Raw genomic sequence first — 64,074 nt, 5'->3', positions numbered from 1 at the left:
CAGACAGAATTTCGGTGAACACATCTGCAAGTTGATGAGTGCTGTGAACATAGCTAGGGGCAATTACACCTTCATTTGACTTATCTCGAATGAAATGATAATCAATGTCAACATGCTTTGTCTTCTCATGGTGAACGGGATTAGCTGCAATAGCTAAGGCTGCTTGATTATCACAGTACACAGAGGTTGTCCCTAGTTTAGTCATTCCCAGATCTTTCAAGAGATTCTTTATCCACATTACTTCACATACAGTCAAAGCCATTGATCTGATTTCTGCTTCTGCAGTGCTTCTAGCAACAACAGATTGTCTCTTGGATTTCCAAGAAATAGGAGAGTTTCCAAACAGAATACAGAACCCAGATGTTGATCTTCTGGTATTCTGGCATCCTGCCCAATCACTATCACAGTAGGCCTTTAGTTCTGCACTACCTTTTGAGGCAAGGAGTATACCTTGTTGAGTAGAACCAAACAAGTACCTGAGCACTCTCTTAGCACACTGATAGTGCACATCAGTTGGTTTATGCATGAATTTACTCAACACATGGACTGTAAATGATATGTCAGGTCTTGTGATTGTTAAGTAAATGAGTTTTCCCACCAGTTTCTGGTATGGCTCAGCATCCTTCAGCACACTTCCACTGTCATCTCTCAGCTTTAAGTGAGGAGCTTAAGTGGTCTTGCATTGGTCATTCCATATTCTTCCAAAATATCAGCAACATATTTTCTTTGTGACAGAAACATTCCTTGATCACTTCTGTCAACCTCAATGCCAAGAAAATATCTTAGCTCACCCATGTCTTTCATGTGGAATTGAGAGGCTAAGAACAATTTTGCTTCATTCATAGCTTCCATGTCATTACCAGCAATTATCAAGTCATCAACATAGACTAGGATCACAGTCAAACTTCTGCCCTTTTTCTTATAAAACAAAGAGTAATCAGATTTTGACTTAATGAACATGTTGCTTTTCAGAGCTCCACTCAGCTTTGCAAACCACTGCCTGGGAGCTTGTTTAAGCCCATACAGAGATCTCTTCAGTTTACACACTTTGTCAGTTTTCAGGGCACTTTGCTCCCCCTCTCCTTGAACACTTATTCTGCTTCCAATTCCTGTATACCCTTGTGGTAGCTTCATGTACACATATTCCTGCAATTCACCATGCAAAAAAGCATTTTTAACATCCATTTGATGCACATTCCAGCTTTCTAAGGCAGCTACAGCAAGAAGAGATCTCACAGTAGTCATTTTTGCTACAGGAGCAAATGTTTGGTCATAGTCAATGCCATACACTTGCTTGTTTCCTAGAATCACAAGTCTTGACTTATCTCTTTCTTTCTCTCCATTAGGCTTGTATTTGGTTTTATACAACCATTTACATCCTATTGCCTTTTTCCCTTCAGGTAGGTTAGTTATTTCCCAGGTGTTATTGGTTTCTAAGGCTTCTAATTCTTCATTCATAGCATTCACCCACTCTTGTTTCTTAACAGCTTGTTTGAAGGAATTTGGCTCAGGGTTTTTTGTGACTTCAGACATGAGAACAGAAAAGGTATTGCTGATTGGGATATTGACAACTGTTTCTATTTTTTCAGGAACAGTTTTGAAACAAAGGTTGGACTTTCCTATCACATAATCTTTGTGCCATTTAGGTGGCACATGAGGTCTACTACTCCTTCTCATTACATCTTCATTATCATCCTGATCATGATCTGACTGTACAGTTTCAGTGTGATCAATATCTTCCTCAGTTTCCTCTATGTGTTCCAACTCCATATTTTCTTCAATTTCAATGTCCTCACTATCTTCTATTCCCTTATTATCAATGTGAATTCCAGTATTGTCTATAATTTCTGACTGAGTTTTATTATGGGGATGAAACAATTTGTAAGGATAAATAGACTCAAGAAATTTCACATCTCTACTCAAAAAAACTTTGTTTTCAGCTAAGTTGAGTAGTTTGTACCCCTTTTGATTTAAAGGATATCCTAAGAACACACATGGCACACCTCTTAGGCTAAATTTGTTTACATTTCTAATTGGATTACTTGCCATAGCTAAACATCCAAACACTCTCATGTGACTATAAACTGGTTTGGTTTCAGTGAGTACCTCATATGGGCTCTTGTGATTCAAGAGTGGAGTGGGAAGCCTTTTAATTATGTACACAGCTGTTTGAACACTGTCACCCAAATATTGCAAAGGAATTCCAGCTTGAATTCTGAGAGCTCTTGCCATCTCCAAAATATTCCTATGTTTCCTTTCAACTCTTCCATTTTGTTGTGGTCTGTCCACACAACTTGTCTGATGAATCATTCCCATCTTCCAGAACATCTTTTTGCAGCTCTCATCATCAAATTCCAGTGCATTATCAGATCTTATGACTTGCACCTTTTTTCCATACTGAGTTTTGCTCATATGAACAAATTCCTCTATTGCACTGAATGCCTGAGATTTCTCTTTCAGCATTTTTACCCATGTCACTCTGGAGAAGTCATCTACAATTGTAAGAAAATACTTCTGATTACATCTAGTTGGCACTTTATATGCTCCCCAGATGTCTATGTGAATCAGTTCAAATGCCTGTTTTGCCCTTGATTCACTCAAGGTGTATGGCAGCTTAGTAAACTTGGCAGAAGGACATGTCAAACACACATCTTCATATTTCTTCTCAACTCCCTTCAATTCTTCAATTTTTCTGATCTTAGTCATAGGAGCATGACCTAACCTCTGGTGCCAGAGAGTTGGCTCACTCAGCTTGTTTACATTCTTCACAGTCCCTGGGATTGTCATTGTTGATGCTGCTTGTAATGCTATTTTCTCACCATGTTTCTTCAGTTCAGAAAGTTTCTTCATCACATCTTTCATTGACTCATTTATGAGATAGTACAGACCATTCTCAGCCTTGCCTATCCCTCTGATTTCTCCACTTTTCTTGTCCTGTATTACACAATACTTTGCATGAAAATCCACTTTACATGACTCATTTTCCACCAACTTTTGTACAGACAGCAGATTATGCTTGAATACTGGAATATACAGAACCTCCTTGAGTTTCATCCCATTCTCTAGGCTCACACATCCTTTATGAGTGATTCCAGATGTATGACCAGTTGGCAGATTGATTTTTGCCTCATTCCTGCATTTCTCAGCATTTTCAAGTACCTCTAGGTTCCCTGTCATATGATCTGAGGCACCTGAGTCAATGATCCAGGCTGCCTTTGCTGCATCAGCATAATAACAGCTCACCATTCCTACATATGTGAAGTCAACATCATCTTCTTCTTCTTGTCCTGTTCCAGCTGACTTTCCCACATTTGGCCACAATTTTACCAGTTGTTCTAGCTGACTTGCATTGAATGGCAGTGTAGAAGAGTTGTTGCTTGTGCTTCCTGCTTCTGTGTGCACATTTGCAGCAGTTTTTCCCCCTCTTCCTATTCTACCACCACCTCTATAACCTCTTCCACCTCTGAATCCACCTCTATTATTGTTCATTCTGAAGTCTTTTTGAGCTTTTGGGTGTCCACTTGGGAATCCCTTCAGATACCAGCATTTCTCCTTGACATGACCAAATTTTCCACAGTGTGTACATGTGGTTTCTCCTGTCACACTCTCACTATTACCCTTGCTAAACATTGCCAAGGGTTCAACTTCTTCTTTTACAGTTTTCAGCATTGTTCTCTGATTCTCTTCTTGATGCAGGGTGTTACATGCTGAGTCAACACTAGGCAAAGGAGTTTACATAAGCAAGTGACTCCTTAGTTGACTGTAACTCTCATCTAGTCCATTTAGAAACTGGAACAACTTCTGTTCATCCTTTTGCTGATTCAGGGCAGTAAGGAATGCAGTGATTTCTGCATTGGTGGTGGTAATAGGAGGCAAGCTTGTCATGTTTTCTAGTTCCTCCCACAGAATTTTTAATTCTGTATAATAGTCAGTCACACTTTTTCTCGACTGCTTTGTTTCATAAATTTCCTTGTTCAACTGATATTTCCTTGAACGATTAGCAATAGCATACCTTTGTTCAAGTTGTTTCCAGATCTGAGAGCAGTTACTAATGAACATGACAGATTTTTTGATAGAATCTGATACATTTCCTAGTATCCATGCTATTATCATGTTGTTACAAGTATCCCAAGCTTCTTGTTTTACCCTATCACTCAAGTCTCTTCCTACAGTCACAAACCCATATTTTCTCTTGGATCCAAGACTGATTTCCATTGATCTTTTCCAAGATCTATAATTACTTGATCCTTCTAGTTTTTCTACACTGATAGAGTTGCTTCCATCAGATGGATGCAAGTATAAGGGGCTAGTAGTCTCTATTACAGTCGACATATTTTATATGCAGGATACCATACAATGGTTCTCTAATAATAAAGATATCAACTTTATATATTGCTTTCACAGATCTACAGTTCACAATATTAAAGGAACAAAAAATTTTAAAACTTTACTGCATAATTGCCGCTAATATACTAACCTAGCTCTGATACCATGATGACAGACATAAAAGGCTCGATTTTTAGCAGAAACAGAATAGCAGCAAATATGATAGGAGCCGGATGTTTTCATTGAGCATTTTCTTTTAGTGTTTTCTTAATCACTGCTACAATATTCTTGCTGCCTTATATATGACAGCTCTCACATTTAACCTAGGGATTTGGCCTCTTAGGACCACTAGGAACCTTACAGCACATTACAGAACAAAACAAATGACTGCTAGCCTATGACAGCACTAACAGACAAATCATATTCTACCTACTACATCATATATTACTACTCTCTATTTCATCAAAATTAATACATACAAATAACTTTTTCTCTGTTACAAACAACCTGAAAACCTTGATTTATTTAATTTATTATATAGAAATGGGAGAGGAGAAAAGCAGCACAGTATCAGTATGGAAGACAGTGAAGCCCTTTGTGAATGGAGGTGCCTCTGGTATGCTTGCTACTTGTGTCATTCAGCCCATTGATATGGTCAAGGTACCCTTTTTTATTAAATGGCCTACATATACTTTTGTTACAGCTGTATTTGTTATTGTTTATTGCATGATTAAGATTAATTACCCGATTCAATGCAAGCAAGCTGACTGGATCAGATGAATTAAAATAGGTGAGAATTCAGTTGGGACAAGGTTCTGCAGTCCAGGTGACTAAGAATATGCTACGTGATGAGGGTGTTTCTGCCTTTTACAAGGTTAGTTACTTGTTCAATTAACTCATATTCATTACCATCTACTTCTACTTGTATTTCTACTTGTATTCTTTAATTTATACGGAATACTACTATTACTATACTAGTGTCACACTCACTGACTCACTCTCCTTACAACCTAACTACAAGTATTATATTGCTTGTGATATCAGACTAGTACAGCTAAAAGAGTTGATGATCGATCTATTAAAAAGGATAAATATAATTAAATTCACACATTGTATGTATGTTTGTGTATGTGAATCGATTGCTTAATAATATATAAATATGACAAAGTGTGAGTATGTGATATATAGGCGATCATGGGGGTCGTATTGTTAGGAAGAAATTTGTGTATAATATAAAAGCAGCAGCCTTACTTTGATATTCTTCCCACCACAGTGATTGATGCGTGCAGTACAACTGCATCAGGATGTTATACATACATGTACTAATTAATTATGGATTACTTACAATTGCATCAGGATGTTACACATACATGTACTAATTAATTATGGATTACTTACAATTGCATCAGGATGTTATACATACAATTACATCATGCTCAGCTTTAGTTTCTGCTATCCAACTTCTCAAATAAAAATCCAGGGGTCATATTACAGCCTTCTCTCTTGATCGATGTAGTCTAATTTCAAGTTCACAACCCCTGCTTCAGTTGAACTTGTAACTAGTATATAATCTTAACAAGTGGTAGATGAATAAAGAATACGTTTCTGCTACCAAGTTCTACTCCTTACCCTACTAGCCTAATCTTTAATGCACTACTCATCATAATTTCTACTTTTATTTTGGAGGCTACAGGGTCTATCCGCAGGTTTGCTAAGGCAAGCCACTTATACAACTGCCCGTCTTGGATCTTTCAGGTCAGTATCTCGTCTTTTGCTGAATTAAACTTCTCTCTTATATGAACAATAGCATTAGCATAGTACTACTCCCTTCTGAAATCATCTTTGGTTGTGTCCGAAATGACCACCACCAAACTCCACCCCACAACTTAGCCGGTTTCACTTGTTTTTCTGTATAATTAGGATATTGACCAACAAAGCACTTGCTGCTAATGACGGGAAGCCTCTACCCCTATATCAAAAGGCTTTGTGTGGTTTGAGTGCTGGTGCTATTGGAGCATGTATTGGTAGCCCAGCAGACTTAGCGTTGATCCGCATGCAAGCTGATGCAACCTTACCACTGGCACAACGGCGTCACTACAAAAACGCATTCCATGCACTCGTCCGTATTGTTGCTGATGAAGGGGTTTTGGCACTATGGAAAGGAGTTGCCCCTACAATCGTCAGAGCCATGGCGCTTAACATGGGTATGCTTGCCTCCTATGATCAAAGTGTCGAATTTTTCCGGGATTCCCTTGGTTTAACAGAAACTTCCACGGTGTTAGGTAAATTACTTGCTCACCAACTTTATGATCTACTCGTACATATTTACTTGAATCCCATATATAGTACAGTATGTAGTGACTTCCAATATAATTTTTATTGCTATTGCTTCAGGAGCCAGTGCAGTGTCTGGTTTCTTTGCCTCGGCCTGCAGTTTGCCATTTGACTATGTTAAAACACAAATACAAAAAATGCAACCAGATGCAGAGGGCAAGTACCCTTATACAAGTTCATTAGATTGTGCCATGAAGACCCTAAAATCTGGGGGGTCACTCAAATTCTATACCGGGTTCCCTGTTTATTGTGTTCGAATTGCACCCCACGCTATGGTGAGTTACTAACTTCTTCACACCTCCTCCCAGGGCTGAGTGCCCTCTTTCCTTCATCTTCGTCGCATTGTGGTGCAGCGTTTGATTGGTTTTACTAAGCTAAGTTAGCTAACTGCTTCGGGTTTGCTCCCTGCTATTTCAGTTTTCTTATTCGTAAGTAGTATAATTTACGCCACAAGTCATGTTCTTTTGCTGTGAATAATTGGTAGTTGCTGTGCAATTTTATGCAGTTGACCTTGATTTTCCTCCATCAAATCCAGAAGTTTGAGACTTCTGTGGGATTGTAGTCCCTATGCATTTAAGATTGACATGATTGAAGGGTTGAAGCGACAGTTCCAGCAATTTTGCTGTCTCGACATTTCTGCTCCTCGGAGTTTCAAAGATGAAACCTGCCAAGTTTTCTGAAGGAAAATAAATAGTACTCGTACTGAGTACTTCGTATGATAAATAATAGGATACCTGCAGCATGGATCTTTCCGCAATTCACAGTTTAGTATTTTGCTTAACTTATTAATTATAGAATCACCATGCTCTGTGCCGCTTTGGATTGAGTCATGACCTTTCTTTTTTCACATTCTGACCCCTTATTCTGGTGTTCATTCCTCAACAATGCACAATTATATGTTTAGTCAACATAGCACTTCTCCCTGTAATAACTCTATACTACTGCTAAAGTGCAAAACGTGTCATTTGAAACGTTGATGATCTGTAACAATGTGAACACCATGCATGTGTATTTACAGAATTTAAATGGGCAACATGTTCATGTACAAGGTGCCATTCTGAAATAGGATTGACTATTCTAAATCGCCCAAGTTTATAAACAAATCCATACAGTTAACAAACAAATCACTCGGAAACAAGAAGCCCAAATTAATTCTAATATAACAGCAAAATCCTTCAAACAATAAGCAGAAGGAAAAAAAGACAATTTTACATGGAAAAGCAAAAAAATTCCAGATACGCAGCTTATCCAAGCTCATTTATATCATGTTACGGAGTAACATTTTGTCACAATAGAACATTCTTATTATCTTCATAGTAAGATGTTGTATGCCGAATTTCAGGATGTACACATTCCTACTTTGCCCTGCAAAGAATAAGCAACAATTAGCGCCATACAAAACATTAAATCCTCAAAAATGTGTACATACAAAAACCTTCCATATCATCAATTTGACAATCAATATGAAAGCTCGTCAACGTAGAAAAATTAAGCTCGGGACTCAAGAACAAGAGATTCACTCATCCACATTCCACACACCTCAGATCAGAGGTAAGCAGTAGCACACTTGCCTCTTTAACCATTAACTGTTGTCATATAAGTGCCAGTTGAATCGCTAGAATGACTAAACATATGTCAACAAAACATTTTTAACTTCAAATTCAAAATTGTTGTGGATGCCAATAGCTGTATTCGTTAAAGTCTTGGTGAGTGCTACCAAAGCTTGTCTACATAGTACAAACTAGCCAATATGGTTCTTTCTACACCAAAAATGACTTTAAAAGGGTTCAATTTAAGCAGTCAGTGGTTCGCATATGAATCAACTGGTTGTGCACACATGAACTCAAAGCCCATCAATCAAGTATTGCATCCTAATACAAGGAGGCACAACCCCACTAATTCCATAACAGCTGAAAATCAGTTGAAAGCTTTATGGATGATCTGCATTCCTTCTCCCAGATATAGATTTTCTACTGCAAGTCCCACAGCAAGCAATTATAAAGACATTTCCTTCTCTTATCAGGTTAAACAGGTTCCAATAATAGATGTGGAAAGTTGAACTATCTAGTAAATCGCATATCTTGGGAAGGCCTAAAACTGTTTGGTAACTTTAGTTGTAAGAGGTTTTACATCCCAAAAGTCGTAGTACTTTTGTCAAACAAATAAATGGGGAGTTTGCTACCTTCCCGCAGTACAACTTCCTGCAAATTTCATGCCTACCACTATTAAGAATGCAGTTGTTTGATTGAACCTTATATGAGCAGTATCATTGGTAACCAAGATATCAAGTACACAAGGAATCTTGGAGCTATAACGCATTTAGATTTTAAGTAGCAATCCCTAAAAGCAAGACGACTAAATGATGGGAATATATTCCTTCTTTCTATTTTGAGAAACCCTCATATAACAACTAATGTTTCAACATACAAGTATCAGTTAAATGTACAATTCTCTACCATGTACCTACAATGCCATTAATAGAGTTTAAAATCCATAAGTTTTTTTAATAGGATACAAGATTGTCTTTGTCAAGTCAATGTTAGCTGCATGTCATACATTCTCTTTTGATGCGTGAGGTTAGTCAGTGAGAAATATTCTTCTAGGGCAGAGGGAAAGTAACAAGAATAATCTAGCACCTAAAAATACCACCTCTATAGAAAATATGCCGGAAAACTGCCAATAATACAGAGAAATTGAAAAATTCAAAGGAACATTCGTGCTAAAATTTGGGCAATTGTAAAGATGTCACCTTGTAATATAAGAATCATCTGCTGTATTCACGACAATTGCATCACCAGTCACAATGAATGGAGGAGCCTGAATTTAAAGATAAAAGGTAAAAATGTGAATCAAATGCAAGCCTGTCTTATAAAAACAGCAAAGAAATAAACAAAACAATACAAAAGGCAGAATATAAGCTGAGATGCAAGAGAATTGGACTTGAACAAGAAAAAACATTATATATTGACTTAGCAACTTTAGCAAACTAATGTAAGATTAATTATAAATCACATCATAATTTAAGCAAGAGTCATATCTAGCAAGCATCTTTTGAACCCATTAGGAAATAACCTCTATTGCATAATTCTAGCTGGATTAAAGTCCATTAGACCAATGGAGAAGCTCACAGATAACACAAATAGTATGTCATTGACCAAGTTGATTTAGTATCCTAGGCAATCTAGCAACATTCGTGCCAATAGATGAACCATCATCATTAATCATAATCAGCAAGACAGCATATTATCCCCAATTAGAAAGGAGAAGAACCAAAATCATAACCCAAAGGCTCAAACATGATTTATTATTATGTAATATAGTACCCAGAGTACCAAAAATTTTCATTAATTTTTAACAACGAAAGTTCGTTCTACATTAATTGATACTAATTCTTAACCAGGTTGTAGTTTTTGGTGACAAAATGAGAGAAGGCTATAGTTTGATGCATTAAATATAACAGCGCCTTTTATTTTTTTTGGAAAAAATTATCAGAAATTCATATGCCTCACATTTGAATTAAATTGTAATTCAAATTCACAAAATCTAAATGTCATCAAGATATTAGAATTAGAAATAAAAATAAAATGGAAAATTCTCAATGGTAACCCTAAACAATCAATACACTGAAATGATAATCTTGTTTTTATTTATTTCACAAAATGACCCTAATTATAAGTTTTTTCTCACCTATGACATAAAATGCAAGGGGTCGAATCATAATCATAATATAGAATCCAGAGGTCGATAAAATAAGTGACCTAGTCTACATAGGACAATAGGACATAATATTAACAAATGTCAACGAGGGAGCGGGAAAACTACCCAACACCACAAGGCTGGGGTATCATATTAATATATCCTAAAATCAGGGAAAAACTAATATAATTAAAGCAATTGTGCACTCCCTTGGATCAGTGAGTCAGGGACAGAAAATTAGGAATGGCTAGGGGCCACTTCAGCATAGGTCATACTCCATAATGAAATTAATGATTCCAATATAGCTGGTAGAAACTGGGGAAATAAAATATGCAGCCAAAGCTCTTAACCATAACAGCCAAGGAAGTACAGTTTAATCTAATTACCCTTATATCCACACTTAATCTATTAGTGGTATAAATAATGTTATGTGACAAGGTATTTAGAACTTGAAAGTTCTCATATGTTATGTTGATTTGAATCTGCTGTGATTTGAAGCTGCCACAAAAAAGTCACTTACTCACTTACTCAGTATAAGCATATCAATCAAAAAATAAAAAACAATATATATTTACTTACAAGAACAGTCAGGCCATTATCCAGTAAAACCTTTTTGTACCTGCAAAAGAGCAAGCCAAGAAAGAAATGATTAAGTCTACAAAACAGTGAGAAAAGAGTGCAGATTGAAGCTTATTGAAAGCAACATATAAAAAACCATAGCACTTTTTTTTACTACCATTGTAGATTTCAAAAGTCAATCTGAAAATAGGTTATACTAAAGATTACTCTACAAAAAGTGCATTTTCACAAATAAGTACCACAGTACAAAATGAACTAGTGGAAGAATAAAACTGACAGTACCACGACTTCTGCCCTCTTATCGTTTCACTGAAATAAAACTGATACTTAATGGTGCTTGACCAGTAGTTAATTTGCTCTTAGTGTTTTGGTGTTTGGTATAAAGTTGTATTACTCTGATACCTATTCTTTAAAGTAAAACTCTTAATTAGTAGTAGTAATAATAAAAATAACAAACAAGCAAGAAATTCAACTTGATTCTCTCTTTGCAAATACCCTAAACAGATAAACATGAATGATGAAACTTAACTTTTGATGTAAGACAAAAGACACAAGGCTTAAAACTGAGCATAAAATAGTCGGGGAAAACTTTATATAGATAAGTCAAGATTAGTAGAAGCATACTGAGGATTCACGGAGAGGCCCTTCATAGGAGCTTGTGCTTCAACAACAGTGCATGTAACACGATAAGGTACTGTTGTAGACATCGGTCTCCCGTCATAATACTGCACTCTAACTGTCATATCCTCTGCATCATCAAATGAACATATCATGGATCTATGGATAATGATCGTAGAATAATGAGGGATGTTCTTTTACATTTGACTTGAGAAATTTTGTAAAGGAAATTAGGGGCCTTAAAGGGAAGTAATGAATGTCAGCCTGCCTCAACATTATTCCTACGAGGTCAGTACGTAGCTAATATCAGATGCCTAGTCGCCTACTACTCATGCTTACAACTTTCCCGAGGTCACTATATGTTCTTCCTCTGCCCATCCATAACAATTATTTTCCAAAGATTGAAATCATATACCAAAAGTTTGGTGATTTCTAAAATGTATAACAGACCATACAATTTTAACCCCCTTGACAATACAATAATGATCTGGGTTTTCCTTGTTTTTGTTCACACAAGCCCCAGTCAGTAGCAATATCCATCTCTATGGGCTAAATCTTAAGAGCCGATCTTAAAACCATAGATATTATGCCCCAAGATTGGTTTCAAGTACTTTTAGTGGGATCTAAAAGTGTATCTTTTCAACTTCACTAAAATAGATGCCATGGAAAGATTAATTTAGCAAATGCACAGAAATCACCAACCCTCATCATCCTTGATAAATATAGTTAGCTAAAAAGTTGCTAATTTAAAATGAATAACCATAACAAAGGCTATCAAGAAACTGAATGAGCAAAGAGAAAAGAATGGTGAAGATAAAAGAGATGATATGAGGAACATAGCACAGTTAGATTGTATAGCAGATGAGGGAAAAAGAAAAGAAGAACCTTTGAGGTAGACAGCATTTTTCCCAAACAATTCTTTTGGCACTTCTAGCTGGTCAAATGTTTCGGGGCTGGATGAAAAGACAAGAGAGCAAGGTTAGAGCATTGAGCAGGTAGTTGGATAATAAGAGCAGATAAAATGTTAGGCAAACTGACTCTGTCAAGACCACCATATCACCCTCAGAGTACAAATATTGGAAAGTCTTCTCTTCAACATATACCCCTGCAGAATGGGATTGTGATTGTGATTTGTGAGTGAGTGTAGCTGTATAGGTGTCCTAAAATATAGACAGATAGAGAGTGAGATGCGTACTTTCGAGGGATTCATCGGTCCGAAATCTTTCAGTAACTTTGTTGCCAGTGTCAACATCGCGAAGCTCAACCTGATAGATAGATAGATAGATAGATAGATAGATAGATAGATAGATAGATAGATAGATAGATAGATAGATCATCCTTGTCCTTGATAAATAACAATAATAAAAGTGAAAATGAAAAAGAACCTGAATGGAGGCCCCTCCTCTACCGTGCTGAGTGTGTTGTGCTTTAATAACCTGAAGAAGATGAATGAATGAATGAATGATGGTAGTAATAATGGAGAATGAAATGAAATAAAAGAGAAAGAAGAGAGTACCTGGTAAATGCGGCCTAATAATAGAGAGAAGAAACAAGGAATTAGATTGGAATGGTTAAGGGAGGTAGCAGCAACTAATAACTAGAGAAAGTACCTTTTCTTTGGACAATATTCCCCGTTCTCACCTGCAAACCATTCAAGTAGTTGATGATAATTGATAACAATAATAAACATCCAGATCGAATCAAACAAGGAAAGCTGAGTACCTCGGAGCCGGCCACTTTCACACCGCGACGCTGATACACAGACCAATTGCCCAACCCCATCCATGTCGTCGATGATGATGATGATAATGAATTGCCGAATCGTGCCGTCGTCACTAGGGTTCGTTCCACCAACATTGATGCTTTTTTATTCATTTTGGCACTCGCACTATAACTAAATCGCCAATGCCGTACCAGGGTTTTCCATTTCTGCATTTTCACTCCGAACCCCTTCTCCCACCACTATTTCTCTCTCTTTCTTTCTTCAAATACTATAAACATACCAAATTTATTTTTAATAATACACTTTTTTCAAACATGAACATCATTGTCAACGAGTCCGTGTTTGGTTCATCAGGTTGGAATGGATTAGTAATCTTGGTATGGAATTTCTAATAGAGAGATATGGATTTTATACTCTAACTCATATTAATCCAAAGTTGTTTGGTTTTATTGTTGAAAGGAGTTTTATTCTTTTTTATCTTTCATTAATGGAATGGATTGTGAATTTGTTAATTTTAATGGAAAGGGTAGGTATGGAGAAGAATTAGAATCCTTTAGGTATGAGATTCCATTACTAAAATCCTCAACCTAACAAAAAACTAGACGGATTGGATTCTAACTCTATTTCAAATGATCCAACCAAACGACCCCTAAATGAGTTTGTTTATGAACATTATTCAGTGGGGGATTGTTCCGCCCAGGTTACTCGAGTTAACCCTTGATCGAATAACCCCTCAAATAACCCCTAACTGGGTAACTAACCAATTAACCCCTAACTGAGTAACCCTTGATTGAACCCCATAAGTAACCCATGTCCGAATATCTTGGATGACCCCGGTCACATGGTGTAGCCAGTCACACATAAAATTTTGTGTTATTCATTTCAATATAATGTTGTTGGAGATTTGCTCAAATAGTTAACGAACTTAAGATTTAATTGCTAATTTAGGTGTCCTCCAATGGGATAGTGCGATTTATATGATTCTTTGGCATCATAAATAAATAACCTACCCCATCAGGATATTGTAGGAGTGGCTTTGCCACATATGGTTGTTTCTTAGTTATTCTTCGTATAGGTTTTTACCTAGTTTTGCAAAAAAAAAAAAAAAAAAAGAGAACTTAATTAAGATTTTTGTTCAATTTTGTTTACCAACTTAAATTAACAAATTGGGTACAAAAATCTTCAAAATCGAGTCAATTTCTATGGGCTTATAGCCTTCAAGTTGGCTGATGGTGAATATTTTTAGACTTGATAAGATTATTCATCGAGGTACATCTAGTGGTTCCCTAAGGTACTCGGGAGGTGTAGTTTGTGTTTGAAATCATTTTATCGATGCTTTGAGCCACCCCTGATTATCATGTCATATCATGTCTCACTTAGCCCTTTATGTCTTGAGTTGACCTTGTTGCCTTTGTGTCTATAAATTACATGTAAATATAGTTATATTGTTTTGGCAAATTTTTTCTTAATGTTAATTAAAACCACAAATTCAAATCATACAACATTCCCATTTTTTAAAAAAAAACAAAAACATACAAATATACAATATCAATTGTATATAAATTACATGTATATAGAATATAAATTACATTACATGTAGTAAATCCCTTCAAAAAAAAAAAAAAAAAAAAATGAAATAGTTAATGGTGAAAAATCCTTAAAAGGTAAAACCCCTAGATTTAGCAATAATTAAGGTACGCGACTCTGTCCTAAATTCTTATTTGTATGTAAAATTGGGAATTGGGAGAAAAAGGGAAGGCCGAAAGGTGGTGGTTTGAAATTATCATATCAGAGTTTGTGTTTGAATATTGGAAATTTGATGATGGAGCTCCAGGTACCATTGACGACGACGATGCTGCTGCTGCTGTGTTTGGTGACGCCTTCCTTAACGTTCTGTCATCCTTTGACATGTAATTCTTCACCAATTACGAATAACTTCCTTCATCTTCTTCACCGTCAATGTCCTCGCCAGATCCCATCGTTCAACCCTCCTATCCAGGTTTTTCTTTCTTTCTTTTCAGCTTTTCGATTCTTTTTCACCATTTTCTATTAATTAATTAATTTTAAGTGTTGAGGTGATCATCAATTATAACGGAATCTCTTTAATTTTTTGTTTTTTGATTTCTGTATAAACTTGTTTTTTCATCATTTTCTCCAAAATCATTCATATCGTTTAATCCCTTTTTTTGCTGTTCCTGCTGTTACTATTGATTTTGTGGGTGATTACTCAATTACAATTACAGTAATTAACACCGAATTTATAAAACACACCCATAATATTCTTGCTCGGCCTTTGTTTTACATCTTCAGGCGAATTAGTTAGTGACCCGTTCAATGCCCCAGGCCGTAGCATACTAGCATGTACTTATGTACCGTAGTAGATTGATTTTTATGTGTAATTGGGCAAGTGAAAGGACATCTCAATATCTATGGTAATGCAATCTTATACACAAACTTGTGTTTTACATCATAAATGGTAATGGATGATTATGGAAATCTGTGAAGAAAAAGGGATATTTTGGGGTGAACTAGATGGCCCGATAGTGTTTAATAATTTTGAGTTAAAACTCATCGCCTACATTGTCGTTATTGTATCCTAGTGCATCCAATTGTAGTTAAACTCCATTAATTCTGCATATCACTAGCTTTGGCGCGTGAAAAGTTTGTTGCTCAGCCATTATATTGGAGTTTAGTCAGACCTTAAAATATTGGTACACCTTTGAAGCTTTTCTTGTTGTAGCAGCTTCAAGACATTGGATGAACCTTGCCTGTCAGATTATCTCGGCATAATAACTAAAAAAACCCTTACTATCTGGAAATATATTAACTTTCCTTTTCATCAGATTTTAATTTCAGGAACTGTAATGTGTTTTACTCTATTGTTATAACATAATACATTTATGATTTATCACTTTGTACATTGCAATTCATAATTCTGTTTGACTTATTGGTTTCAGAAGGTAATTCTTGAGTTTACCTGAATCCACCCCTCCCCCCTTTCTTGCAGGTGGATGGAGAAAACCTCGAACAAATTCTGAGATCTACACCAAAGGATATATATACTGCTGTTCTCTTCTATGACTCTAGGTCTCCATTTTCAAATAGCATGAGATCTAAATTTGATATTCTGAGTTCCATGTTCCCAGGAGTTGGCCATATAGCAGTGGAATTATCAATGGTCATGCCGAGGTGAGAGAATGTAGTGCGGTGCTATAATGTTTTATTACCAGCTTTATGGAGTTTATGCACGATATAATCATTGGCCTCTTGATCCTGCCTCTAAAAAAGACCTTGCTTCACATGGCTGATTATTTTCCTTCAGTGTTGGGTAGTTAATATTGCTGTCATGTATGTCAGTGGTCTCCTTTCGAGTCAGGCCAATCTTTTAGCTGAACAGCTCGAGAAAGAAGAGCTATTTCTTTACCATGCAATTTAATTTAGCCTGTGTGCATGAAAAATTTCCTTATTTGCTGAATGTCTGAATTTGCAGTTTGCTATCAAGATTTGGGATCCACAGTTTACCTGCACTCTTCATTGTGAACCAAGCTGAACAGATTCGCTATTATGGCCCCAAAGAGCTTCATTCCCTGGCACACTTTTACAAGAGAAATACTGGTACTGGCTTACAGCAAAAAAAGCTGTATATTATTTCTGGTTCCTATGATCTGTATAATGCCATAAATGTCAATCATCTTCATTAAAGTACACATCAAATGTCTACGTACTCTTATAGTCATTTTAAAAGATAGGAGTATTGATATTGCATTTAATGGTGTTAAGTCAAGCTATAATGTTCATTAATGTGCTAATATTCATGACTAGCCTCACTAAATTATAATGCTCTGTTTGTATAAAGAACTGTTAAGTGTCTGGTGTTGAATAGTTTCAGGGTCTTGCTGGATGTATGTATTGTATTGTTGCTGCGGTAGTAGTTAGGATCATCCTGTATGTATAATCATCTTCTCTGTCCACATTTCCTTTGGGTCCATTTTTCTTCAATATGTGCAATTTTTTTATTTGCTTTCATTTCGTGTCTTAACTGCTTTTCCTATGTATCAGGATATGGCCCTGCAGAGTACCACGCCCATAATGAGGTCGCGAACATAATAAATGGTGAAATAGTACCTAAACCATGGTATTGGTCATCATGGAGAGAAATCATAAGGAAAGAACCCTATCTGGTTTTCGCAATTCTATTCCTGGTTCTGCGGGGGTTCCTTTGTATTTATCCAGAAATCTGCTCTTGTGTCACAGCATTATGGATGTTGTGCAAGTGCCAATTAAATTTGGGAATTTTGGGAGAGTCAAACCAATTGTTGGCCCGTGTTGCTCATGCAATGGATGTAAAGAGAGTATGGAGTAAGCTGAAGCTATGTAAGATTAGAAATTTTCAGAAAGGGGCCAGAAGTGCCCGTGTTTGGGCCTCTTCTTTAGCTTCTGTTTCCTTGGGCGAATCATCTTCTGCGAGGCCATCGTCATCTATTGAGTCTTAAATTGTTTGACAGACCTTTTTCCTCTGTTGATGTTCCTATGTGCTGATGGACTCCAACATAGAGGCAGATAGTGTGCATTTTTATTTGTTGTTAATTACTCTTCCAATATTCTTGAACTGAAGGTTGAAGCTATACTTCTCAGAGGCTGATAAATTATCATTGAAGTGATCTTGTAAAGTTTATCTCATTTCTCAGTTACTCTAGACTTTTTTTTTCTTTCTTTTTTTTTTAGGTGGGGGGTGGGTGGTGTGATGGTGGTGGTGATGTTTGTAATTAGTGTTTCACTGTGCTATTAAAGCAATCACAATACTTAGAGCTCCTTAGTTGTAAGTTTGTAACTTGTAAGCCATTCTACTCTCTCTATTGTTATTAGTTGACAAAATTACTATATTGGTTTTCCCTAGTCCCCAAAGATTTGCTTTCTTCAACCCAAGAGTTTGCAACATTTAGAAAAGTTGAGAGAATATAGTTAACTATCATATTATGAGATCCGTGTTTGGGACAAATCTTAGAAAAGGGTTTCTAGGAATTTGTTAAAGGTTTTATGGGGTTTTAATAATCTAATCTGCCAAAAGAAATAAACACAACCTCCAAATGAATTAGTTACGAGCAATAAAACAATAGAACTATAATAATAATTATGAATCAAAGAACAAGGATCAAGATAAGAGAGGCGTTTCTGAGTAAGGACGAACTGGTGTCAGTAAGGAGGACATAAATCAGAGATTTTAGTATAAAAGTGTAGTAAATTATATTATACAATGTATGAATGTGTGAATGAATTCTATTACAATGAACATCCTATTTATAATGATTTATAAGTCTAATAAAGGTAAATATATTGAAGGATCCTTGCTATTACGGTGATGTTGACAATATTTATTGACATCTTCATATCTTAGGAAATGTTGACTTGGTGATTGATATCTCCTTGATTTGCTCCTTCAATCATGGGGCTTGATTGTGCTTGCTGCCCAAACATTCATTACATGTCTTCAAATGGTATGAGCTTTTCAGGGAAGTTGCCTTTCTCAGAAAGGCTCACTAAGGCAGTTGATTTACTCAGAAAGGTGCATTGAGTCCACGCTGTCCGTACTCAGTAGGGACCACTGCGCGGATAATATTTCGTCAAACAATTGATCCATTTCCTGTCTTAGCTTTATTTGATTGATTTCATAGTTTTCATAAGATCTTAATTGATTGATGACTCCTTAATTGACTCAATCAAGTCCTTGATTAATGACCTATAATTTATTGAATATTCTTTGATATCTTTGACCATGCATCTTTCCATTTTCAGCTTGTTTCCTTATTATGTGTGAGTGAAGTCAATTATTGTATTCTTTGATTGATCTTTTCCTATTTAATTTGTAGTTTGCTAAGAATCTTCTCCCAACAATCCGCAATGTTAAATTTTCCTCACTTTTTGATAAATTATGAAAAATAACAATTTGAGGCATCATCCAGGACATTAACTTGTTTGGAAATAAAAACAACACATGTATAAATACTTACAAGTTCAAAGCTATTAAGTACTTGTATCTATTTTTTGGTCAGAAAATAACAAATCTTATGACAGATATGTACATTATGCGTAGTCGAGACTCGAGATCTACACCACCCAAGTTAATCAATAACTATATACTAAAAGACACACCAGCAATGACATGTGTCATCTCCTGGTGTGTCCTTAGTATTTTGTTTTTTTTTTTTTTTTTTTAATTTAGAAAATTTTATATAAAGAAGTTATTTAAAAGAAAAGTTTTTTTTGTCAACCAAATAAACAAACAATAATATATTTACCTTTCTTATGTTATTACCAATTAAGTACGGATTAAAAAGAAAATAAATAATCTTTTTACAAAAGTGTAATTATGGTGGAATATATTTTATTCTACAAAGATATTAACTTTTTATTTTGTATGCCATAAATGCATAAATTAATTTATAAAAAGAGATATGGAGTAATTAAAATAACCGTGCATGGCACGGGACCTAATCTAGTTGGTCGTAATTTTGTAAGGGTTGTTGGGATGAGATTTTTTATACTTATATAAGGGTAATTCCGTAATTGGATGAGTGTATATGGGTTAAAAAATATTATTTAAGTTGCCCTTAGTTCGAGTTATTAGATTGAGTTTTATTTAATCCGACCTTATTTAATAGTTCAAGTTACACCTTACACATGCCTTTTTTGGTAAAAATTCTCAACATTAACCAACTAATTTAATCTTTCGGGTCGGGTTTGTGTTAACCCAATTGCTAAATCGGGTTGGAAAACTCAACCCATACCCACTAATTGCAGGCCAGGTTCATGTCGTGTTAGTTTTTGCCAAAAACCTATGTTTGTGGAAATGGTATTTGAATGTAATTGAAAGGGTAGAGGAAAGTTGATAATTGAGTATCGTTTATATGCATATGATGTACATTAATTTGTTGTACATCGGGGGTCACTTTTACATTTTAAGGTAACTTTTATCAGTAAAGCATAATGTTAGGGTAACTTTTATTCATATTAAGGTAAGGGTATCTATATAATATATGTACAATATTTTATTGTAAATCCGATTTATTTAAAAGTTTGTCTAATTTGTAATAGAGTAGAGATGAGCAACTATGGGTCGAACTGACCCAACTTGAAAAAAATGAATTCGGACAAGTCAAAAAAAAAAAATATTTTTTTTAGTTAAAGACCTAAACCCGGCCTAAGAAAGCCCGTCGCTTTTCTACAAGTTTGGACATAAAATTTAATGTTAAGGCTCAGCTAGTCACCTCGGCTTGAATTTATATCACCTTTGTAATATTCTAAATTTCTAATTTCTAATTTCTAAATTCTAATTTCATACCCCTATAGGGTTCACTACTCACTAGTAAGAACTAAGAATCCATAATTGGATGACTCCATAAAAACCCACACCATTTATTAACTGGACGGATCTGACCTGTGCGGGCGGGTCAAGCTTCCATTGAATAATTGAATTGCTCTAACTGTCAATAACTCAATTAGGAAAAAATACTGTAAAAAAAAGAAAAACGGACGAACGTACCCTACTTCCTCCTCCTCTCTTTCTCAGTTCATTCTCCATTGAAGCGCACTTCACGTTCTCCATTGAGGTGCCTTCTAATACCTGTATCCCCCATTGAAGCAGCTTCTGAGGTAAGTTGTTTCTTTTTGTAATATCATATTAATTTCAGAATCTAGGGTTTATCTTTGATTTAATTTAATTGTCAGTGTAGTAAGTTTAGGGTTCGAAAATCTGAAATAATGGTTCTAATCACTAAGATTAAGAAGATCATAAGCAGTTAGAAAAGAAAATTATGAGCCGAATTGATTAATTGAATCAAATACGCTTTTTTCTTTCTAAAAATATGTGATTTTTGGAGCATTATGTGATGATTGAATGAAATTTGGTTGCTAATGTATTGCAGAACCCTTTAATGTTAGGATTGAACTAGGGCGGCCGCCCCTCCTTCCCTGGCTCAGGGACGGGCCCTGCTTAGAAGTAATGTGGACCAACATTTTCAGAATCGTATGTATTTTAATTTCTGTTTCTTCTTTTAACATTACATAAATGTCTAGTTCATTTCGATTTGATCTGGCTGTGTTGCTATTTATGCTTTTAAAGGGAGGCCTTCAACAGCTATCTTGGTTCCAGTTTCTGCCAAATGAATCAGATGTTACCTGTTTACCTGATAAAAGGTATTATCAGATTGTCTATTGTTTGTTAATAAATGAATCAGATGTTACCTGTTTACCTGATAAAAGGTATTATCAGATTGTCTATTGTTTGTTAATGTTGAATTCGTAATCGACTACAACTATGTGATGATGGTTTTGGCAGCTCAAGGACTGAACAGAGGGATGCTGCTACACTCGAACTTATCTCATCACATGTTCTGCTGCAGAAGGATGGATTTCTCAGCACTTGGACTAACTCCTTTGTGGGCCCTTGGGATCCTTCTCAGGGTACGCACAACCCTGGTAATGACTCCGCTTCCCTTACATCTCTTTTCTTCACTTCCTCGCTCCTCTTTCTTCATCTTACTTCTATTTTCAGATGAAAAAATTAAGCTCTGGCTTTTTCTTCCTGGCCGCCATTCCTCCGTTTCTGAAAATGCTCAACCTGCTGTATGTAGATTAAGAGGTACTTGAAGACTCATTCCTTTTCCTACTTCTCCCTGTCTTTATTACTTGCACCATTAATTTGATTTTCAATCTTCCTATTGTTTGAGGAGGATATCTATTGCCTTATCCTCTCTTTTGAATTCTGCTGATGCTCTTCATTTGTTTCTTTCATCTCCTTCTATTGATTGTTTTCTGTATTCTATTTTCTGCTTTGATGTTTATGATATTATATGATGCTTGTCTGACTTGACATGTCTTGTTGAAGTTGTTGCTTCTGGACTCTGGATTTCTCCGGGTGATTCTGAGGAGGTTGCAGCTGCTTTGTCTCAGGCTCTAAAAAGTCGTTTAGAGAGGTTTGCTTGCTCACCTTTTTACTTTTTTTTTAAAAAAAACCTTTTCTCATAGCAGGGACATGCTTTTGGTTCTTAAATGTTTTCTGCTTATCATTTGCTTTTCAACTTGTTCCAGAGCACTTATTGGGCTCTCATATGTGAGATATGGTGATGTGTTTTCAAGATATCGACCCTTTTCACAAAGTGAAGAACTCTTTAGGTTTGTTGCGACTTTTTGACGAGTTATATGCTTTGAGAAGTGATAATTCCTGTTTCTTTAGTCTTTATCTTTACTGACAATGAGCAGTTTGCAAATCAAGTGATTTATGTTTTAAGGAAACAAGTTAGATGCTACTTGTTATAATCTTCTTCTTTTTTTTTCAAAAAAAATTTTATTTTATAATTATGCATTAGTACTCTTGTCAAAGTTCTGATTTCTGAGCTATTGGTTCTACAAAGAGGGGGTGTAACCGTGTAATTTGATTTACTGAGAAAAGAATATTAAGGATTACAAGTGTTGATATGTGGAATAAGTTAATAGGGGCAGAAGGGAAGATTGTGATGCTTTTTAATGTCATTCAAGTTGCTAATTTATTTTTGGATTTTTGGGATGTTGTAGGAAAGGCCAACCGACAATTGAATTTGTCTTTGCTGCTAGTGAAGATGCCATCTTTGTGCATGCTATAATATCAGCAAAGTATGTCTTACTATTTTTTCTGGTTCCTGATTTGTTTTTCCTGGTTGATCGTAACTAATTTTTGTTCTGTATGTGGTTGTCATGTACTCCTCTAGGCATGTACGGACACTTTCTGGTGGTGATATGGAGAAAGTGTTGAAGCTCTCTTCTAGTAGCCTTAGCCAGAGACTTCCAGGTAGTTACTCTTTTTTTTTTTTTTTAAAAAAGTTACCTGATAGCCTTCTCTCTCTCTCTCTCTCTCTCTCTCTCTCTCTCTCTCTCTCTCTCCCATTGTGCATATGTGGCATGCCACTCCTAGTGTGAATCTTTTGCTTTATACCTTTGGCATCAATTATAATTGACATACTTATTGTATCATGGGTTTAACTGGATGTTCTTAGATTTATAAATTCTCTGTGCCTTTTTTTTAATTATTATTTTTTTTCCTTATTGTGGTCTTTACTTGAATTCATGTCATATTACTGCTGTTACTGACCTGTGACAGATACCAGTTATGTGACCATAATGTATATAGTGTAAACTCCTTGGGTTATTTTAGTCTTCTCTTTTACCTGTTTCTTACAGAGCATTTGTGCTACTCAGTAGTCTGAATAAATAATCCTTGCTAAACAATGGGCACTCTGACTTGACTTTTTGTAAGCTGACTGCGATGGGCCGATGGGGTGAGCAATTCTATTGTTTTGTTAGTCTAGCTTGCGCTTAAATCGGCCTCACCACGGTGTCACGTTTTGCAATTAAATCTTGCATCTAATATGCTTGATACAATTTTTTCTTTTTTTTTGGTTCCCTCAAATGTAAAATATTTTAGGAAGAATATGTTTCCCTCTTTGTGTGTGTCACTGTGATATTGGTTTTATTGCCCCCTGCTCACCTGGTATTTTTCATGACTCTTTTAGTTTAGGTTTTCAGTAGATTTCCTTACTAAAGTTGCTGGTGATTGCGCAGAAAGCACAAATGTTCTGCCAGCACCAGGGAGGGGAGGAGGGTGTGTGTGTGCGCTTGAGGTTCCTCAATCCTATATTACATTGAAAGCCCAATCTGAAACAATACCCACTTGGAGCCTCTCCTTGTGTTTGTGAGCTCTGATCTTTGGGAGGAGTCCTCTCCCATGATTCCAATGACCTCTTCTTACTGAATCACTCTACGCATTAACTTATTACTCCCAATGTGCTTAGGGGGCTTTCTTGTGTCCTGTAAAGTGTCTAAACTAAACCAATATGCTATTAGTTACATTCTTAGCAGCTTGTTTTCCATTCATCTTTTGAGAGTAAATTTACAGCTCATCAGTTTGTGTGGCATCAAGAAGTAATTCTCATGGTAAGCATCCTTCTCAATTAGGTATTAAGAAACTGAGGTCAATTTTCAATAGCCATCCAAAGGAGGTCATCTGTAGACCAATTCTTTTTGAAAGCTACAAGTTTTGACAATTAGAGGGGTATGCTAGGTATTAACGCTGATGCAGTATGGTCCTTCCAATCCATTTTCACTTTTCAGTTGTGTGCCTTTTTTAATGTGCTTGTGTTATCATCATGCAATGTATGGGGGCAGTAATTCAATCTGATATATGCTCTTTAGTCTTTGAACCTCTTGTTTTGTGCTGATGACAAAATATCTTGTTATGGCAGTTGTAGTCTCTCCTCATGGAATGTGTGGCAAGGTTACTGGGTGCTGTTCAAGTGATCTTGTGAAGCAGGTGTTTGTCGGGTAAACTACATGGGATGCTTTCTATTAGCTTTCTTCATGGTCTCACAGCTCTTGCTCATGTTAATAATGTATAGTTTGAATCCTATTAATTTTGGCCCTGTATCTTTGTCACCACTTTGTGGTTAGGCCTGGTGCATCAAACACTTCAACTGGATTAGCTGGTTTACCATATACTGCTGCTCACACATCTGGTGGCAAGTTGGGGGGGCAGAATTACTACTTAGAAGTTACCCTTGGTTGCAGTTCTTCTGGAAGTGAGAAGGTGAATCTGCCTAATTCAAATGTCGATAGCTCCAATCGCCCAACATCTGGATCCCCCTCTATTGCTAAAGGCAGTCAGAAAGTGTCCACTGGCGATGCTTCTAATTTTGAAAAGACTTTCATATATCCATCTGAGGCGGTTCTTGTTCCAATTTTGCAAACATCATATGCAAGATCTTTTTTGAAAAGGTGCAGTAATCACATTACAATTTTGTGCTGACCTATTGTTCATTTTCCTGGTGCTTATTGGGATGAGTGATGATCACAAATAAGTTCCTGCTTTCTCAGTTTCTTTATTTCAAAAATCTTAGAATGCTGAAATAGAATATGGAGAAGAAAGAAAAAGGTTTTCTGTAGTTTGTTGCTTTTGACTTGATTGATATGATGAGTTTGTTGAATGGCCAGTAGTATTCTGTGATTGCTTAGGCACAATGATAGTGACTTTACTGACTTAGTGAGGAATTTCCGGCTCACATCTATGTTTTGTCCTTTTTTTTTTTTTTTTTTTTTTTTTTTTTTTGTTTCGTGATAATCACACTCTTTCACTTGGGCAAACATCTCTGTTTTTTGTCTGTGTTTCTTAATAGTCACATTCTTCCACCAATCATTTTCCATTGATTTCTGTAGATTTTGGCTACCAAATTGGACAGGGCTGTCGTTGGCTGGTTCAACTCTCTTGATGCACTGGTTAGTCCCAACTTAACGTTCTAACACTGTGTTCCCTTATTCTTTTCCAGTTTTATTTTAGGTTAGTTTTATATCTGAATTTAAAGTGCTTTGTCTGGCGTCACAGAAATTGTTTTATAAAATTCTGTTACTAGTTTAAGAAACATCTTTTCTTAATGTCCATATTATTGGCTTGTGTGGTGTTTGGCATTTTAGTATTGTTTTTTCACATATACCCAGGGCTGTGCACCAGTCCAGAACCCGGTCCTGAACGGCTGAACCGGAATTCATGATTTTCGAAGACCGGACTAATTCTGGTTTGGATTAGTTTATACGGTCTGGTTTGGTTGTTGACCAGATTGGACTGGTTTATAAAAAGTTTCAGCAATTTCGTGGATCCTAAATCCAAAAACAACATCATCATTTAATTTAATCAAATGTACAAGTATGGCTAAAATGAAAAGTTACCTTATTTATGCCACTATTTTTAATTTAATACACAGAAAATTGGAGCTAAAATGTTGCAAAGAGTATATTTTTTCATACTTAGTATTACTCTATTACATGTATAGAAGATGATAGAATTTTTTTTAAAGAGTGGATTAATTTCATTATCTACATTGTGAAAGTGGAGATTTAAGGGGAAGATGAATGTGGAATTTATGAGCCGTTGATTGATTGAAGGAGGCCATAAAAAGGGAAAAAATTAACTCTGACCATATAAGAAGTGAAAGAAAAGAAAATTAGTTATCATATTTGGAAAAGCGAAGTTATAAAGTAACTTTAAAGTTCTATGGAAAGGTGAGAAAGTCAGAAACCCATTAGTACTCCACTACTCTGTATATATACAACTAAAAACGGGAACCGGGTTGACCGGACCTGAATAAATGATTTACATAGACTGGAGACCGGACCGGATTTCCAGTCCAGGTCTATTTATGCACAGTCCTACCCACTTACGTGCGCTTGTACACACATGCACTTGAGTGTTCATACATGTGATGCGTGCTTTAAGTTTTGTATAAACTATAATTCTAAAATTAATCATAATATTGTAATGTTTTTATCATGTATATATTATATTTATACATTGTTTTTCTAGGAAAACTTATATATGAATATTATTTTGGGTAATATACAACTTTAATATGAAGCGAATACAATATACGTAATTAAATATTTAAATTGGATTATCTATTTTAGTTTTCAAGTTTTGGTAATATTGTATATTTTTAATTGTCTTAAGGGGGCGTAGGTATGGGTTTGAAATCACTCAAACCCATACCACTTGTTTGGTTCACATTTTTTGCTATTTTCATACTTGGGGACCCCACTCTTTAAACCCCCAAGGTATTGGGTCCTCATACCCGGCGCACGCGGGAGGGGGGGGGGGGAGGTGGGTTTAGAAGAAACCCTTCAGTCTGGAATCATCAGACCCAAAAAAAAAAAAATTTGAACGTTGTATGTGTAATTCCATAGACTATCAATGCAACTCCACCGTTGCGTTAATCTCCACCATTGCTTTTTTCTTTGAACTTTATCAAAAATAATTAAAATTGCTTCTTTTCAATGCTTTTGGGGATGATTTATACTTAGTATGGTTTTGAGAAATTTTGGTTGTGATTTGAGATATGGGTAGCGAATTCTTTTAATTTATTTTTGAAACAATGGGAGAGCAATATGGTGCGCAATATTGAATTTGCGAAGAAGAAAGGAGGAGAAAGAAAATACTCCCTCCGTTTCATATTACTCGCAACAATTTCCTAAAATGGCCGTTTCACATTACTCGCAACAAAGTGATTTCTTTCCTATTTTAGTAAGTTTTTTTGTATGATTTTACAAAATTACCCTTACTTTTTTTTAAACAACCTAATTAAACAAACTGATTTTATATTATTAACTTAAACTCTAACATTAATTACTTAAGAATTTCCACCCAAATCAACCCCCTTCCCTCGCATCAATCATCCCAGCCACCTTCATCATTCAACCACCTTCATTCATTCTTCATCTTCTTCGGTTCTTCCTCATCCCCATAATTATTCTCTCTTCCTTCATCATCAAATTTCTTCATCTTCTTCCTCATCCCCATTAATCTTCTTAATCGGTGGGTTCGCTGGCTAGTGGTGGTGGTCGTGAATGGTTTCGCTGGGTTGGTGGGTTCAAGGGTTAGTGGTTTTCTGGGTTCGATTGTGGGTTCGATTGGGTTCTGGGTTCGATTGGTGGTTATGGGTTTTGATTGAGGGTTCGTGGGTTTGGTTGTGGTTTTGGGGTTTTGATTGTGCTGGGTACGGTGGGATGCTGCGGGGTACGGTGGTTTTGGGGTGGTACGATGGGATGCTTCTGGGTACGGTGGGGCGCTCCGGCTAGGTGATGTTGGGTTTGTGGGTGGTGTTAGATGCGTCGGTGGTGATGGGTTCGTTGGTGGTGGTGGCGGGTGGTTTCGGTGATGCCGGGTGGTGGTGGTGGTGGTGGGTGTCGCTGCTTTTTGGTGGTGTCGGTGGTGGTAGGTTATTTGATTTAATTAAGGTTGAATTTGGTTTTCCTTTTTTTTTTTGGGTTGGATTAGTAGTTAAGCATATATCCTTATTTTTCAATAATCATACTTTCAATCTTTTGCCTAGGAGTCCGCAACATTATCCTTTGTTGCGAGTAACTTGAAACGGAGGGAGTATATACATACTGTAGTATCGTTTTTTTCCTGTATTTATAGTTTTGCCAGCAAACTAATAAATACTTTTAAGTTTTATGCAACCAAACACATGAATTAAGGTATGGGTTACTAGGTATGACTCACTCCAAACCTATGGGTTTGATACCTAACCCCATTCCTCATACCTGAGGATGAACCAAGCACCCCCTAAATGTTTTTCTAAGTAAGTCAATCAATTGTCAAATCCTTCGGATTTTGTCATGTTTACAAATTATTGTAATTTTATAATTGTCTAACTTTCTTTTCAAGTTATATTTTCAAGGGGTACTTTGGGCGTTTGTAATATGGACACTAATATTTTATTCCTTAATGTCTATTTACTTGTGACCTGTTTTGTTCACCTTATTTTCACTTATTTATGGAAAAATAAATAAGTTTAGATAAGTCTAATATGAATTAATAAGGGTTACCTAAGTTTATTTTGCGACTAAATTAAGTTCTAATAAGGTAAAATAAGTTTAGTAAATTCAGAAAAGATAAGTTTAGTAAACTCAAATAAGATTATAGAGATGATTTTTTTTTTTATTTTTTTTTTTTTGAAAAATTGCCCTAAATAATCCCACCTTTGGGGAGTCCGCTAAATCTAATCCCACATTTGGGTTATTTTTAAATAATTCGACCTTTGATATCAATCCGCTCAAAATGGTTCCATGTGACCTGTAACCTAATAAACAGGTATTTTTTTTATTTTTGGTTTTAAAGTACATGTGTCACCACATGATTCATCTATTTTTTTTTTTTTTTAAAAAAAAACTGAATTAAAAAAAAAATAAATCGGCGGCCCACCCATTTCCTAGCCCAAGCAACACCTTGAAGCTGTCGTTAACCAGAGGAGCGGAAAACGTTGTCGGGGACGGGGAGTGGGGCTAAAATCGATATGGGGGAAGGAGAGGGAGGCCGGAATTGGGAAAGGGGCTAGGATCGGGACGAGAAAGGGGAGAAATGGACGGAATTGCGACGGGAAAGGGGATATGTGGCCGGATCTGCTACCGGAAAGGGGATATGGGGGTAAGGTGGGGAGATGATTTTAGGCTCGTCGGGGGTGCTTTAGACGTTGCCTAAGTTTCATGAGGAGAGAGGCGGGTTGGTGGTTTAGGAGAGGGATTAGGGTGGACGGAGTCACGGGTGTAGGGGCGGCGGGGAAGGCTTGGGCTGGTGGTGGTTTTTTAAATAATTAATTTTATTTATTTTATCTTTTAAAAAAATTAAATATTATAAATTATTATTTTTATTTTTTTTGACAAATCATAGGCCAACATGTGTCAAGTAACTTGTTATAACAAGTAACTTCTTATAACAAGTTACATGACCGGTTGGGACCATTTTGAGCAGGTTAGATATAAAGGTCGGATTATTTAAAAATAACCCAAAGGTGAGATTATTTTTAGTAGATGCCCCAAAGGTGGGATTATTCCGAGCAATTTTTCCTTTTTTTTTTGTAAAAAAATTATTATTGAACCTTTTTCATCTTTTCTTTTACTTGGTTCTTTTCTCAATTCATATACTCGAAATAGATTTATGGTTGAAATTTTTAATTTTTGATTATTTGCAATAGGAGAATTTCAACAATTTAATTGTTTGTTTTACATTAAATCTTAATTTAACTATATTCTTTTGTTTTCAGAACTTTAAAATCAAAATTTTGAACTTATGAAACCATTTTTATAGAACAATAAATATAAACTTTAAAACTTGAGCGCAAGATTCCTTAACATATGTCAAAAGTTATGCATAACATAAGGTTTAAGGTAAATAATTTTATTTATTTCAACCTAATTTAGTCTGATTTCTGAGTAATTGATGAAGACTCTCGCTATATATGATCTTTAATGGAGTTTTCTTGAGGAGAGAGAATGAGTATTCTTGAGAGGAGAGAATCAAAGTTAATTGCATACCTATTGGTGAAGTCAGCCTAAAGTAGTTTAATTTATCGTTGAATTTATGAAGAAATTGGTGGGATTTGATTTCCGAGCTCTCTCTCTCTCTCTCTCTCTCTCTCTATATATATATATATATATATATATATATATATATATATATATAGGGGAAGGCTCTCGTGAGAATTTTTCTTATGTAAGAATGTTTCTTATGTGAGAACACTCTTTATGTTCTAATTTTTGTACTCGTATGTTCTAAATTTTAAATCTGATGTTCTAAACTTTTCCTTAGGTGTTCTAAATTAAATCAAATGTTCTAATTTAGTATTCACATGTTCTAAACCATAAATTAGTTAAGTTTGATGTCATAAATTTTAAATAACTTGTTCCAAAATTTCAACTTATATGTTCTAAATTTTAAAACGTGTGTTCTAAGATTTTTAATTATATGTTCCAGATTTTAAAGCGTATGTTCTATTTTTTTACACGTATGTTCTAAATTCTTTACTCACACTTTCTATATTCTATATCAGTTTGTTCTAAATTTTTATTCACATGTTCATAATCTTAAATCAAATGTTCTAAATTTTACTCATATGTTTAAAATTTCATAAAGCTAATTTTATAAATTTTTAATCACTTGTTCAAATTCTTAAATTAGATGTTCTAAACATATTACTCACACAAATGTTCTAAATTATTACTCATATGTTTAGAATTTTAGTTTGAGTCATATGTTCTAAATTTTAACTCGCATGTTCTAAATTTTTACTTACATGTTCTAAATTTTTACTCATATATGTTCAGAATTTTAGTTTGAGTCACATGTTCTAAATTTTAACTCGCATGTTCTAAATTTTTACTCACATGTTCTAAATTTTTACTCATATGTTCTAAATTTTAAATCAGTTCTCATATAAGTATGAATTCTCACATATGGACCTATTCTCACCGGATCCCTCCCCTATATATATATATATATATATTTTTATATATTTTACGTATTTTACGTTTTATTGCCATCTCTCAAATTCTCTGTCTCACAGCTGCGGTTCTGAGACAGACGACGTGGATGATTCATGGTCTGAATCTGATGGTATCAGCTTGCAGCATGGATTACATAGTAGCAGCAACAGCAATAATAGTAGTATCAGTAGCATAAGCAGCAGCTCAAGTGATAGTGACTGTAGAGCCAAGGCAACGTCTGGTGACCTTGAAGGTGATGCTGATTCCTTAACTGGAAGACAGTCAGGCCTATCTTCTGTTGATCCCATGGATACTAATGGCCCTAAACAGGTGAGGCATTATCATTCTGCTTATGATTTGTCCAAACAGAGGCGCTACTTTAGCCAGTTTTGTGCATTTAGCACTTTTGGTTATTTCTCGGTTCTGTTGGTCTCCTTTGGTAGACTAGATGATAGATTGCGATCTATGCATCTATTTTTGTCTTGTTTTTATTTTAAATCATATCAAATTATGGTATTTTGTGAATTGTGGTCTGGTGGTTGGGTGTAACACCCACCCCCCTTTGTAGCTCACAGCTGTTAATGAGGGGTTATGCTAACTATAGTTTAGGATACCTTATATATATATATATATATATATATATATATATATATATATATATATATATATATATATATATATATATATATATATATATATATATATATATATATATATATATTTATTTATTTATTTATTTTATTTTTATTTTTTTTAATCAAAAGTGGATTATATGCTATTTGAATTGTCATGCTTACCACAGCCAGTTTCATGTTTGCTCTCGTCTTTTCAGAGCAAGTTATACTGTCTTTGTATTATTTTCATTTAAATGATGAAGGTGAACTATCAAAACAGGGTGCAAAACGTCCTCGTACAGGAGCAAATGATTCATACATTCAAGCTGGTACTGTGGGAAATGCTCCTATACATGAATACAGCAATTCAGGCATCCCAGGAGTCACAAATGATCATGTTGGGTCTGAGTGGGACTGGGATGATGATGACAGAGGTGGGGGCATGGATATACAAGCCCTTCTCTCCGAGTTTGGTGATTTTGGTGACTTTTTTGAAAATGATGCCTTGCCATTTGGAGAGGTACTTTTATTACATTGCAGGTTTTACGACCTTTCCGTCTATATATCTATAACCATTCACCACTTATTGGTGCTGCTCCTTAAATGGACTTGTGTCTTGGTTTGGATTTATTCGAAACTCCTTCCTTCCAGAATACTTACTTGTATGTTCAAAGTCAAATATCATCAGCTTTTACCATAATTTGCACTATTATATAAGAAGAATATTATCATGAAGCTATTTTTTAATGTGTATTTTGGTCACTGGAAAATAAGCATATGGGTAAATGGGCCAAGTATTTTGGGTCAGATCAGATGGTGCCGATTTGGAACAACAGTCTTAGTGAGATAAGGTATTTGTTAATATTACACGGAGTATATCTTTAATGGATGTTTGGGTCTAAAGGCTTGAATTGGATTATTTTTCCAACTTCTAAGTGAGTTTTAATTCCGTATAATACTAATCGTGACCTTCTAAGAGGCATTAAGATTGTTATTTTTGGCTGTAAATAATGAGCACAGTTTAGTGAATACCGTGTTAGTTACATGAGAGTTATAAAAGATGATACTGTAAATGTGTATCTTGTTTAGATAGAAGACAATAAAATCAGACAAATAGACTTCTAAACTGTGACGCTTTTGGCTTTTTACATTTCTTATGTTGAAGGCTGTGTTTGGAAGTCAACATGGGCCACTTCTTTAACTTGTTTTCTTTTATTGAAAAATTTGCCTTTTGGTGGTCAAACATCTTTAACTTTAACTGAATGTTTTTAACTATGTTAATATTTAATAATATGTATTACTGTGTGAGATCATGTTAGATTAAATTCAATGTGTATTTTCAGTTTATCCACTTACTCTCTCTCTCTCTCTCTCTTAATTATTACTGGCCAATGTTTGCTTGGAAAACCATGAACAACTATATGTTGTAATAAAATAAGAACAGGTGAAGATGTGAAGGATATGGATTGAATGTTAATATATTGTTTTCATCCCAATAGATGCACCATTTTTTTATTTTGAATTGGCTGCACCTTTAGTAAAAAACTAAAAAATAAATAAATTTACATACAGTTTATAAAATTTGCACTTAAATCCTGTGTATTCTTCTTATGTGACCTTATTAATTGTTTTTAATAGAAAAAGAAAGGAAATATGCTTTTCTATTAGTGCGGTTCTGTTCGTTCTTACTTTTGATACTACATTATGTAATGAAACTCATCTCTACCTATTTTGTTGGGGAAGCCCCCAGGAACTGCAGAATCTCAGGCACTTGTGTATTCTGGGCAAGATTGTGGAGATGGAGGTGGCAGTCCTTCTGGTACCCTAATGGAAGTTCCGGATCCAATGCTTTTACCTGCAAGTTTCCAAATGTTTGAAAGCCTTCACTCTCCTTCAACAGGGATGGAAGAGTGTGTTAGTAATATTCAAGAAGCCACAAAAAGTAACTCAACTGGTCTTGTGGGCTGTGCACCAGCTGCTTTAAAAGGTGAAATTGATCATGTATTGAAATCTGAAGCATTGTTGACTTTTGCCCCTGAATATGGAGCAGTTGAGACCCCTTCAAGTGAGCTCTCCTCAACTGTTTTTAGAAGTCCATACCAACCAAAATCTCAGAAAGCTGAGAGTTTGAATTCAAGTGGGAGTAATTATGTTTATGGGGCAACACCACCTTCATCTCCTGGCATTAATGGACGTGAAGAAAATCCTTCTCTGGTTGCTGACTCCATAATACATCCTGGCAAACATGATATTGGTTCGGATCTCCAAAAATTGTACACTCAGGTAGAGAGAGGTCAAACTCTAACAGAAACAATGTCTATTAAGAACAGTACTGTAACTTCTTCTGAAGGGGCTTCATTATCGTTGTTTTCTGGGTTCAACTCTTCTAGTACTGTCAAATCTGTTCAGGATATGACTAATGACGTTGCTAATAGTGCCAAGCAATTCTTTCTATCTCAACGAACAGTCCCTTCTGTTGAACTTGAGTGCCTTTTGTTCCAGGCCTTTATGTGCAGGATAAGACATACATTACTGCCTTTTGGTAATCCTGCCTCTACTGCCGACAACAGATCCATTGGCAACATGGAGTTGGGACAATTGCCTGGTGATCCGAGTGGCACACCTGACAATTTTCCTAGTAAATCTGAACCGAGGAAGAAAGATTCCATTCCAGTTAGAATTGCTGGTGATTTTGATGGAGGGATGCTTGATAGCCCTTTTAATGCACCCATTGGGGTTTGGCGCTCTGTCGGAACGTCTAAACCTGCAAAGCCTGCCATTACACCTACTGTTGAGGTTTTTCCTTCCTCATCTCAGCAAATATTTAATGATGAAACCATGATTTCATATCGGAAAAGACAGCCACTTCAAGACTTTCTTGATGCCATGCCATTGCTTGTCCAACAAGCTGCCTCGCTTGTTGATGTTGCATTTGATGGTGAATTTGTTGACGGTCCATACAGCTGGCTTGCTTTACAAGAGCAGTGTAGGCGGGGATTTTGTTGCGGGCCACATATGGCTCACGCGGGCTGTGGTGGAATTTTAGCTTCTTGCCATTCTTTTGATATTGCTGGCATAGATCTGCTTGATCCTGTGTCGGCTGATGTAAGTATTGATCATCTCTGCTAATCTGCATGACATATGTTCCCTTTGTTTAATTGTAATTATACATGGATATTAAGATTAGTTAAACTTAAGAGGTAAATGAACCAGTTGCATGGTGATATTGGACGTGTTGACATGCTGTTAGGAACGGATCAAAATAATATAATTGTTGAAAGTGAAATGGAGTATGACTTTTAAAAAATTGTGCTTTCCTTGGTTCATTTTGTGTTTATGCATCCCAAACCTTTCAGGTTCAGGCATCATCAGTGATAAGTTTGCTGCAATCTGATGTCAAAACAGCTTTGAAATCTGCATTTGGCTCCTCAGATGGACCTTTATTTGTTACTGATTGGTGCAAAGGCCGATCACTGTCAGCAGATGCAGGAACTACAAGTGAAGCATTATCTGCTGAATCCACTTTAAGTGAATATAGGGATTCATCTAATACTACAGCACTATCTGTGAGCGATCCAGTGAGCCCTTCACTGTCCATTGCTGGTATGCCATCTGGTTTGAGAGGTAAAATTCTACAATAATTACATTGCTATGCTGGGACGCCTTAGGTGGTCAATATTTTTAGCAATTGTATTTTTTAGTATTCTTTAATCGTATTAACCTTACTTAATTTTTTATATAATATTTTTGTGAATTACTAAGTTCTCCATTGTCGTGCATAATTATTAATGCTAACAAGAGCTGTAAGAAATTATTCATAGCGGCCACTGGTGGTTATAGGAAGTTGTAAATCATTCCTCATATTGTTATTGTCTCTATTATCTCTGGTGCTGTGCTTTGCTGGAATCACGTAACATTTCAAATGCTAAATGATGAGTACAAAATGTCCAGACAATGCAAGGCTGCTGAGTAACAATTTGGGCTTTCAAAGCATCAAAACAGTGAACTAGGTTAATTGTTCTAAACACGCACAGAGACTCTCAGAGAAAGATGAAAATTAGTTGAATTGTTAAAAGTTGGAAACCCTTTAAATGCTAAAATAATGGGTACAAAATGTCCTGACCATGTAAGGCTGCTGAGTAACTCTTTAGGCATTTAAAGCATTAAACAAGTGTACTATTTCAATTGTTCTATAGTTGCCCAGAGACTTTCAGACAGATGAAAAGTAAATGGATTGTTAAAAGTTGGAAATCCTAGCCACGGAATGATGATAATGGAGATTTGGACTGCCTGGTGTGTCAAAATTCTCCAGTTGGACTGCCTGGTGTGTCAAAATTCTCCAGATCCAATGGAAATTGACGCAGCAGTACTCACCAGACAACTTGATTAAGAAATTTAAGCATTGATTGGGTGGAATTGTGATGTAACTCAAGCTTTTAATCAATTAGGATAGCTGACTGTCATGGTAGATTGTTTTAGTAGTGAAGCTTGGTGGCTGGGAAATATGATAGTGATATGCACTGTTAAAGGAAGTCAGAACTAGGTAAACATAAGTCTATCCAGAGTTCCAATGCACAATGTTTTCACTCATCAGCGCCTTGGGAAACTTTCTTTACAGCTATAAATTATCCACATTAAGGATATTTCTTGTTAATCACAGTTGATAGGAAAGGGGTTGGGTGGGGGGGGGGGGGTTTGAGATCTTGGACAAATAGCCGGTTCCTTGTTGAATTGATGTAGATTATGTTGTTTATGATCTTAGGGCTTCTTTGCCTCACCTTAAGCAGGTCTGGGTTATGGTAGTGGTCATGTTGTGGGGCTTTCAATTTGGTTTTATCTATATCAATTGATTAATGAGTTCCTTTGTTGGATGGGTAATATTCAAGGAGGGAACTATAAATCTATATGGTTATTGTTTCGTCTTTTACTTGTCCATGATTTTTATCAATTAGTTTTTGAAATATCCAACATAATAAGGTCTGTTTTAAAGCTTTCTGCCTGCAGACCTGTATATTCTGATCTTAACTATTGGCCCTTACCTACATTTATCTGAGCATGTGAAATAATTTAATTGTAAAATGAACTTAAAAGCCCTTTTCTGGACTTATTGAGCCTTATCTTTGTGGTAAAAAAATAAAGCTGTAGATCTAATTGGTGAAGTTAATGTAAGCTGTTGAAGGCTGGTTATGCTTCTTGCATGACAATAATTCTTACCAATCTCTTTTATTAATCAGATGGGAGTAAAGGGGATGACACTGGTCATAAAAGGTCTAACCAGGAGCTGTGCATTTCAGAGTCAGAGCCACAGCTGCGGTCGCGGAGGAGACCTTCTCTGCTTGTGATTCCATCTACTTCTATACTTGTTGGGTATACAACTGATTACTCTCCGGCACTTGTTTTTTGTGTTTAATGTTGTTAACTTTTTATCATTAGGTAGTTGTGTATCTTTTGGTTAGGTTAATGTAAGAATCAACCGTCTTTTTTTTCAAGCAAAAGTTCTTGATGTTTTGAAAATCTAATTACAAGCAATTGCCCCTTTTCCAATAATCAAAGTTTTGTGACCTCTATCGATTTAATATTTCATATTTTTTTAGTAGACCTCTTCCATAATGTGCTATACATCTTTCAAGTTGATTGCATGGAATTGTTACCTAATGTAACATGTAAACTATGGTGGCAAAAGAATCCAATGATCTCCATTGTTAGGATAACATGAAATTGTGTTTTAGGTACCAAGATGATTGGCTAAAGACCTCAGCAAGCTCTTTACAGTTATGGGAAAAGGCTCCACTTGAGCCGTATGCATTCCAAAAACATGTAAGTTACTAGAGGTTTGTCAGATGAAAATTGGCTGTCATATTCCACTGATTCTAAAATATTAGAATAATATGTGTTTTACAAAAACCAATTTCACAAAACCGGCCTTAATGTTTGTCTGATGTTTTCTTGGTGTCATTTCACACCCTTTTTTGGTTGCAGGTGTCTTATTATGCTGTCTGTCCAAATATCGATTCCCTTACTATGATGGCTGCTGAATTTTTTCAAGAACTTGGAAGTGGTGAGTGACAATTACTAGTATCTCATCTTCTAGCTCCAATTTTCTAGCTTTGCTTTATTTATTTATGTATTTATTTATTATATATATATATATTTATTATTAGTATTGAATTTTCATTTGGGTAGCATTTGTTGTCCCCTGTTTTTAATTCGCAAATACTTCGTAAGGATTTAATATGATATATGATGTATTTAGCATGCCAGTGGGATGGAAAGTGCTTGACGTTGTAGATACTTTGCCAGTGAGATGGAAAGTTCTTTTCCGTGTTTTCATTACTTGATATACTGTCCTTCAACAGGGGTTTAGTATATTTTAGCTGCTAGCTTCATCCATATATCCGTTTCTATTTACTTGACCCATAGCCTTTGACAAAATATTTAAGGAGAGGAGAGAGAAATTGTAGTTGGTGCCCCTTGGTGGTTTACTTCATTACCTCAAAAGTTGCCCCCATATGTACTTTATGTCTTTATGAGGTTAATTTAGTGAATTTGTTTACCAAAAGTTTACCAAATATAGTATGGTTCAAGTAATATGACATTTTCATTTAAGGAATGTTACTCTAGTTAATAGAAAGGAGGAAGTACCCTTCATGAATGGCATGCATAAGGAGAAGTTCTCTGACGTCGATGAAGTTATATTCAATTATAGAATATGAATGTCATTTATGTTGGGGCAGCCATGGCCCATGATGTGTGTTACTTCGAAACGGTCATTTAGGCCTCATACCCGGGTTGACCTAACCCGACACTGATTCCGGGTATGGAATTTGTACTGGATTTTGGGAACAGTATTCGGACACGGCAGTCGGCAACTTAAGAGGAAATCAGATTTTTTTTATTTTTCTTTTTTTGATGTGTAAATTGGGGGTTGTGCCATGTGATAAGACTTTTTATACTGTGTACAGCTGCACTACACTACCACAATACCATTATTTTTTGGAAAACTTGAATTTTGCTACCACTAAAACACCCTTGTTTCACTTTTGCTATTCATCTAAATTTTTATTTTATTTTACTACCACCTAAAATCGATAATTATAGGTTTTCCTACCACTTAACCTTTTCCATTACTATTTCCATATGTGGGCCCTTTTATCACCTCCTTCCATATTCTTCTTCTCTCCCCACGAATCTCCTCACAGCTCCATCCCAAACCCGGCCCCACCCATTCTCAGGCGACTCCACCCACTCTCCGGCAACCCCCACCCTGCTATCATCGCACAACAGCCCCTGCCCACACAAATTCATAGAGTAGCCACCAATAACTCCCCTACTCCCGAACAGCAACATCACGTTGCAGCTCCCCCTACCAACTACTCTACCTCGCACCAGTCCACACACCACCTCTAACCAGTCCATACACCACCTCTGTCATCGCACAGCAGCACCACTCCATCTCACCATCGCCAGCTGCATCTTCCACTACCAACAACTAAACCTCAAATCGCCATCCTACAACACTGACCACAACAGCCCTATCTAACCCCTGTTCGGCCATAGCCGCCGGCAACAACCACCACTGGACTGCCGCACACCAACAGATACAACCGTTCAGCAGCCCAACACCAATAATCACACCAAATCAACCGGCCATTGTTGCACCACACTACCGAGCAACACCACCGCTAGCCCATAATCCAAAGCCGTAAGCTCCAGTTTCAGCCCAAATCGATTACCCTTTGCTCAATTATTTCAATTCGAGGCTGATTTTGCCACATTTTCTATTGAATCATTGCCCCCTTTTACAAATTTTGGAAGATTTTTAAGTATAAAAATTGGGCACTTGGGCAATTGAAAATTTGCAAAATTAGGGGGAGTGTAATTGGAAATATGGAGGAGAAAGAAAATATTTTGTGAAATTCATAGTGGAAGAAGCTAATGAAATATGATGGAGTTGCTAGTGGGAATGCACATGATTATGGCCATATTGGTGGGGTTGTCGGAGAAGAGGTGGGGGTTTGATGGAGTAGGCCGGACTGTGTGAAGGAGTAGGGGTTCATGACTAAGTGCGGGGAGAGAGAAGAAGAAAATGTGAGGATGTTAATTAAGTGGGCCCCATAAAACGGAGTTAGTAACGGAATCTGTTAACCGGTAGCAAAACTTATATATTTTGGTTTTGGGTGGTAGTAAAATAAAAGAAAAATTTAGATGGGTAACAAAAGTGAAATAATGGTATTTTGGTGGTAGTAAAAGTCAAATTTTCCTTGTTTTTTTTTCCTTTTTTGAATTCAATAGTTTTTCTTTTGCTCTTACTCCCCCCGTCCCTTATTTAGTGGCTTTGGGTGGTAGTAAAATAAAATAAAAATTTAGATGGGTAGCAAAAGTGAAATAATGGTATTTTGGTGGTAGTAAAAGTCAAATTTTCCTTGTTTTTTTTCCTTTTTTGAATTCAATAGTTTTTCTTTTGCTCTTACTCCCCCCGTCCCTTATTTAGTGGTCTATTTGGTTTTTTTTCACTAGAATTAAGAAAGTTGTAGAATCCTTAAAAAGAGAAAGAAAAGGTAGTTGGTAATTATTGAAGAAAGGGAGAGAGAGTGTGTTAGGAAATGATGTCAAAAGTACATAAAAATAAAAGAAAAATGATGGTAAGTTGACAACTCATCAAAAAGAGTGTAGTTTTGTCAAAACTTACACTCTTTAATAGAAATAGGCCACTAATTTTGGCTACCCAAAATGGAATACAGGCCACTAGATAAGGGACGGGGAGGGAATACTATTATTATTTCTTTTTTGTCTTCAATATCCCTGGAAAACATTATAGGACAGATTGTTTCTTTGCCTTTCCACTTCATTTTTTTTATTCTATTTTTTATTTTGGAATAAACTTCAATTTTTTTTAAAAAAAATCTAGTTCTTTTACTTGTTCTGTTTCCCCGTAACCATGTCTATAATAAGTACAGGGTATTTGTGTCTTTAAAATTTAAATTTGCCAAGTTTTCGGAGTAACATAGACCATGGTGGTGTACCTTATTTGTCTTGTCATCCTGCTTGTTAAGGTATTTTTTTATCGGGGGTTATTGTTTCCTCGTCTTTGGAGAATTTGATGGATCATTTTAGATATCCGCATGTTTGGGTATGTTACTAAAATATTCATGTTTGGGAGATAATAATTGTAATTCCATTTTGTTGAGGTTCTTAATATTATCTCACTTAAACATGAAAGAGGAGGTTGTACAGGTAAATTCCCTCCCTCTATAATCCAACTATAAAATTACAGGAGGAAAATGAAGATGGGACTAGGATGCATTCCTTTGACATTAGTCTACCCACTCACCCCCCTTCCATTTTGTTGAGGTTCTTAATATTATCTCACTTAAACGTGAAAGAGGAGGTTGTACAGGTAAATTCCCTCCCTCTATAATCCAACTATAAAATTACAGGAGGAAAATGAAGATGGGACTAGAATGCATTCCTTTGACATTAGTCTACCCACTCACCCCCCCCCAAGTCCCCAATACACGCACATTTGGTAAAACAAGAGTAAGAACTTGCTTTATTCTTGCCCTAATGTACAAATCAATTATACTTATTACTCAAGTGAATGTGGCTCTTTTCCCTAAGTGTATTGTGCCTAAAAGTTTCCTGTCTTGCCCTGGGGGATGGATGGATCTGTGTAGCCTTACACTTATCATGAACACCATCACTTGCCCACAACTAATGGAAGATTTTTTTAAAAATATATATAGTTATGGAAAACAGTTGCATCTCTCTGGCTTGCTTTTAAACCCCTGCATACTCTTTACTTACACGTTTATTTTACTTTTGATTTTCCTGCCCTTTAGCTTGAGGATAGGATCACTACTTTTTACAATATACTTTTTCTTCTGTCTAGTTTATGAGATGTGCAAATTGGGAAGCCATTCACCACATGCTGTTGGAAATCAAATGGATGTAGACTCAGGGAAGTGTTTAACTTCTGGCTTTGTTCTCCTTGATATCCCCCAATCAATGAAGGTAGAAAGCACCAATGCTTCTGGTATCGGTATTGGTATTGGGTCAATAAGCGACTTTTATCAGTCTTTATCAAGTAGTTGGGATATTGCAAGCTATCTGAGGTCTCTTGCAAAAGCTCTTAAAACTTTACAACTTGGGTCATGTTCGGCTGCAAATGCAAAAGAAGGAAATAATAGTTCCTGTACTGTAAGTGATATCTTCTTGATCTACATTGTACAATGTTTTATTTTTTATTATTTTTTTATTATTTTTTTATTTTTTTTTGGCAACAACTTTTGGCTCGGATGAAGCCAAGCATGAAAAAATTGTTGGTTTGCAATTGCCTAATCTGGTATTGCGCTATTCTTTTGATTTCAAATAATAACACAAAGTTTCGTTTCAATTTTTTTGACAAAGATGTTTCCTTTCAATTTTTAGACTCTAGATGTAGCCAACCTCATTTTTTAAAAAAATTTAAATATGGTTCTGGTGTTGTTTTCAGTTTTCCTTTTGCCAATATTTGACTCCTGTTAGCCTTTGGGTATAAATATATCATTAGTAGGAAGATTGTTACTTCGGTAAATTAAGAGACACTCTGTAGTGTATCTAGTTACGGCCTTTTTGGTGTGTGTTTTACGTCTTTGAATGTTTTGTATTTTATGGTATTCTTGATTATAATTGTAAGTAATATATTTTTAGATTTATCATGCAAAAAACATCATTGGACAGAGTATGTATGCGGACTAGAACCAGCGAAAAGATTCAAATATACAATTCTAGTAAAGCAAAGAAACGATCCTTTAAAAGTGGTTAAACCTTATACTAGTATTTTATGTCATTGTATATCGCAATTAAAAATAATATTTTTTTTTATTTTTTTATTTTTTTTTGTAAAAAAAAAAACCTTGCCAAATGTTATTCTGTCACGGGGAAAATGTCAACTGTTTTATTGCTCTTTATTTTAGTACTTGTTTGGAGATAATGTTGCTTATATAAAGTCCTCCCACATACCTTTGATCCATAACCGGGTCTTGTCACAGGAATACTAGCTCCCAAATTGTCATCATATCACTGGGAGAAATTATATATCTAGGTTTTACTGCTTGTTTATCCCACAGTTCTTGGAGAACACTGCAGTTGGGACTTGGGGTGGGGAAGGAGCAAAGTTTATAGCATTGTCATAGATTGTGCTAAAGATAATGCTACTCAGGTGTAGTCCTTCACAGACTGACTATAGTCTGTACTAGGTCCTTTCTTTGAAAAAAAGTCTTAAATGGACACTCCAATCCTGACTTATTTCTGATGGCCTCTGGGTAAATTACAAGATATCTCACTCTCTCATTGTGGTCAAGGAAATCTTTGGAAATCGTTTCCATGTTTTGAGAAGCTTATTAATTAGTAAGTTGGCATAAATGTATAACTTTTATTTTGAAACTTAATTCTACACTTCTGTGCCATATATATCCTCAAGTCTTAACACATATAACCTTACCATTAATTAAAATGACACCTATACACTACAGTCATTAATTAAACTGACACGTATAACCTTACCATTAATTAATTAGACTGACACATATACAAAATTACCTGTGTTGGTTTGGGCATGTAAGATGGAGACCCGAGGGTGCACCGGTACGAAGAGTGGAAGAGTTGGGACCATGGAGGGGACGAGGGGTTAAACAAAGGAGAGGGAGACTGAAAATGACTTGGTTGGAAGGAGTTAGGAAGGATATGATGTATATGGATTTGCATGAGAATGAGACATTTGATCGTAAATTCGTAAGGGATGGAGGAATTTTTTGTCGATGACTACACGGAATAATCACTTTGGGTTCATGTAGCCAACCACAGTTATGGGATTAAGGCTTTGATTAATTGATATGCATTATAGTTCTAATCATTCTCTTTCTTGTATGCCAGTTGCATGAGAATGAGACATTTGATCGTAAATTCGTAAGGGATGGAGGAATTTTTTGTCGATGACTACACGGAATAATCACTTTGGGTTCATGTAGCCAACCACAGTTATGGGATTAAGGCTTTGATTAATTGATATGCATTATAGTTCTAATCATTCTCTTTCTTGTATGCCAGTTGCCAAAAATACATGACATACTCTTTTTACGTTTCTTGGAAATGTGGCCTTTGTGCATGCTAGGTCAGTTGTCATTATTCTATGTTGCTATTTGGAGCAGGTGATCTATGTTGTGTGCCCGTTTCCTGATCCAACTGCTGTTCTCCAAACCATTGTTGAGTCTTCAGTTGCTGTTACGTCAGTATTTTTTTCAACGGAGAATGACAAAAGAGCCATGTTGCATAGTCAGGTGGGCAAAGCTTTAAACCACGCAGCTGGTGTTGATGAAGCGTCCATATCAAATATTCCCACGCTTTCTGGGTTCAGTATTCCAAGGATAGTCCTGCAAATTGTTCCCATAGATGCTATCTTTCGAGTGTCAAGTCCGAGTCTCAATGAACTTGTTTTGTTCAAGGAGATAGCTTTTACTGTTTACAATAAAGCTAGGCGTATATTACGAGGATCCTCCAATGAATTTATCCAGTCATCAACCTTCTCTGGTAGATCTTCATCCATGCTGGTGAACATGGCCAATCCGATTCCAGGTATGTGGAAAGACTGTGTCGGTTCTCGTTTTTCGGGTTCATCCTTATCAAGAGATGGCGAGTTTGATCCTGGTATGAGAGCTGGAGCCTGGGATAATTCATGGCAGACTGTAAGGGCCGGGGGCCTAAGTTGTGACGCAAACCGGAGTGGAGATGCTTTATTTCAAGAGCAGGCTCATTACATGTTTGAACCACTTTTTATTTTAGCTGAACCGGGCTCAGCGGAGCATGGAGTATCGCCTACACCCATTGGTAATGTGGCTACAGATGATACCAGCGGAGGATTTGCGCAGAATTCAACACTAAGTGGGGATACAATACCCAGCTCCCAACTTGATGGATCTGAAGGAGATAGTTATGTATCTGGCCTTCTGAGATCGTCCCCAAGCTTGCATTGTTGCTATGGTTGGACTGAAGATTGGCGTTGGCTGGTGTGCATCTGGACAGATTCTAGGGGAGAACTGCTGGACAATCATATATTCCCTTTTGGTGGTATTAGTAGTAGACAGGATACAAAAGGCATGCAGAACATTTTCGTCCAAGTTCTTCAACAAGGTTGTCGGCTACTGCAGGCCTGTGCCACTTCTGATAATGGTGTGGCAAGAGCAAGAGATTTTGTCATTACACGGATTGGGTGCTTTTACGAGCTAGAATGCCAAGGTATACATGCATAATCTTTTCCACGAGTTTGGCTAATTCATCCTTCATATGGTCTTTAAAGTAATAATATATTGTCTCATAAAAGTGACGTCAATTTCTTACAGATTGCGGCATAGTTGCCCTTATATCACCGTTAGATTATTGGAAATGGAGCAGAATGGCATGAAATTTGCTGAAATTGAACAACCACATTTAATAAATTGGTCTGAATTGTATTAGCGTTATATGTATGCCGCCGTATATTATATGAATAAGACTATTATGTTGGTTTTTGCGGGGTATTTAAAAGAGCGATCTGGTGGTAAATCTTGGAGCAATATGCTTGCATCTGCAGAAGTTCTATGGGCTATGAATTTAGGGTGTCAGACTATCATGTGGTGCTTAGAGGTTGGAAAAAGAAGGGTTATAATGTAGCTCGAAAGTCTGGCCATCCAAGTCAGAACGATTGGCTATGATTTCATCCCACTTCCACGGCTCAATGCAGCCAATCTTCCCCCCCTCTCCCCCTTTCGTTTCCTATCATGTTAGTGGTTTATGTGTTGACACAGTTTAGTTGTGGAGTGTTTCAACTAACATCTTTAGTTGATATATCTCTGAACAGAATGGCAAAAGGCACTCTATTCGATTGGCGGGTCAGAAGTAAAGAAATGGCCATTGCAATTACGCCGTACTACTCCAGATGGTATGCCGACTAACAGTAATGGAGCTTCCCTGCAGCAGCAGGAAATTGAAAGAAGCTTACCTTCATCCCCAAATCCATTGTATAGTCCTCACTCAAAATCTTCTGGCTTTATGAAAACTACTAGTAGAAAGCAGCTTATTGGCGGGCCTGCAGTTGATGGCTCAAGAGGATCACTGCAGTGGGTTCAGAGCATCAGCTTTGTTTCAGTTTCTGTTGACCATTCTTTACACCTTGTCTCTCAAGCTGATGTCTCTACTGGTAATTTCCTCTCTTGCCAATTCTTTTTCGTTCGTTGCCTTGATGTGCAAGAAATGGCCACTTTACCTATATTAGTGATGACATCAGGCTGTGAAACTGTTAAATTATGGTTCCTGCTCTTGCCTGCTGCTAATGTCCTTACCGTATATGATACTTGAAATAAAGTATGTACTCCATTTTATATTAATTGCGATATTAAGAGTTTCATGCTTGCCAATGCAAATCTCTTACATTAAATCTCTTTAATTTTCTTTTAATACATATTATAAATAAAATTATTTTGAAAGTATATATCTAGATGAATCTAGCAAGATTCCACTTGACTTTACTTTTTCTAACATATAAATCACAAAATGCTGTCAAAGGAATAAGTGTCGATAGCGTCAAATCCATATGTTGCGATTAAAAAAGAATGGAGGAAGTATTTTTTTGTCATGTGCAAATGTTTATAAGCTGTTTTTGTGAATTTAAGTGAAAGATACAAGTATTAATTAGCTAAGCCTATCTGTAATATAACAATAAACTAGTAAATTGATCATGTACACTTGTACTTCAGTATTTTGTCATAATTTTGTATAGTGATTCTAATGGTACACGATATTATAATTAATGTGTATAGTATCACTCTATTTGATTATATTAATTCTCAAGTGGTTCATTGAATTTCAAACTCTTCTAATGTTTGTTTACCTTTAATTGCAACTTGGGGGATGCACAATCTTTAGGAGAGGAGAAAGATAGAGAGAGATATCTAGAGCAACCCATTTGATGAGGAGAGAGAAAACACTAGGTAGAGGAAGTATATTTCAGCTTCCCAAAAATGGATATGTTTTAAGCTTGTAACCAAGCATGTTTGGTGGAAATGGTGGGTAACTCACCTTGTGACTTTACGTTCGTGCCCCGTTATCTACATATGCTTGGGGGTAGGAGATACCCTTACCTCCCCCTCTCACCTTGTGACTTTTAATTTTTTAAAAAGTCACAAATTCAAGCCCCACCATTGACAATTCTACATATGTCTGTGATTCTCTTAACCCCCCCCAACTCTCAAGTGCTGACCTGAAGTATATTTTTTATTTTTTAAATTTTTGAATAGTTTCTTAATTTATTTCGAAATTGTGACATGCAACTCCTTGGCAGAGCTCTCTATGCTCATGAAATTTTCCTCCTTTGACCATCTTTAGTAATTTATGCATGATAAAATACAGTCATATTACTTGTCTAAGTTATGTGTTGAAAATTGTGAAAAACAAATGTATGCATTGATATGGAATGCTCCTGTTATTTAGAAAATAGAATGATTTTGTCAAGACTAACAGCATTTTCATGTTAATTTTGTACTGAGTAGAGGCAAACAGGCATTATTTACTATATTTTGAATTGTTATGACAATTCCTTAAACACTTGCTATTTAGTAATTGAGGAAATATGAAAAAAAATCATTAGGGTACCTTAACTACCTATTTTTATATCATGTTTTTGTCTCTTATATATAGGCGTATAGCAATGTCAGCTTGCTCTTTTACCGAATGAAATCTATTTGTTTTTAATGCAGTAAGTTGGTCCTTAATTTATCAACAAATTATTTTGCTGCAGGTAGCAGTCAAGGTAGTGGCATCACAGGTTCATTGAATTACCTTGAAGGATTTACCCCTGTTAGATCTCTTGGTTCTACATCAGCATCTTACATATTGATCCCATCTCCTAGTATGCATTTCCTCACTCCCTTCCCTCTTCAGCTTCCAACATGCCTGACCTCTGAATCCCCTCCTCTGGCTCATCTCCTTCACAGTAAAGGCTATGCAATTCCACTTTCAACAGGTTTTGTTGTCTCCAAAGCTGTTCCCACACTTACGAAAGATATCAACAAGTTGAAGGAAGAATGGCCTTCAGTTCTTTCAGTTAGTCTTGTTGATTTTTATGGTGGTTGTGGTGTTCCTACTGAGAAATTGGGCAGAGCACTTCCTAAGCAAGCAGGAAGGGGAATTGTTTCTGATGCCAGGGAGTATGAGCTTGAGATTCATTCGATTCTTGAGTCTGTTATGGCTGAACTCCATGGCTTATCTTGGCTGACAGTGAGTCCAGCATATCTGGAGAGACGTACGGCACTTCCCTTTCATTGTGACATGGTGTTAAGACTGAGAAGGCTGCTATATTTTGCTGAGAAGGAAATCTCTGGTCTGCCAGAAAGGCCACAACTATAATCGTTGTCAACAGATGATTATGTTCATTGAATAGATGTTAGCATAGAGATGTGAATCTAGTATTCTTTAATAGGCTTCTTTGCGGTAGTACACGTCGGCTGGGTCGACTAATCAGTGCATCTGTATCGTCGTTTAACGTGTAAATTGTGTATGTATATCATCTCCTGGGGAAAATAACTGTAACCCCATTGGCAGATAAGCTGTAGAATATTAATCAAAGAAAGTAACTAGCCTGAGAAAGGTGTATAAAATTATAGGAACATTAGGACTACATTCTGACTAAATGGCAGGAATTGGTTTTAGTGGGTTAATAGCACTGTTTCTTGTGATTTGAACTGGAAATTGTAGCTTCTTTCTCCGACACTAGATGGTGTATAGACAGACTTATAGAATAGTGACTATGGATCCTTCTGTTTCTTCACTTCTTGTGATAATAGGAGAGCTCTTTTGAGCCGGTTTAGTATTTAAGTTAATGCTCATTTACATCTCAGCCTGGTTTGCAAGTTCAAAAAACAATTCAAAGTCTCAAGACAAAGGTGTCAAGTGCTATTTTAAGAACTGCTTCCATTTGTAATATGACGATTATTGCAATTGTTCAATGCCTAAGAATGTTTTTTTGATTTTTTTTTGATTTTTTTATTTTGGAGTATTGAATCTTATTCAATTATTAATTGTCAGGTGATTTGTTTGTTAGTACGTAATCAAATGCCAACCCATCATACATGAAATCTAAAATCTCAATAAAATAAATTACAAATGCAAAATATGTGTGCAATATTTGACGAGCAATATCGCTAGTTCATTTGGAAGATTACATAAATCAAGTTGTTTTACTAGAAGACCAACACACTTCAGACGCCTTGTAGGCAGATTACATCTCTATGCCCGCTTATTTGTAATGAATTGGACTGCCAAGCATATGCCCCTAAATAATACTATGACAGCCAAACAACATCACATTACCTTGGGATACTTCCCCTACCATCTTAAATGTCACTGACACTAAGACTAAAACCTTAGAATTTTGTCCAATATCGTGGGCAACGCCTTTATTTTTAGACAATTTTTCATTTTTCTAAAGGTCTGTTCTTTTCAGCTTAATTTCAGTTCAACTCCAATCAATTAAGCTCAGTTCATAATTTCCTTCTCCCATAAACTTCATTTCAACTCTATTATTCAGTTCAGTTCAGCTCCAATCAGTTCAGTTCACTTTAGTTCAGTTCAGGTAGTTCAGTAAATCAGAATAGGCCCTGAACATGGAAAGGATACAATTTTAGGTGCTTCCCATTAGCCCCACGATACCTTGGGAGGCCATATACTAGTAGTTGTTTGAATAGTTCACGTTCCCTTTAAACTGAAAATTTAACCATTAACGTATACACCTTTTTCTTTGACTAAGGCTTCCATTAGCATTTATGTAACCCACAAATAGTTGATTGGTTGTATTTGGTATACACAAAATTATATAAACATGAGATGCATCCTCTTTAATCCTAAGATTTTTCGACATCAGGATGGACTGGGAACGGTTCCTTTGAGGGCCTTCCCCGGGCATTGAACAATCAACTCGAAACTGGTGTGGACAAGAGGTATCCGACTGTTTAATTAAAACAAAGCATTGCGATGCTCCCTGCGGATGTTAACGCAATATGATTTCTGCCCAGTGCTATGAATGTCAAAGTGAACAAATAGCGCGGGTAAACGGTGGGAGTAACTATGACTCTCTTAAGGTAGCCAAATGTCTCGTCATCTAATTAGTGATGCGCATGAATGGATTAAAGAGATTCCCACTGTCCCTGTCTACTATCCAGCAAAACCACAGCCAAGGCAACGGACTTGGCATGTGCACCAAAGTACAAGGTGTACTTGGAGATATTTTTGTCATTTTAGGGTATGTTGACTTTGCCTTAAGACATGATAATTAAGAATCAATGAGATGGTTCCAAGCACTATTTATGACTCTCAAGGCCCTTTGGGAACCCATGTAATGGCAAAAAAAAGTCAAAAATTTCCAAAATTGAAGGCTATTAGCTTATTATCCATTCTTTTTGAGCAATTTTGGAGGTTTCGAAGCCCGGTGTCGAAAAGTTTTGAGACACTAGGAGATACATCTCGGGGTCATACAATTACAAGTTGTAAACGGGTAGATTGACGTTAAAAGGCATATTAAATGGTTTTACCCACCCAAATGGACTCACGGAGTGTAGTAGGGTTCATGAGGTCAAAAAAGTGGAAAATTGTCCAAAATTAAAGGCTATAATGAACGCCTCTAAGTCAAAAATCCAGGACAGAAGCGACGCATGCGCCCGCCACCCGATTGTCGTCCTACAGTAAGGGTTTCAACCCCCAAGGGCACGTGTCGTAGGCTAAGCTCGCGCAATGGATGTGCCGTGAGAGCCGCCTTGAAGTAAATTTCTATCGAGCAGACGACTTAAATACGCGACGGGGTAATATAAGTGGCAGAGTGGCCTTGCTGCCACGATCCACTGAGATTCAGCCCTATGTTGTTTCGATTCGTCCCTCCCCCCGCCCTATTCCCTAAAAACACCTATATTTAGGAAATTGAGATTAGCGATGCATCTTGTATGCTAAAAAATGCTAAGTACAGGATTAAGACAAGTCACAAAGCCCAAGTGTTGGGATGTTGGATGGTACAAAGGACATGTGCACCCAAGGACAAGGCATACTTGGTTCCCGACACTAGTTATGACTCCCAAGGCCCTTAAGATACGATGATTAAGGATGAATGAGATGGTTTCGGGCACTATGCATGACTCCCAAGGCCTTTTGGGAACCCATGGAAGTACTTGGATGCATAATCTCGCCGAGTGAAAAATGATATACGGAAGCCAAATATAAAGGCTATAATACACGCGATCGGAGCCATTTAGAAGGTGTCCGGACCCGGTGTCGGAAATTCACGGAACATTACGGGATGTTATTATCACATTTTCTCAGGTGAAGAGAGAACCTATGACCATTATTCGGCTACGTAAAGGCCCCATGAAAGCTTATAGCCAATACAAGAGGCGTGTACAAAAATGGTTAAATTGGATGCTTAAAGGCAAATTGGATGGTTCCACCCACCCAAATGGACTCTCGGAGGGTATTAGGGTCTTTAGTAATCATCTCAGCAATTTTTTATTTCGGCCCAAAAAAAGTTTAAAATTGTAAAAATTGAAGGCTATTATCCACGTTTTTTTAATCAGTTTTGGAGGTTTCGAGACCCGGTATCGGAAAGTCTTGAGATGCTAGGGGATACATCTCGGGGTCATATAATGACATTCGGAACCATATATGACCATTATATGTTGTCATAAATGTCCGTGGTGTAGCTTGATTTTATGAAAAAAGTGCAAGTTGTATTCGGTTAAATTGGATGTTTAAAGGCATATTGGATGGTTTTACCCACCCAAATGGACTCCCGTAGGGTATTAGGGACCATGGTAAAAATCTCGGGAATTTTTTATTTCCGGGCAACAGAAGGTCAAAAAAATTCCAAATTTGAAGGCTATTATCCACACTTTTTCGAATTTTGGAGGTTAAGGAGCCCGGTGGCGAAAAGTCTTGATATCCTAGGGGATATATCTCAGGGTCATATAATGTCGTTTGGAACCATATATGACCATTATATGTTGTCATAAATATCCGTGGTTAGCTCGAGTTCACCAAATCAGTGCAAGTTGCAAATGGGTAAATCAACCGTTTAAAGGAATATTGGAGGGTTGCACCCACCCAAATAAACTCCCAGGGTGTATTAGGGTCCATGGCAAGCATCTCGACAATTTTTATTTGCGGGTAAATATAAGTGGAAAATTGGCTAAAATTGAAGGCTATAATACACACTTTCGGGTCAATTTTGACATTTTTTAAAAAATGAACTGAATGCGTGGGGTGGCTCTTGGGATCATATAAAGTGGTTTGAAACCATTAATAAATATGTCTATAAAGTATCAAGATTGAGTTCTAGCTCTATTTTGAAATTCATGAAATTTTAAAATATAAGGGTGTCTTATAAGTGTAATAATGTGATGTGACTTGACTATAAATATGTCATACTTCCTCCGATTCTTTTTACTTGCGACACAGCCTTGTGGCACGTGTTTTGAGGTCGGGTTTATGTAATGTAAACGGATAAATTATTCATTATAATTTTTACAAATGATACGTAACCCTATTCTAATCTTCGTGTAAAAATTATATTGATAAAATCGCTCGTTTACCCTCACTAATCATCTTCTAAAACTGCGTGCATAAAAGGTGTGTTGCAAGTAAAAGAAAACGGAAGAAGTATATATATATATATATACATATATACATATATATACATACATACATATATATACATATATATATATATATACATATATATATATATATATACATATATATATATATATATATACATATATATATATATATATATATATACATACGTGTGTATATATATAATATAATATAATATCAATATATATATATAAAATAATATAATTATGTCATAAAAGTATATTGAAGTGATGTGTGTTGACTATAATGATGTCATATTATGTAATAATATTTATAGTGATGTGATGTCATAATACGACATGAATTGACAATTGTAATGTCATAAAAGTAAAATTATGTTATATAAGTGATGTCGTTAAGTAAAATGATGTCATATAACTAAATAGTGATTTGATTTGACAAAATAATAGTAATGGAAAAGAACACATGATTTGATAATTGATTTGACAATAGTAACTATGGAAAATCATATTACTATTCACATGTGTGTTGATTGATATGAGGTGACGTGTTAATTGATATATTTGAACAAACTATTCATGTTTATAATGTAAGTATCATATTCTATCTCATGTAAACAATCAATTTTCTCATTCCATCATCACCAGCAATACAAACGGTCCCCCAATCATGTTTTGGGGTTAATCACCCATTCTTGGTCCTGACCCTGAAACTCGAAAAAAGCACAATAAGGCTTTGCTGCCACGATCCACTAAGATTCAACCTTATGTCGTTTTGATTCGTCCCTCCCCTTACCCTATTCCCTAAAAACACATATATTTTGGAAAACGAGGTTAGCGTGCATCTCGTATGCTAAAAAATGCTAAGTACGGGATTAAGACAAGTCACAAAGCTTAAGTGTTGGGATGTTGGATGGTACAAGGGGCCGTGCGGGATGTGCACAAGACATGTGCACCCAAGGACAAGGCATACTTGGTTCCCGACACTAGTTTCGATTCCCAAGGCCCTTAAGACATGATGATTAAGGATGAATGAGATGGTTTCGGGCACTATGTATGACTCCCAAGGCCTTTTTGGAACCTAGGGAAGTACTTGGATGCATAATCTGAGCCAGGTGTTAAAATGATATACGGAAGCCAAATATGAAAGCTATAATACACGAGATCGGAGCAATTTAGGAGGTGTCCGGACTCGATTTTGGAAATTCACGGAACACTACGGGATGTTATTATCACATTTTCACAGGTGAAGAGAGAACATATGACCATTATTCGGCTACGTAAAGGCCTCGTGAAAGCTTATAGCCAATACAAGAGGCTTATACGAAAATGGTTACATTGGATGCTTAAAGGCAAATTGGATGGTCCACCCACCCAAATGGACTCCCGGAGGATATTAGAGTCCATTGTAATCATCTTGGTAATTTTTTTCCGGCCCAAAAAAAGTAAAAAACTGTCAAAATTGAAGGCACGTTTTTTTTTTATCAATTTTGGAGGTTTCGGGACCCGGTATCGGAAAGTCTTGAGATGTTAGGGGATACATCTCGGGGTCATATAATGATGTTCGGAACCATATTTGACCATTATATGTTGTCATAAATATCCGTGATGTAGCTTGATTTTATGAAATCAATGCAAGTTGTAATCAGTTAAATTGGATGTTTAAAGGCTTATTGGATGGTTTTACCCACCCAAATGGACTCCCGTATGGTATTAGGGATCATGGTAAAAATCTCGGGAATTTTTATTTCCGGACAAAAAAGGTCCAAAAAATTCCAAAATTGAAGGCTATTATCCACGCTTTTCGAATTTTGGAGGTTACGGGGCCCGGTGGCGAAAAGTCTTGATATCTTAGGAGAGACATCTCAGAGTCTTATAATGTTGTTTGGAACCATATATGACCATTATATGTTGTCATAAATATCCGTGGTAGGCTCGAGTTCATCAAATCGGTGCAAGTTGCTGAGCGCGGGGAAATTAGGTCGTTGACTAACCTCCTCACGGCCAAACAAAATTTATTATAATCCTAAACTAACCCCTAAACAAGTCTAGTGGTAAGTTCGGAGTCGAACCACAAGGAACGACAATGTTGGATTGTTCTCGATCTAATGCTTAAGCTACGCCGAAGTCGGTTTATGGATAGTGGACACTACAACTACACTAACACACATATAAAGATCAAGATATTATAAAGTCTACTAGGGGCAAAGATCCACTTTGAACAATTAACAAGTTAATGGGAATCGATTTGATAATCAATCATGCAAAGAAAGAATTAAAATGAGAATTAATTACACTCAAGAGCAATCTCTCAAATTCCTAGCCTAGATCCCTCATTGACTAGGTGCATAGAAGAAATTTACCCAAAATGCAATCAAATATATTAATTCTAATTCACAATCCCTTGTCAAACTAGAACTAACATGCAATTAAGTTTGCTATCTTGGGAGATCAATCCAATCTAAAACAAACAACATGCCATCATCAATTCAATCAATTTAATCACACAATTATCATCAAATTTATCTCAAGTAACTTGATTAACCATACCAAAGCTTCACTCAACACCTAGTAGAATGAAATCTACTTAAACATGATTAACAAAGCAATTAATAAAGCATAAAGAGAGAAGAGAGTAAGAAATGCTCATTGATATAAAATGGAGATCTTCAAATCATCAAATTCCTCCTTTGATTATCCAAAATCCATGAAAACCATTGTTTCTCTCACTTTCTCTCTCCAAAATTTGAGAGTTTCTCTCTCTAAAAAACTAACCTAAGCTAAAATTACACTAAGAAGCTCTCTCTTTTACAATCGGAGCTAAGAAGGTATTTATATTACCCCAAATAGAAAGGACGGAGAAAACGAGAAAAACGACCCGTCTACAGGTCGGCACGGACGTGCCAAAGGTTGCACGGACGTGCAGACCTGTTAAAATACGAGCAGCAGCTACTGCCTGAACTTGCACGGGCGTGCTTCATTAGGCAAGGACGTGCAGGGACCTGCACGGACGTGCCACTTATTGGCACGGACGTGCAGCCCTTTTCTGGCGAAACAGCTTATTTTCGGAAGGTCATAACTTCTTCGTTACTCATCGGAATAAGGCATGTGACCAGTCGTTGGAAAGCTCTCGAGATGAACTTTATTCTCCAATTTGAATCACTTCAAAATGTTTTTTAGATCAAAAGATATAGGCGTTTGAAGTATGATCTTTGCAAATCAAGTGCACATTTCTTCATTACTTGTTCTTTTATGTTTTATATTTCTTCAATCTTGAGCAATGAACTTATCCAAGTGTTCCTAAATATAAGAGTAAACCAATAAAGTTTAATCTAATGTCATAAGCCACCAAAATATGCAAGAAAAGCCAAAATTGAGCAATAACGACATTTCACACATAAACATGACAAATGTAGTAAAACGTTATTAAAACCAAGTAAAAAGATAGAAAAACTATGAAAAACTAACTAGAAAACTCCTAAAAATAGCGACATAAATAACACTTATCAAATTCCCCCAAGCTTAACTTTTGCTCGCCCTCGAGCAAAACAAAAGAAACACAAGGGAATGTGATGCATTTTATACAAACAAAGAAAACTAGAAGGGAAAGATATACACTAACTCACTTTCGTAGGAATCACGAATACATTTAGCGTATGCATCAAGCACTTTAAACCCCTTAGATTGCTCTAGAGGACGAGTAAGCTCTCGTAAGGGTGTCCTAAGAGTTTAACCCATAACTCTTGACAAAAATCAAGGCAAAGCAATAAATAAATAAAATAAAATAAATCGAAGTAACAGAAAAGTTACAAGCGTTCTAGAGTGGACTTTTATGATGGAACAAACACTAATGAATGTCAAACTTTCTAAAATAATAAAGGTATGCACGTTCTAAGATGTCCAAGGTTGATTGAAACATAACATATGCTAAGCATAGAGAACTAAAGGAAACACATTCCACCTTTTGTTTCAACCAATCGAACCACGTTCTCTCTACTAGTTTCAAATCCACTTTCAAGTTAGCTTCTCATGATTCCACGAAGGAACCGGAAAATAAATAAGAAATTAAAAACATTGAGAAGGTTACCCGACATCTTGGCTATGCAAACTCGCTCTATAGGCTTGATTCCTATTTCCCGCCATCATTGAATGACTTAACCCTCTAGGATCAAAAGGACTTTCAAGGTATTAACATATAAGCTAGGAGAGTAAAGGTGTGGAGAACTCTTGAAATTGGTGGTAAACCTATGTGAAGCACGGGTGGAACTTCTTCCACAAGATCCAAACGATTCCAAAACAAAAGTGTCATGTATGCTTATTAAATAACTTTCCCCCAAGCTTATTTAACACAAAATAACAAAAACAAGGAAAACAACAATAACAAAACCCCCTTTTTTTTTGTGCTTTACATTCTTCTTTACTTTTTTTTTCAATATTTCCTTTTTCCAAGCTTTTGTTTTTTTTTTTTTTTAATGTCCTTGCCTCTTTTAACTTTGGACGGCTTTTTTCTCAAAATGCATTTGCTTTTATGCACAAAATTATATACGATACATACTTGCTTTGCAAATGAACTCATAATTCTAAACTTGCACCATAAACAATAAAACAAGCTCGAAAACAAAATTGCTTCACAAAACTAAAGGTAGAAATTAAAGTGAAACCAACGCTTGAAGGCTTGTATGTGGCTAGAGAAAAGAATGCATATGGGTCAAAGGGGCTAGCAAGAGGGGCAAATGCAAACCAAATCCAAAAATTGAAAATTAATCCTATAAAAAGAGAAATGCCTTTGTCATCCCCTAAAGTGGCTCGGTTGTGATCTTGGGAGCTAAAAGTCAAGTTCTAGATATGAGAATGCAATAGCCAAGGATCCAAAAATGCCGCTCAACAAAATATGATGAAGGCTTGAACAATTATACCTCACTAGGGATAGCAATAACTAACTCTTAATTTCATATCCACTATAGAGAGCAACTCCATCTTACCACAAACAAGTGAACTAAAGCTTCATGGTCCCAAAGTTCTTAGCCAACTACCTTAGCATACCATATCCTAGAGTCAACCTAACACATTCTCAAACCGTGCACACCTCTAAAATTTAGGAAGAAAGACATTCAAGAATACAAGTCCAAAAGTATTATGTCCAAAGCAAGAACAAAAGAAAACACATTGCAAATTTGCCTTGATAGAAACAAAAATCTTTTTGTGATTTTCAAGATAAAGAACATGAAAATACATATACAAATGTGCATGGCATATATGAATCAACATCCCACCAAACATGATGGAATACCCTCCCCGAAGCTTGAATGAAACACTAAACTCAATCATAAATCAATTAATCCATGGGAGGGGAAAACAAGGAGATCAATCCAACAACACAACATATGTCTTGTTTCAAAGCCACTTTAGGTATCAACAAATGGAGAAATAGCAAGGAAAGATATTACCGGATTTTAGGTGGGTGTATATACCCGCAAATGACCCAATTAAACTTTTCAAAGCCACTTTTCTCAAGAATTGAATCTTGTTTTCCATATGCTAGCAATTGTGGTGCCAAACTTCCTTGATTCTTGATCCAAACTAATGCACCAAAGTATATCAAGTTATGTACCTAGAAAAAGGCACACAAACATTTCCATGAGAGAAAATCTATTCTAAAAAGAAAAGAAAATGAAAGCAATAAAACACGGGTTACTTCCCGAGAAAGGCTTGCTTAAGGTCCAAGCTTGACCGCTCTAGTAAATAATATTGCAACGATCGCAAGAGCTTGTCAAATGCACTACTACACATCTCATAAGATAACAAGTAGGCAAATGATATAAGAAGGACATGCACCAAGATTAGGGCACACAAAAGAAAATGAAGAGGGAGTTGCCAAGAAGAAGAATAATCAAAAGAAAATTCAAGAAAATAAGAAGAAGAATAGAAAGGCAAACTCTCTTCACAAAAATCTTTTTGGGTGGCAAAATCACCCTTTTCCTCAATAGAAGACGAATGAGGGACATGAAAATCATCATAGGCAAGGGGTTCCCCAATAGGCTCATTAACAAAGGAAGGAAGGGATATAGGAGTGTAGGGGATATGGTTGAAATTCCTTGAAAAAGGGACATGAGAGAAGGGGATAGGAGCAATGGTCTCACAAATGGTCTCTTCTTCACCACCATCCCTCAAATCACCAATTTGAGCATGAAAATCAATCATAGAATCCTCAAAAGAAGAACACTCATGATCATGATCTTCCTCAAACATCCAACTTCCAAGAGGAACTACATAATCCCCTTCACTACAATCATGAACAACAACTCCCTCAACTTCCTTAAAGCCTAAAATCTCAAAGCCATGCATGAATGGATGCAAATTCATTTCAAAATTATCTCTCTCCCATGAAGCATTCTTAATGAACTCACTCAAAAGGCTATGGGTTTTCATTTGACACTCAATAAACACATTAGACATAACCTCAAATGAATCCAAATACTCATGGATAAAAGGATCACAATCATGCACTTGAGACTCATCAAGATGGGAAAGAGGGTTAAGATTTTCAAAATCAACACTCTCTTCATTCTCAACTCCTTCACCATCACTCATATGCTCACCAATGAGATCCTCACACTCTCTTGGTTGCTCAAAATCATCATCATCATCCTCAACACACACATTAAATTGGGATTTTTCACAAACAAGCATTAAAGGTGACAATTGGCTTTCTAACTCTTCTTTTCTTCTCCTTCCCTCCTGAAGACGCTCCTCATTCTTTTTCATTATCTCTAATTGACCTCTCATAGAATTAAGAATCATTTCCTTACTAGGCCCAAGCTCATTATCAAGCTCAATGCACCTAATTTGAGATTCAAAAGTAGCAATAAGGGATTCAAAAGGTGTAGAATATTGAGGCTCAACAAGAGAAGAAGAAGTACAACCAAGATTGGAAAAATTAATATTAAGATCATGAGCATATACATCACAATGGGGAGTGGGGGCACAATCAAACACATGAGATTCATCATTAAGGGAACAAAGCACATCACAAGAAGGCATGGTAAATAATGAAGAATATTGAAACACACCATTAGCATCAACTTGAGCATGTACCTCATCATCATGAACAAAAGAGGAAATAAAGTTGAAATCATGTGTTCTAGGTTCACTTAAGGGATCATGTAACAAATCATGGGAATTCATGCTAATATTGAAAGTATCAACACATTGCATATCAATAATAGAATCATAATTACCCTTATTGTTGACATCCCAAGAAAACCAAACATAAAAATCTCAAGCATCATCAATTGATAATGCTCTAAATTCACCATTATGCATGCATTCAATTTCATCCCTAGTTTGCTCATTCAAACCAAAATAACAAATCTCACAAGCCTCCCAAAGACTACAACAATTAAAGTCCAAATATCCCTCAATTCTATTGAAATATTCACAAAAAGGCTCATTGTCATATTGAGGAAACGAGTTACTTGCCATTTTTTTACAAAAACAAGCAAAAATAAAAAAAAAAATAAAATAAAAAGAAAAGTATACACAAAGACCTAGACTCAAGCAATCAAAAACAATCAAGCATTGACACCGTTCCCCGGCAACGGCGCCATTTTGAGCGCGGGGAAATTAGGTCGTTGACTAACCTCCTCACGGCCAAACAAAATTTATTATAATCCTAAACTAACCCCTAAACAAGTCTAGTGGTAAGTTCGGAGTCGAACCACAAGGAACGGCAATGTTGGATTGTTCTCGATCTAATGCTTAAGCTACGCCGAAGTCGGTTTATGGATAGTGGACACTACAACTACACTAACACACATATAAAGATCAAGATATTATAAAGTCTACTAGGGGCAAAGATCCACTTTGAACAATTAACAAGTTAATGGGAATCGATTTGATAATCAATCATGCAAAGAAAGAATTAAAATGAGAATTAATTACACTCAAGAGCAATCTCTCAAATTCCTAGCCTAGATCCCTCATTGACTAGGTGCATAGAAGAAATTTACCCAAAATGCAATCAAATATATTAATTCTAATTCACAATCCCTTGTCAAACTAGAACTAACATGCAATTAAGTTTGCTATCTTGGGAGATCAATCCAATCTAAAACAAACAACATGCCATCATCAATTCAATCAATTTAATCACACAATTATCATCAAATTTATCTCAAGTAACTTGATTAACCATACCAAAGCTTCACTCAACACCTAGTAGAATGAAATCTACTTAAACATGATTAACAAAGCAATTAATAAAGCATAAAGAGAGAAGAGAGTAAGAAATGCTCATTGATATAAAATGGAGATCTTCAAATCATCAAATTCCTCCTTTGATTATCCAAAATCCATGAAAACCATTGTTTCTCTCACTTTCTCTCTCCAAAATTTGAGAGTTTCTCTCTCTAAAAAACTAACCTAAGCTAAAATTACACTAAGAAGCTCTCTCTTTTACAATCGGAGCTAAGAAGGTATTTATATTACCCCAAATAGAAAGGACGGAGAAAACGAGAAAAACGACCCGTCTACAGGTCGGCACGGACGTGCCAAAGGTTGCACGGACGTGCAGACCTGTTAAAATACGAGCAGCAGCTACTGCCTGAACTTGCACGGGCGTGCTTCATTAGGCAAGGACGTGCAGGGACCTGCACGGACGTGCCACTTATTGGCACGGACGTGCAGCCCTTTTCTGGCGAAACAGCTTATTTTCGGAAGGTCATAACTTCTTCGTTACTCATCGGAATAAGGCATGTGACCAGTCGTTGGAAAGCTCTCGAGATGAACTTTATTCTCCAATTTGAATCACTTCAAAATGTTTTTTAGATCAAAAGATATAGGCGTTTGAAGTATGATCTTTGCAAATCAAGTGCACATTTCTTCATTACTTGTTCTTTTATGTTTTATATTTCTTCAATCTTGAGCAATGAACTTATCCAAGTGTTCCTAAATATAAGAGTAAACCAATAAAGTTTAATCTAATGTCATAAGCCACCAAAATATGCAAGAAAAGCCAAAATTGAGCAATAACGACATTTCACACATAAACATGACAAATGTAGTAAAACGTTATTAAAACCAAGTAAAAAGATAGAAAAACTATGAAAAACTAACTAGAAAACTCCTAAAAATAGCGACATAAATAACACTTATCAGTTGCGAATGGGTAAATCGACCGTTTAAAGGAATATTGGAGGGTTGCACCCACTCAAATAGACTCCCAGAGTGTATTAGAGTCCATGGTAAGCATCTCGGCAATTTTTATTTGCGGGTCAAAACAAGTGGAAAATTGGCTAAAATTGAAGGCTATAATACACGATTTCGGGTCAATTTTGACATTTTTTCAAAAAATGAACTGAATGCGTGGAGTGACTCTTGGGATCATATAAGGTGGTTTGAAACTATAAAGCACCAATAAATATGCCTATAAAGTATCAAGAATGAGTTCCAGCTCTATTTTGAAATTCATGAAATTTAAAATATAATGGTGTTATATAAGTGTAATAATGTGATGTGACTTGACTATAAAGATGTCACACTACTAAATAAAAGGGAATAGAGAACGGCTGACATATGTCTTATAGAACGCCTTAGAGGTGATCTTTTACTAAGCGATGTGTTAAGTTTACAGAATGAGTACAAGAGGCATTCTATATGCAAGGGAAAAAAGAATGGGTACAAGAGGCGTTCTATATTCAAGAGATAACCATTCTCTTTCTAGTTTATATGCTTATACAAAATGAATAAAAAAGAACAATTATCTCAGATAACCGTTCTCTTTGTCGGTTTTTTTTTTTAAATAAATATTAATTTTGCATCACAGTCTCACAGATTCACAGCGGTTGCATATATATACTAATTTACATCATCAATCAATAAGTCAAAATGAATTGAAATTGTAAAAGTCAGAAATTACCAAATTAAAACAAACTTTATTTATTTTTTAATGTTCTTTATATTCAAATAATTACATCTCAAATACATTTTGATACAATTCTCAAGTACTTATCAATGTGCAAAACTGCCAACAACTTCATAATTGCAACTTGAATTGCCCTTGAAATTCGAAACCACCTTAACAATCCAATTCAACCGGAGCGGCGCTTCAACCAACCAGAACCACCAGATGCGCTTCAACCAACCTAAACCACCAGATGCGCTTCCACCAACCTCGACCACCGTAGCGTCTCCACCAATAGTGCACGCAAATGGTGAAGCTGCACCAATTACCCACAATTCAAAGATGAAAAATAAGAAATTAATCCAAATCATAACATAAAAATCAATTGATAAAGTTATAGATCTAATTTAAAATTTATAATTGAGAATTTAAATGCACTTCTAAATTCGCACACCTCCAACCACCTCACACGACCCACCAATCAATTCAATATAATGCCACCGTTTGTAGCGATGCAACGGATAGAACTATCAGCGGGCGATGAGACGGACACCACCAATGGAATTCCATGCCACCTTACACAATCCACCAATCAACGGCGATGCGACGGATAAGGCAATTGTAAATAGAAGAAGAAAACGATGGTGAACCTTTAACAAGTGTTGTGTACAAGTTTCGGCCAGAGTGATTTGGAAAGATCGTATGTTAGTTCGTAGTTTTTAGGAAATTGAGGGATGAAGGTAGAAGAGAAAGGAGTTAGGTTTCAGAGAAGGGAAGAAGTTTGAGAATATAGAGGAAATGAATAGGGAAAGTTATGAAGGAGATGACGGCTATCTTAAGAGGGAAGAGGAGTTAGGGTTAGAATTTTGGTCCTTTTGGTATGTTTGACTTTTATTTTTATTATTTAAAAAATAATGTTAAACATATAGAACGGTTAATTTAGAGAGGCGATCTATATTGTAAGTGTAAAATTTAGATATATCAAATAGAACGGTTAACTAAGAAATGGGTTCTTTATAATAAAATCACAATTAAATAAAAACAATAAATAAATCAAATAATACGGTTAACTTAGATAGACGTTCCATATAATTCAAGAGATCGCCTATCTAAGTTAACCGTTGTGTATCTTGCGTTTCTTATTCTAGTTTTTGTACTAGTGTCTATGTATATATATATATATATATATATATATATATATATATATATATATATATATATATATATATATATGTATATATAAACCACAGCAGCAGCGGTAGCGGCACCCTTAAGTCAGTAGGGGTTTAGTCAGTACATAATGGTCTTGAACACTCCACAAAGGTGTTCATCCTCATAATCTTCAACATTTTATGCATACTTGTTCATAAGAGCATAGTTAGTCTTTCTCCTTTGTTATCCATCCATAAGAGAATGGTGGAGGAGCGTAAGGTGTTAGAGTTGAAGGAGAAGGAATGGCCTTAAACACTCCACTAAGGTTTTTGTGCACTAGAGACAACTGAACCAGAATCCACAACAACAGCTGAAGCGCCACCCCTAAATTTCTTCAACATTTTATGCATACTTGTTCAATTCAGTACTGCTAACGCCCACTTTCTAATGATGTTGAGTATTAATGTTGTGGTAGTTTTATCGCTTGGTCAAGGGCGGATGTTGGGGCTTATGAAGACTAATTGGGAATGGAAGTTTATGGGTTTAGGCTATAATCCTCGATTTGATAATATCGGGAAGTTTAAGGGAAATGTTTGTGCTTTAACTCGATATGGGAAAGCTTTTCTTATCAAT

At 36.1% G+C, this 64,074-nt stretch overlaps 6 protein-coding genes and 1 long non-coding RNA gene across 12 annotated transcripts; 3 read left to right on the top strand and 4 right to left on the bottom strand.

Moving 5' to 3' along the window:
* Positions 1–3,732: 3,732 nt before the first annotated feature.
* On the bottom strand, positions 3,733–4,332 carry LOC145606166 (uncharacterized). The gene has a single exon (XM_081662217.1). It carries the CDS (start codon positions 4,330–4,332, stop codon positions 3,733–3,735), a length of 600 nt encoding a protein of 199 aa, XP_081518343.1.
* Positions 4,333–4,836: 504 nt separating this feature from the next.
* Positions 4,837–7,620, top strand: LOC145603752 (mitochondrial dicarboxylate/tricarboxylate transporter DTC-like). Its single transcript, XM_081659729.1, has 6 exons — positions 4,837–4,986; positions 5,117–5,200; positions 6,020–6,081; positions 6,247–6,608; positions 6,721–6,935; positions 7,166–7,620. Exons 1-6 carry the CDS (start codon positions 4,870–4,872, stop codon positions 7,220–7,222), a joined length of 897 nt encoding a protein of 298 aa, XP_081515855.1. The 5' UTR covers positions 4,837–4,869; the 3' UTR covers positions 7,223–7,620.
* Positions 7,621–7,746: 126 nt separating this feature from the next.
* LOC145603753 (uncharacterized) lies at positions 7,747–13,655 on the bottom strand. 2 transcript variants are annotated; one of them, XM_081659732.1, is made up of 11 exons: positions 13,276–13,655; positions 13,164–13,194; positions 13,070–13,083; positions 12,939–12,989; positions 12,749–12,818; positions 12,592–12,658; positions 12,439–12,506; positions 11,560–11,671; positions 10,936–10,975; positions 9,410–9,477; positions 7,747–8,025 (listed from the first exon to the last, which is right to left on the bottom strand). In XM_081659732.1, exons 1-11 carry the CDS (start codon positions 13,486–13,488, stop codon positions 8,016–8,018), a joined length of 744 nt encoding a protein of 247 aa, XP_081515858.1. In that variant the 5' UTR covers positions 13,489–13,655; the 3' UTR covers positions 7,747–8,015. The 2 variants fall into 2 exon arrangements, with proteins under 2 accessions (XP_081515858.1, XP_081515857.1); XM_081659731.1 differs by having other exon boundaries at positions 7,779–8,025; positions 11,560–11,683; positions 13,276–13,647.
* Positions 13,656–14,926: 1,271 nt separating this feature from the next.
* On the top strand, positions 14,927–18,099 carry LOC145605607 (5'-adenylylsulfate reductase-like 7). The gene is made up of 5 exons (XM_081661680.1): positions 14,927–14,970; positions 15,111–15,275; positions 16,284–16,465; positions 16,767–16,891; positions 17,336–18,099. Exons 2-5 carry the CDS (start codon positions 15,129–15,131, stop codon positions 17,767–17,769), a joined length of 888 nt encoding a protein of 295 aa, XP_081517806.1. The 5' UTR covers positions 14,927–14,970; positions 15,111–15,128; the 3' UTR covers positions 17,770–18,099.
* A 2,668-nt stretch (positions 18,100–20,767) lies between these two features.
* LOC145603427 (mediator of RNA polymerase II transcription subunit 13-like) lies at positions 20,768–48,764 on the top strand. Of its 5 annotated transcripts, none has more exons than XM_081659332.1 (23): positions 20,768–20,926; positions 21,199–21,299; positions 21,396–21,469; positions 21,612–21,751; positions 21,828–21,914; positions 22,161–22,248; positions 22,364–22,447; positions 22,847–22,924; positions 23,020–23,099; positions 24,550–24,628; positions 24,755–25,078; positions 25,517–25,576; positions 31,192–31,441; positions 32,006–32,245; positions 33,469–34,830; positions 35,082–35,349; positions 36,960–37,092; positions 37,455–37,542; positions 37,705–37,783; positions 41,615–41,922; positions 43,914–44,997; positions 45,599–45,937; positions 47,541–47,721. In XM_081659332.1, exons 2-23 carry the CDS (start codon positions 21,276–21,278, stop codon positions 47,567–47,569), a joined length of 5,298 nt encoding a protein of 1,765 aa, XP_081515458.1. In that variant the 5' UTR covers positions 20,768–20,926; positions 21,199–21,275; the 3' UTR covers positions 47,570–47,721. The 5 variants fall into 5 exon arrangements, with proteins under 5 accessions (XP_081515458.1, XP_081515455.1, XP_081515456.1 ...); XM_081659329.1 differs by having other exon boundaries at positions 20,769–20,926; positions 21,215–21,299; positions 47,534–48,764; XM_081659330.1 differs by having other exon boundaries at positions 20,769–20,926; positions 35,082–35,328; positions 47,534–48,764.
* Positions 48,765–55,024: 6,260 nt separating this feature from the next.
* Positions 55,025–61,536, bottom strand: LOC145603532 (uncharacterized). The gene is made up of 2 exons (XM_081659452.1): positions 57,836–61,536; positions 55,025–55,688 (listed from the first exon to the last, which is right to left on the bottom strand). The coding sequence occupies exon 1, from the start codon at positions 59,601–59,603 to the stop codon at positions 58,080–58,082; it is 1,524 nt and encodes a 507-aa protein (XP_081515578.1). The 5' UTR covers positions 59,604–61,536; the 3' UTR covers positions 55,025–55,688; positions 57,836–58,079.
* A 764-nt stretch (positions 61,537–62,300) lies between these two features.
* LOC145606109 (uncharacterized) lies at positions 62,301–63,150 on the bottom strand. The gene is made up of 2 exons (XR_014105218.1): positions 62,744–63,150; positions 62,301–62,605 (listed from the first exon to the last, which is right to left on the bottom strand). It is a non-coding gene; the product is annotated as an uncharacterized LOC145606109 (long non-coding RNA).
* Between the last annotated feature and the right edge of the window lie 924 nt (positions 63,151–64,074).

Source organism: Chenopodium album, chromosome 22, assembly GCF_948465745.1.
Source record: "Chenopodium album chromosome 22, dcCheAlbu1.1, whole genome shotgun sequence".
NCBI classification, from domain to species: domain Eukaryota; kingdom Viridiplantae; phylum Streptophyta; class Magnoliopsida; order Caryophyllales; family Amaranthaceae; genus Chenopodium; species Chenopodium album.
This window is presented reverse-complemented; position numbering and strand designations above follow the sequence as displayed.

Bases quoted from the DNA above. Each gene is read 5' to 3' on its own strand.
- LOC145605607 (XM_081661680.1), top strand. From the start codon at position 15,129: ATGCTGCTGCTGCTGTGTTTGGTGACGCCTTCCTTAACGTTCTGTCAT. The intron at 15,276-16,283 runs GTTTTTCTTTCT...CCTTTCTTGCAG, and splicing joins CGTTCAACCCTCCTATCCAG to GTGGATGGAGAAAACCTCGA. The intron at 16,466-16,766 runs GTGAGAGAATGT...CTGAATTTGCAG, and splicing joins TTATCAATGGTCATGCCGAG to TTTGCTATCAAGATTTGGGA.
- LOC145603427 (XM_081659329.1), top strand. From the start codon at position 21,276: ATGTGGACCAACATTTTCAGAATC. The intron at 21,470-21,611 runs GTATTATCAGAT...TGGTTTTGGCAG, and splicing joins ACCTGTTTACCTGATAAAAG to CTCAAGGACTGAACAGAGGG. The intron at 44,998-45,598 runs GTATACATGCAT...ATCTCTGAACAG, and splicing joins TTACGAGCTAGAATGCCAAG to AATGGCAAAAGGCACTCTAT.
- LOC145603532 (XM_081659452.1), bottom strand. From the start codon at position 59,603: ATGCAATGTGTTGATACTTTCAATATTAGCATGAATTCCCATGATTTG.
- LOC145606166 (XM_081662217.1), bottom strand. From the start codon at position 4,332: ATGTCGACTGTAATAGAGACTACTAGCCCCTTATACTTGCATCCATCT.
- LOC145603752 (XM_081659729.1), top strand. From the start codon at position 4,870: ATGGGAGAGGAGAAAAGCAGCACAGTATCAGTATGGAAGACAGTGAAG. The intron at 4,987-5,116 runs GTACCCTTTTTT...GAATTAAAATAG, and splicing joins AGCCCATTGATATGGTCAAG to GTGAGAATTCAGTTGGGACA. The intron at 6,082-6,246 runs GTCAGTATCTCG...CTGTATAATTAG, and splicing joins GCCCGTCTTGGATCTTTCAG to GATATTGACCAACAAAGCAC.
- LOC145603753 (XM_081659731.1), bottom strand. From the start codon at position 13,488: ATGCAGAAATGGAAAACCCTGGTACGGCATTGGCGATTTAGTTATAGT. The intron at 13,195-13,275 runs GTACTCAGCTTT...AATGGTTTGCAG, and splicing joins TGAAAGTGGCCGGCTCCGAG to GTGAGAACGGGGAATATTGT. The intron at 12,659-12,748 runs GTACGCATCTCA...CCCATTCTGCAG, and splicing joins GACCGATGAATCCCTCGAAA to GGGTATATGTTGAAGAGAAG.